At 34.4% G+C, this 72,089-nt stretch overlaps 1 protein-coding gene across 3 annotated transcripts; it reads left to right on the forward strand.

The window, feature by feature from the left end:
- The first annotated feature begins 2,040 nt into the window (after positions 1 to 2,040).
- On the forward strand, positions 2,041 to 27,909 carry LOC131029157 (uncharacterized). Of its 3 annotated transcripts, none has more exons than XM_057959551.2 (8): positions 2,041 to 2,882; positions 18,842 to 19,021; positions 25,328 to 25,426; positions 25,692 to 25,802; positions 26,161 to 26,271; positions 26,362 to 26,499; positions 26,668 to 27,039; positions 27,163 to 27,909. In XM_057959551.2, exons 1-8 carry the CDS (start codon positions 2,400 to 2,402, stop codon positions 27,526 to 27,528), a joined length of 1,860 nt encoding a protein of 619 aa, XP_057815534.2. In that variant the 5' UTR covers positions 2,041 to 2,399; the 3' UTR covers positions 27,529 to 27,909. The 3 variants fall into 3 exon arrangements, with proteins under 3 accessions (XP_057815534.2, XP_057815532.2, XP_057815533.2); XM_057959549.2 differs by lacking the exon at positions 2,041 to 2,882 and adding an exon at positions 14,724 to 15,582; XM_057959550.2 differs by lacking the exon at positions 2,041 to 2,882 and adding an exon at positions 14,726 to 15,582 and having other exon boundaries at positions 26,161 to 26,268.
- Positions 27,910 to 72,089: the final 44,180 nt, after the last annotated feature.

Raw genomic sequence — 72,089 nt, forward strand, 5'->3', positions numbered from 1 at the left:
AATTTCTAATGACCTCAAATAATTCTAATAAATTCTTATATGAAAGAAGTTTAACACCCAAAATGATCTAACTCAAGCTAGATAAAAAAATTCAAAACACTAAACTTGAAACCCTAACAATTGCATACCATAAAGTTAATTAATAAGGTTTGAAAATGGAAATAAAAAAGAGAAAAAAGAGCATACTAGACAATGCTAACAATGGGAGAAAGGAAGCATAGTGCATTTAGCCAATAATTATTGATTTTCTTCTTTATTTGTGAGTGAAATCATTAAGTCAATTATTATTGACTTTCTTTTTTATTATGTCAAGAGGCATAACTCTACAATGACACCACACTTTCTTTTCCATGTCATAAAAACAAACAAGTTTGATGACACACGTTCCACTTTTTTTTGAATCAAATCCATTGTTTTTTTTGTTTTGAAAACAAAATGCTATGATTTAGAGAGAGAGAGAGAGAGAGAGAGAGAGAGAGAGAGAGAGAGAGAGAGAGAGAGAGAGAGAGAGAGTATAATGCCTCTCAAATTTTGCATTTGAGAGGCATGCAAAATAGAAGTCAAACATGTCAACGTTTTTTGGTTTTCAAAACAAAAATTAAATTCCATCACACAAGATCTAATTACTTTTCTTGACTCTTGAATACATAGGAAATTTGTTTTATTGTTTTGTTCGCATTAAAACCTACACAACATTACTTGGGTGTTTAGTGCCATTTTCTTGGACTTTGAAAATGTAGAATACATTCAAGCTTTTCTCTAGTTACAAATAGATTGAAATTCATGTCTTGACCATATCACATGCATTTGTACTTGAATTTATCAAATTGTGAGAGAAGAATGCACCCTTCAAATCAACATTGCATAATTTAATAAATGAATTCCACTAAGAATCTTTTACTCTTTCATCGTGTCTTAGTGCAAATCATTAGAAGTGGAATGGTGAAAAAACTAAATGCCTCAACATATCACAATGCATTTTATATAGATCAAATTTAAGATATGTATGCTAGTTTTAATGAGAATTTATAACAAGCTTTGATTGTTGATCAAAATTTTACAAATAATCAATATTTCTACTTACATTAAAGAAAACTAAACCTAGACATATTTTTTAAATATATGAGTAATTAACTAGAGATGTTTATCACTCACAACAATAGAACTCATGTTCACAAAATAAAAAACCCCAAAATACTTACTTTTATAATAAGATACCAATAATATAATAACAATATAATAGTGAAAACACTTTGGTCTAAAATGTAGGTGTGAACAAGAAGATATATAAATGTGTAGCTTTGAAGAATTTTCAAGACATAAAATGAGGAACTCAAAGAGGCAATCAAATAACTTGTTGGCCTTCAAATGGTGCGGGGAGGCCATAAACATGATGGGGTCATAATAGAAGCTTTTTGACAAACGCTACACAAAGCAGCATGCCTCCATGATCGAGTTGCAAGGTCTTTTCATGTGGTGGTCAAAGAGAATATTTTCAATGATGTGATCGATGTAACACATAAGGTCAAATCGACTCCAAAATCTAGCTTCATAATGGGAGAATTTGATACTAAAATTGTCAACAAGAAGCAAGCAATGACTCAAGCTTTGGAGTTATTCAAAGAGGGATTAGAGGACTATAACATGACTCCCTTTGCAAGCTTTGTCAACATATACGACAACCTTTTCTTTGCTTCATGCACCAAGCGATAGAATTAATACTATTAGACATATAATATATTTTTCTTAAGAAATTACTCTTTTGATAGCACTTACTATAAAAATAAAATAAAAAACAATATAATAATAAAATTTAAAAAATACAATATAATATAAAAAGAAAATAGTATATCTCTTGAAATCTCCTTCATGTATTTTTCTAAATATAGATGCGCTACTATTTTTATCATATTTCTAATTCTAAATATAGATGCGCTAGTATTTGTATTTTACCCTATCAAGCTTGTGTTTGGTGTTCGACAACATCGTTGAATTTACAAGTGCATTCGATACACGCTACAAGGGAAATCTCTGCTACCATGGCAATTCCAATGTCACGTCAATTACAAAGAAGAATATCAAACAAAACATAAAAGGATCGTCATGGCCGGCTCGTGAAAAACATTGACTCTCTCAACAACCCTGATTAATCTAATTCTTCATCTGAACACCCTGTCAAAACAGTTCAATCCTCAAAATTGTCCATTAAATCTGCCCTGTAATTTCCTCAAACGAATCCTCTGCTCAATTCTCTCCCCCGCCTCGAATAATGCTAAAATTCCTCAAAGACCTCTAAATTTAAACCTAAAACAGCTAAATTTAAACCTAAATACCCCCAAAATCCGAAAAATGGCGACCTAAATCCGTCACAAAATATATCAGAATCTGATTATTTAGGCATGGCGACGGCCGCCTTTAAATCCACCACAAAGAGCACACATATAGGGTCGCAGGAAGATAATAGCTCAAGAAGCGATGGGAGAAAGCCAGCGGACGGTCACAGGAGGTCCAGGAGCTTGAGCCGCATGAGCCGCTCCAGCTCTGATATTTCCTCGTTTCTTCGCAAGATTGACATTGAAAGCAAGGAAGAAGAGGATATTGATAAGCTCCCTCTTTCTCGTAATCTCAGCCCTCTCCGCGGCTCCTCTGAAATGCTCGATCCGCCCTCTGTAACAGAAATTCGGGGGTCTAGTACTCAAAGGGGGCGGTCCGTTCCCCGTCAACAGACGAAGAGTAATAATGATGAAAAATTGCAGAGAGGAAGGTCAGTTGTCAGACATGGCGCCCCCACGCGCACAGTAAATCCTACGGATGAAGGACGACGGAGGCAGCGTTCCGTATCAGTTGTACGCCATTATCAGTACAGTGATTCCACCTCCGAGGTATGTTTCTTCCTGAGCAAATGCTAAATTTTTGGAAATTGAATTTCTAGGGGTTTTTATCTTTTGTTTCGAGATGAATTTTCAGTGTTTTTTTGGATGTTTGCCTGCACTTTCAAACCAGACAACTCGGGAATCTTAGTCTCACAAATTATAATTTAAAAAAATAATATAATGGTATTTAGATTTTGCTGGTTTAATTGTAATAAAAGTCTTAAAATGATTATTTCTGTCTTAAAATTACAAAATTGAATTTTTAAAAGGGATGATTTTCTAAGTGGTTATTTGAAAATTGGTTTGTCTTGATATCTAAATTTACAACTAGTATATTTATATTTAGAAAAAATATGTAAAAAACATTGATAAATATTATTATTAAGGCAATTAAAAACAAATCTCAATTAATTTTGCTTTTCAAAAAACATTGCTCTATATGGTAGGTCTGCCTTTTGTTTTTCTTATACGGATTGCGTTGATCTCTTATAGTCCCTATGCCATTGTAGAATGCTTATCGATGTTATAATAAATGATTTGCATTGTCGATAAACATCTTTTTATGAGCATGCTAGGCAAGGAGTATTCTTAGTCAGTTAAATACCTAAATATGTCAATTCAAGAACTTTTAAACAATAACCAAAGGCACACCATATAATAATGCAACATGTCGAGTAATGTGTTTAACATAGATATTTGTTAATTGTAAGTTTTTATGGATTCAACTATGTAGAAATTTTTGCATCATAAACGTTTTAGATCAGACTTTGTGATCCATCATCAAGATGTAAAAGAGCAGTTTTAGGAGAAAGATGATAGTTTGTAGACCAAGACTAGATAAAAAGAAGAGAGGGGTTTGATGATAGGATGTGATGCAAAAATTTCTACATAGTTGAATCCAAAATCACTTACAATTGATATCATGGACTATGGAAATTTGATGAGTTTAATAGATATTTGTTGCTAAGTGTTGATGCAATGTTTTGTAAATGATGATTTAATATTGATTTAAGGCTAGTGTGATAGAGGCTTCTTGGATGATCGTAATGAATTAGGGTTGTCCTTTATATAACACCATAAATTACAATTTGATGAATATACTTGGTGTTCAAGTTGGTGAACACAATTAGTTGGGAGGTGATACATGGGTCCATTTGTTAAAAAAAAATCAAAGTAGGGCTTGATTTTTGCATTGTGGAATTAATTAGGGTGGAAAATAGTAAATTACATATTGAGTCTAGGCCCTTAGAATGTAGGAAGTCAAAATTAGTCAAGGCTCGAGTAATTTACAAAATTTCACACAAAAATATCTCTTGGATGCTAGTTATTGTACTTAGGACAACTCGGGTTAAAGTGGTCCTAAAACAAATGAAAAAATGCAAGGCGTCCAATTTTCACCATTATATAGCTTTCAACAAAAATTTTATCAAGGAAACCCAAGTAATTGTATACAACCACTTTTAACCATATTTGAAAAACAAAATTTTGATATATCACTGGTGAATGAAAGTCATTGCATTGTCCTTTCTACTTCTATGATTATTATTGAATAAAATTGAATACCCAAGTTTGTTTTTCTATTTTGTAAAGGATATGAAGTTTTCAATGTAATTGTTGGGGTAAGATTTGAATGTAATTGTTGCAACAAATGGAAAGACAAAGGAAATTTTTGATTCTTTGTATTTAAGTGCATGGTAGATGACAATGTCGATTGATGACCAAAATGATCTCGGTTAAAAGTCTTTCTATATAACTCTTAAGTACACAATTTAAAATTTTGTTGTTCATACTGATGGCTAGTAATAATATAAGTTGAATTGCCTTGAAATCACAATAAATTTGAATTTGCAAGTGAGAGGATCAAGTATGCCTTTACAATCCAACTTAAGATCAAAATCACCTTATTAGTCTTGACGAGCAAAGAAAATAGTAATTTGAGAATTGTTATTAATCTAAGTAAAGATAAAATGATATTGTTAGTGATCTAGAGCCTCTAAAATCAATAAATACACCAAATTAAAAATAATTATATGAATTTGTTATTCTAAACACATCTGCAATTTGTTCCTCAAAGGCACACAAGACTTGGGGAGAACAAGAAATGGACCAAAATTGTGAATACTTAATTCAAAGGTGACTTACACAAGGAGAATTTAAAAAATTACATGTAAGAAAATATGAAAACAAATGTTTTTGGTAATAAAATTTAATAAAGAAAATGTCTAGTATAGATTTAAATTTTAATAAAATATGAGAGTGATATAATGACATGGCAATAAGTTGCAACTAATCCTCAGTGAGGCCACACGTGTAACAAATTTGAATATTACCTATCTTTGATTGCACCTTGATGTTAGTATAAATCATTTTGTTGATCATTTTGGTTGAGGGCAATTGGTTTGTGTGTGAGCTTCGTTTGAATCTTCGAAAAGATGTATTCCCTAGGAATATATTAATAAAAATAAATAGAGATAGGCCTATATGTTTAATGACGCATGAGACGCATCCAAAGATGCATTCCCTAGAGAGGCTTCTTTCTAGTGGTCAATGACCTTTAATATATTTTGTTGGGTATGCGTGACACACACATATATAAAATTAATTTTGGAAAAGTAAACAATTAATATAAACTAGTCATTACTAGTTCTCAATGAATTATGTAATGGAAATAAATATTTAGAATGTAAATAAGTAAAATAGTATTATATGGTCAAACTTGAATCATGCTGATTTGATCTCGTGGACATAATTGATCTATATGTCACAAGATTGATATGTGCATAGTATAATATGTAGAATAGAGAAATGCAAGGTAAAAAGAAAAATATTAGAGCATATTTGATTTTAAAAGGGATAAAAAATCACATTTATATATGCCATTTGTATGTTGGTGAATGTACATCTTCAACATTATTCATCGTTGCTAATCTATATTACGTAAGATGTTTAATCCATGAGAATCCGTTCATTTATCAAGTTGACAAGCTCCTAAATGATATTCTTGGACATCCCCTTATCAAATTCAATTATGAAAACCGGTTTTAAGACATATCAATCTTGTGCTATATAAATCAATTATGTCCACTAGATCAAGTAGCTCAAATTTAACACTATAATACTTAGATTTAAACTACATAACTTTAAAAGATTATACAATTTTTAAAACAATAATCATACTACAAATAAAAATCTTTGAATGGTAACAAATAAATATAAAATCATAGCAACAACATTTCTTCATCATTAATTCTAAAACTAAATACTCATAACCTCTTACCACATTCATTAGGGTTGATAAATATACTCATTGATCGAATGAATTGTGAGGGACATCTTAACTACTAATGTTGTGATTGTACATAAGTCCACGCATCTTATATAAAATTTCCTGAAGAAATGACATATCACCCACCATAGGCAATGAGAAGTTGTAACCGGGAGAGGGACATTTTGTACGTCGATGGACCCCAAGTTTCAGGTCAATGTTTTGAAATAAGGGCACGACGACAGGGATTCGTGAATTTGTCGTTTCCTTAGGAATTCAAAATTTGAATGTTATGGCTGTAGTGGATTTTGAAATTATACGCGCCCCTTCCCTCTTCTATTTGAACTACTTACTATTTGCAACACTTTATTTTGAGCTTTTTTCTTTTTAGCCATTATTATATTATATCGAGGAACATGATATATTCAAACATCAAACTTTGGGAACTTCCCTCACAATAGAAATATTGGTTCTAAAGAATTGTTTGAAGTTATGGTTAAGCAAAAATCTCATTTTATTTTATAAAATGTCTATTAGAAAGTGCAAAAGGAAGCTCTATAGTTGAACCTAAAGTTGTCTTAAGAGCTTTTATTGAAACTAGTGGTTTCAAAACTATCTCTTGTGGGTGTACTTTTTATTAGGAAGTTAGCAATCCTTATATTATTCTTCACTTTCTTAGACTTTGCTTTGGACAAGAAACTTTCATTTCTACACAAGAGAGTCTAGAGAATCTCTAGTAATTCTCAAACAAGCTCGCCTTGGTTGCTTGTAGGATCTCTAGCCCTCTAGCTAAGCTAGAATTTTCTCCAAGGAATTTTATTTTACTTAGTGTCCCCATTCGTAGTGAGCATAGTAGTCAATTGCATCCCCTTGCCTTTGGTTGCTAAGTTGAACTAACATAGCTCACTACTAATCCCTTAGTGATACTAGCATCTTGGAGAAAGCCCATTATATTGGATATGAATGTAGATATGTTGAAACATCATAGCCTAAAAGTTAATGTGGGAAGTTATCTAAGGGGTCATTGTCGATTAGTATCCTTATTGCACTCTCAACCTTTATACAAAATATTTTCTTGTCTTAGAGATCACAATAGGTTGGATTAGTCTCCTCACACTTCCCATTTAGCAAACAACTTCTTTTGTTCATCTTGGAAAGTAAATTATACACCAAAAAAGATTATTATGACACCACCAAGGAGAGATGCAGATACCTTCACTCATACCAATCTCCATGTTGATTTGGCACTCGATCAACATTAATTGGACTTTTCCTTTGCTAATCGATCAACATTAATTGGACTTTTCCTTTGCTAATCTTGGGAGAAGTAAGTGAAAAAGGTCTCAATTGCATCCCCTACATACCTTTAGTTGGTAAGTGGAGCTGATGTAGCTCACTACAAATCCCTTAATGATACTAGCATGTTGGAGAAAGTCCATTTTATTTAATATGAATGTAAACACAAAGTCATTTCTTAGAAATTGTTGGGGGAAGCCAAGAGATCATTGCCAATTGGTATCCTTATTGCGTTGTCAACCATTGAAGAGCTAATACAAAATACTTTCTCGAGTCTTTTAAGATCAGAATAGGTTTGATTAATCTCTTCTCACTTCCCATGTCGAAAATAATTTCTTTTGCTCATAATAGAAAGTCAACTATACACCAAAAGAGATTATTAAGACAATATTGGGGAGGGATACACATACCTTCTCTCACATTAATCTCCCTATTGATTTAGCAATCCATAAACATTATGTGGACATCTCATTTTCTATTCTTGGGATAAATAAGAGAAGAGGCCAAACACGTACAGATTTCGAGCTCCCCTTCCTATATTCAAATGCCAATTACTTAGATTGTCTACCAATCCCACTTCTTAAAAGCCATACCTCGCTACCACTTTAGAGTATTTCTAAACAAGTCTTGCCTCTTTCTAATTTTATTAGGTTCACAAATCCAAAGCATTTAGCCAACTCATCTCCTTAAGCGTGTCCACACCAAATTTTAAAAATGTCCAACACAATTTGTCCTCCCTTCAATTATGAAAATCCTCTTGGAAGATAATTTCTTTCAGATAAACATTTTTGTCTCAGAGTAAGAAAGGAGGAAAAATTCTTCCACTTGTAGAGCCATAGTACATCCACTAAAGGCACTTCAACATAATCTTCAAGACAAATTTTTGCCATAGATTGTATACAAGAGTTGATGTCCCTGACATCATAAAAATAGTATTGCATGTTTTATGAATCATCCTAAAATTTTCCTTTCCTACCACTTTTGAATTTCCACAAGAGATGGCTTTTATATGTGTTTGCATTTCATCATGAATGTCCATGTATATGAGAACTAGTAGGAGAATTTAGTGTTGTGGAAATAATGTCTAGATTCAAGGTGTTCAAATATTTTTTGTATTGGAAGATAATGTAGCTTGAGGATATATTGACAAAAGGGCTCCAAACCAATTTAGTAACGAGAGTGTTATTTTGAATAAATTAATTGATGCCAACTCTATCCAAGGTAATATGAAAAAATACTTTCTTTGAGGCCACCAAAGAGAACCTTCATTTTTCTTTCATGTCTTGCTAGAGAAATTATTTTATGGAATTATTTCTTGATTTCAAGGTACTTGTAAATATATGAAGCATAAACACAGGATAAATGGTAAGGCTTCTAGAGTAACTCAAATCATAGTGATTTTTGTTGTGATTGATAGCCATTACCCATGCTAAGAGGAGAGTCTAGATTATAAAGTATCAAGTATATTTGTTCACATTAAAGTTTTGGAATCTTTAAAGAACACTAGAACCCTAAGGCATTTATTCAGAAGGTTGCGTATTTTGAAATTCAAAACTCTTGACATTTTATCATTCATCTACGAGTGAATGTTTCAAACAAGACCTTTTGTTTTTCCTTCATTTATGTGTTCACATGTGGAAAGAGTTACTTTCAAGTCTCTAAACTAACAATTGAGGTTTCTTCCTCATTTTGAAAGTTCATCATAGTAACCCTAACAAGGGAAATAGAATGTTTCACCATCAGGGTTACTGACTTTGAATCAATAGTATTAAGATTGGGGTATGTAGGGTTGCTTAAGATAATGGTAGCTTCCTTGAAAATATTAAGTAACAACCTTGCCAAATCTTTGTTTAAAATTGCTACATCCTTAATCCTATAGTTTGCATAGGATTATGAGTAGTCAACTCATAGCTCTCTTAACTCTTAATTAAATTATCCATCACATTTCACATGATCTTATATAGATAGTTAAGTTTATGATGATTGTAAATTGTGTTCTTGGAGATTTTTGGAGGTTTGCTCCTCAAAGTAGCTTATTATTCTTAATTAATTATCGGGTATGTAAAAAATAATCCTATGATATTAACTCACATGCAAGTTCTTTCATTACAACAAATATTAGTGTGTGACCTTGGGATATAAAAGGTATGAAACAAAGAGATTTGTTTTATTTAGGATGTGAATTTATGAATTCTCTCTCTCACTCTGTCAATGTAGCATTTTTTTTTTATATTGGAGGGTTGATTAAGAATACATTGAAGCTACTACTTCTAAACTTGAGGTCATTTGACTAGATTCAATGTAGTTATTATGAAATTGGGATTTCCATTAAATTCACTCATAGGGTTGTAAAATAGATAAAATAATTAATTTGGGAAGGTTAATCAAGGACATATTGGAGGTACTACAATCTAGACTTGATGTCATTGGGAGTATAATTGAAGGAGTTAATGTGAAATTAATGTTTTCATCAAATTCAGTCCTAAGGTTACAAGTTACTGAATTTCTTGGAGATTTGTGCTAACAAGTGAGATCCAAACATTGATTAGTTACAATAATTTTTTTAGATTATTTCATTTGTTTATAGCAAGTTATTATTAAAATTATTTTGGTAACATCGTGGTAGGGGTTTCAATAAGAGACAAAGGAATGAATCTAACCACGTCTAGAAAAACTCTTGAAAAAGAGGATCCATTAATTTAGAAAAGAGGAAATACCATAAACACTGGCGATATATGGGGAGAAAACAACAAGATGAAGGATGGAATATTTTCAAAGGTAGTAAAGAAAATATAAGAGGTATTTAAGATAGAAGATCACAATGAAATGATAAAAAAAATAGTATCTTGCCAAGGTTTTAGATATTTTCAACACAAGAAGTCATACCATGAGGAAGAGGATGCATCTTTTGAAGGAGGTGATAATTTTGGGTTTGAATTAGATCTAAAAATGGATCGTCACCCAAATAAATAAATTGCTAGACATTTCACACGAAAGATGCATATACAAATGTTTGATGGAAATGATCCAACCATTGGGCTCTAACAAATGGAGTAGTTCTTTGACCTTCATCACATTCCATGTAAATTGAAAGTTGAAGTGGAATCCTTATACTTGAAACCAAACCAATTCGGTTTGATATTATTGGCTATTTGAAGAGGAATACAAAAACGATATGTTGTCCTATTCAAATTGTTTGAATTCTCAAGAATGTTTAATTAAAATTATTTAACTTCAATTTTTTAATGAATGTTCTTATCTTTAATTAATTATTCAACTTTAAATATTGAATTTTAAAATATCCATGACAAAGATCATTACACTCTTTTAAATACTAAAAAAATAAAATAAAATTAATATCTTTCACTACTTAAAATGCACTGAATTCATTTATAAATCCCCTCTTTATTTCATATAGAATATAATTATATTATACTTTAAAATTTATTAATATGTAAACTTTATATAAATGAAATTAAGAAGAAACGACGAAAAAAATACTCTTTATATATTACATATAGTATTAATTTTAATGTAAAACTAAAATTTTAAAATTAAAATATTTTTTAATATTTAAAAAATCTATTGTTAATAGGGTTATAGTTAATTGATAAGATTATTTGGTTTATATGTTTGAGAGTAAGTTTCAAATTTCTTTAGGGATATCATACTATTGGAATGATATGTTTAAGTGACCTGGTTTTAGTTTAGTTGAGAATGTATGTAGCATGGTTGTAGGTGACACGAGGATGAGACATAACATTGAGAGTATGTGTTAGGCTCACAATTAACATTAGAGGATAGTGGAGTGATAATGGAGAAAATATCTTTTAACATAATATAGAAGAAGTAGAAGACATTCAAACCGTGATAACATAATAGAAAGAACTATAATAATATCTTTTATTAATAAATAATTAGATAAAGCAATATCTCTATGAATAAATTGTATTAAATATAAATTTGGTAAACAAATTCTCACAATTCAAAAATATCCAATAAATTTTTTCATGATTGAATTTAAAAACTATTCAAATAATATAATAAAATCTATTTTACAATTTAAAATCAGATTTTTAAGTCATGCAACCATGATCCCCACTCAAGAAGTAGACCATTTAAAAATCTCTCAATCTTTCAATTCTTGTCTATATAATTTCATCAATAACAATATCCTCTTAAAGTGGATCTTAATTTATGGTTTCCTTTTCCTAAATATCAGGTTGCAACAAACTATAATTATATGGGCAACTAAAATGGCCCATTTTTCAAAAAAAATAAAATCTAAAAACTATTCAAACAATATATTTAAATCTATTTTACATTATTGTAAATAAAATCACATTACAATTATAAAATCACATTACAATTACGGTCCCCACTCAAGAAATAAACTATTGTGAAAATTCTAAATCTGATAATTATTGTCTATATAATTTAATCAACAACAATAACCTCTTAAAGTGGATTCTTAATTTATGAATTCTTCTCCTAAATATCAGATTGCAATAAATTTCAATTATATGAACAACTAAAATAACCCATTTTCCAAGAAAAGAATAAAACAATTGCATTTAAAAAAATAAAAATAAATAATAATTCATTTTTACTATAGATGGCTTTATGAATACAAAATTCTGACAATTACATAGTTGCATATCCTCTCACCCAAGAAAGATGTGAAATTGATGTTTGTTGAGTAAATTGATTTATACCCCACAAATGGGATCGAATTTCTTGTCTCCTAATTAGACCATTTGGTAGGTAACCTAATAATCACGTTGTCCCTTTTAATTTTATGCTATTTACCAAATAAATAATAAATATTATAAATCTACAAAATAAAAGACATGAGAGACTTGCTTCTAAGCTATTCCATGTAACATTGGGTCGGGTTGGTTTGGGTGGATAGTTAAGAATAAAATTGGGATATTATATAAATTCTTGGATTAAGAATATGTTTATATACAATTAGTGATAAGCAATACAATAAGAAATAGAACAAAGTTATAATTTAGATTTTAGATAAATAGTTAAGTTGTAACAAATTATAGAAATATATAATTAGAAATATGTGTTGATTAAATTTTATTTCGTTTGAGTAATTGATAGATTATTTTTTGTAAAAATATATATTTTTTAATAAAATATTAAAATAACATATTGGGTGTTTGTTAGAAATGAATTAAAATTTTATCAAGATTAATTTTAATATAATATCAAAATGTATCTAAGGAAGATTTGGTGTGGGGTACGTCATTAAAAATTGTAGAAGGTTATTGTCATTACAACTTATAAAAGGAATCTTATGTTGAGGCATATGTAGTCATCTTATACCTTTAATCAATCTCTTCTTGTGGGGTTAATCAAGTTTATTGAATGGTGATTCCATGATAACAATTAATGCTCCTTTCAGATTTTCTTCTCATAATTGGAAGATTAACAACATTTTAAAGATAATTTTGAAACATTTGTGAGAGATGACCAAATCATCATTGCCAATATAATCATTGCATTTCATGACTAATGTATTGATATCAATCCAATTTAATGATTGTAAGCTTGATGGTTGATAATAGTTTTCCTTTGTGGGAAGTTGCATGCATCCTAGTTTGCATGTTATATATTAGTAACATGGGTGAAAGTGATTGGAGTCACTTGGTTTGTTTGACATTTCCTCTATGATATATGTTACCAATTGGGGTTTATGTGTTTGAAGTTGCAATCAAACCATTGTTCTTATTTTATGAAAAAGGAAAGAGCCTTTAGAGCACCTATCATTGATGTCATGCTAAAGAAAGTTGTCATCATTTAGTTTGATTTGGTTGAAATTGACACTAAAGCAATTATGGGGATCGATTACTTGGGGTTGGATATGTAAAGCCATGTCAATTTGGTGGCTTCTTGCTATCTCACAGACTTGCTTAAATTGGTAAAAAGTAAAGTGGTCATGGGAAAGGTTGCATAATGTCTAATGTGGCCTACTCTTGGAGGCGTCTTAAAAAAAAAATTGGGATCCAACTTAGAATGTTTTGATGGAGAAAGTGTTAGTTTTTCCTCAATTAGTTCAAAGCCCTAGTTTCAATATGCACATTTTAAGAACTTGAAAAAAAGGTTTTGGCTATGGTGCACTAAATGAAAGCAGTTAAAAATCTCTTGTGGAAGAGTCGCCTTTTGGTATTGATATTGTTCATTCATTTGCAAAGAGTAAGATACCATTCATTCATTTGTATTGGGTTGTTTCATCTAATGGAGGAGATTGGACAACCAAATCCACGCTTGAAATACTAATCATTCTAATTCAAATGAGAAGAAATTGTTTTCCAAGCCTTCTAAATATTATTAAACTAAAACAATGAATGATTCTTATATTGAAAAGCAAGTAAAACTTTACCTTTCCAATCAATAGAGAGCCACAAGCCAGGGTCTAAAGTAGTAGTAATGCAATATTTAACAAAAGTATCCTAAATGGCTTTAACGCTTGGAGGATCTATTTAGCAATTATACATTCGTCCTCCATGTTAGAATAATTAGTCCCAATCTACTCACACTTTATGTTGAATGCACAATCATACCTTTTTTATTGCCCTAGTTGGACCATAGGAATCTTCTTATGAGTTAAGTGTGTTGCTTGTAACTTTAATTTGGCAAGGAGGTACCAAGAGAAAACATAAAAATGGTTGGCTAGAAAGAATGTGTGGGCAACTTTTGTGTGACTTACTATGGAAAGTAATCAGTTGACCCATACAAGTAATTGGGTCTTTAACTTATTCATAAACCCATTTCTACATATTCATTAGAGTGATACCTATTTCAAAAAAGATCCTAAATTTTTAGAAATCTTAACATATTATAATAGATATCATTCTTTGAAAAGAAAAAGATGATAGATAAAAGATAAATAAATTGAAATCTATTTTATACATTATTAAATTAAAATTTAACATTTTTTATAAAATCAACTCATCATCTACAAAATAATCTAGGTTATATTCAACCCTAAACTTAGCTCCCATATTTAATTACTCTTTATCTCCCTAACATTCTGTAGTAACATCCTTGGAATTTTGTCTTCGAACATCTATTTGTCAAAGGAAGGCTATTTTTCTTCTTTCACCAAACACATTTAGTACCTTGATTAACATGGCCACCCCACCACCATTCGACCCAAGGAAATAGGTACAAATTAATTCTTCACATTTCTTTCATAGGACCACCCTCTTGTCTGTCTCTCCGTACCTTCTCATTCAAACCTTTTTTATATATTCAATATCTTTCTGTGCCCCCACATCGCTCTCTAAACATTTTAAATTCGCTTCCATACCGCACGTCAAAACAACTCCGGAGCGTTTTCTTCTGTTACATTACTACCAAATACATCAGCTGCAACATTTATTGAACGCTTTCGATACTCTGCAATTCCCGTGAATTGCTCACCGCATGCAAAGTTAATTTCTAAAAGCCCGTTCCTTCGAAATTTACACAAGTATTAAGCTTTCTTCCCCCAAAAATCGATCCAGCGGCCACTGAGAAATTAATGTAAATTCTTCTACCAATTCATGAATACGAGAATAGGTCTATGATTTTTTGGGCATGGCGACGGCCGCATTCAAATCCACAACGAAGCGAACCCAAGTCGGTTCTCAAGAAAATAACACCAGTTTAGCTGCAGGCAATAATTCCGGAAAGCCGGGCAGCAAGCCAGCGGGTGGTCACAGGAGGTCTAGGAGCTTAAGCCATTTCGGCCGCTACAGCTCTGAGATCTCTTCTTCCGCGTATTCCGTTCTCCGCCAAATTGACATTGACAATAAGGATGAGGAGCTTAGCGATAAGCCCTCTGATTCTAGCAATGTCAGCCCCATCAGGGGCTCCAATGTAGGGCCCTTCGTTAATACTGTGCGTGGCTCCTCTGCAGCTGTTGATTCCCCGCCCGTCAGAGAAACGCAAAGGGGACGGTCAGTTTCCCGTCATCAGACGGATATAGCTGCTGATAACTATTCTGAGGCGGAAAAGTTGCAGAGGAGAGGCCGGTCAGTCAACAGATATGGTGCCTCTAATCACACTGCAAACCCTTCCAATGATGGAAGGAGGAGGCAGCGTTCTGTGTCTGTGGTTCGGCAACATCAGTACAGTGACTCCACATCTGAGGTAGGATTTGGTTTAAAAAGAAAATGTATAAAAAGCCAGATTTCAATAGATTTAGGGCTGCATTTGATTTATTGGGGATAAGATTTCAATGTCTTATTTGTGAGATGTTGGATTCTTTTTTATGATCATATAAGTTAGTGGGCATGAGAGACGTTAATTTGTTTGCCGCAAGTTTTTCAGGGTTTTGAATTTCTTTGATATTTGGGGCAAAAGCGAAAATATTTTTTGTTAGATGTATGGATGCAATTTGATGGTTATATAAAGCGCAGCATCCAAAGCTAGGATTTGGCAGAGCCATTTGGGCTTGGATTTTTAAAAATATCTGGCGAAAACTCTAGATATTAATTGCTTAAGCCACAATCAAAATCACCTAAAATTGACCGAAATTACTCAAAATGAGTCCTCCATTATGTGGATCTTATTTTCGGTATCGCATAACAGAAATTTAAATGTCAAAACGAAGAGAGAATAGCAATTTACCACCTCAAGGGCTTTCTGTGTTGGTTGGGTACTCGAATTTCTTGAGTCTGAGTAGGCTGGACTTACTAGGTTTCGCTGGGCTTGACTCACAAAATCTCGAAACCTTGCGATGGGATTATAAACTATTTGGCAATTTCAAACATATAGACTAACATTTTTAACTGGGTCTGAGCCAAGCTTATAGTTATGTCTGCACTTTAATTACATATAAGCTCATGGCTTCTGAGCTAGAGTTAGAGTTAATTTTTGTAACTTAATTCTTAAGGAGCTGAATTTATTTGTTTTTGGGCCAAAATTTGAATATATATTCTATATTTATTATTTCCCTATATTTATGACCACGCCTAGTTACTTTCATCATTGTTAAATTTCATCATATAAATTGATATGCATATTTTCCGGTAGTTTTTCACCTTTTTGAGTTTGAGTTTTAGTAAGTTTTGTGCTATACGTGTACTGAATTTTGATCATCACATAAATTATTTGGTAATTTTCAACGTATATACTTATATGTTTAACTAGCTCCGAGCTAAGCTTTGATTTTTTGAATTGGATAATTTGGGAGCTAAATTTAATGGACTTTTGGGGCAAATTTTTAGTATGTTTTGTGTTGAATGGATGCGTGTATTCACGTGGGCCGAAAACTTTCTAGGTAATCTTCAACATAGACATGGATGCTTACTAGCAAGATAGGCTTTTCATTTTTCATTTAAGACTGGAATTTTATTTACTCTGGGACATATTTACAGTGTATTGTATGTTGAAAATTTACTTCATAACTTATACGGGCATCAACATAAAGCCATATATCTAAAACAATGTGTTGAAAATTACCTCCAAATCAATGAAATTCAAATCTGTTGGATGTGTATTTAATCAAATAAGGTGTTCATCCTTCAAAATGGTGTCCAATGTGCAACATGTTTGAGTAGATCAGAAATAAGATTTTAGTTTTACACTTGGTTTTTGAGAGCTGAATTTCTTTGCTTTTTGGGTCACACGTTCAGTTTTCTTAAACAAGATGTATGGGTGCACTGTAATAATCATACAAAATATGTAGTTATTAACATGAAATCAAAACATTTATCCAGCTCCGTGTTAGGATTCTGCATTTGTTGATAATTTTCTCAACATTGAGAGCCATCTTGTTCAAATATCAAGAGGGTTCAGAATATAAATCACATTTGACAATGATATTTGCTGCATGTCATTATTTATGATCCTGACTCCACACTCAATGGTTTATCTCCTTACATGATTAGTTAAGATTGTCTGTCTTGCACATCGTGGAACATTTATAAGGCTCTTGAGTCTATATAACATCATTCAATGGCTTACCTTCTGCCTCAATGAGTTAAGTTTGTACAACGTGTAATCATCTTGTGTCACATAGTGGAACATGCGTAAGCCTTTCAAGTCTATAACATTGTTTGTTGTGCATCTGAGCTCTTTATTTGTACTGAAAGGCACATCCTTGGTAGGATGAACCCATTGCAACTTGAGTTGATACTTGTCAAATTGCCTGGATTAAAAACTTAAATTCTATGAGTGATCCAGCAGCTGATGACATAACCAAGTTCTTAGTTAAACATAGGAGTGAGATAGTACAGCTCCAAAATCAATCACACCATGTTGGTGTAAAAACATAGGTATCGCATCTTGAGCCTTTTGGATAGCTCTTTGCCCACGTTAGTTTGTGTTAAGGTGGATCTGTACTCATTATAATTTTACTTTTTATGTTGCAGCATGAATGACTGCTTAGGGCATAGTCAATAAACATAAACCCAGAATTTATCCTTTTGCATGATGATTCATATGTGCATGTAGAGCACAAGCGACTTGTTAGAACTGAACTAGAAAAACTCCATCAAACATTGTCTATATTGTTCACACAACATTGTATATGTGATATAGATTTAATCAATTATATTTTCTTGTAAGTTTAGTTCCCAACTCCCACACATGGCTGTATGAATGCACATTCAATCCCATGAAGGGATGTTCTGTGCTAAAGTTAACTCAATCATTCTTGCTTTCTGGAAAACAATGTTAGAGGCTGTACTCTTTCTTCTTTGCATAGCATTTGTCTAATCCTCCCAGTCTAAAGTGAAGAATTATTTTACTTGATTAATGTAATGTTGACAGTGATGTTGAATGACACATTTTACAATTTTGGTCAATTGTTTAACGGATGTTGGTATTTTTATCTTATTCACGATCACCTTAGAATGCATAAAATGTGGCCTGCAGTTATGTTATTAACTTATTTGTAATTATTTCCTAACCCTATTTTTATGTTTAAGTTCTAACACATGCTGTTGCTATGGGTTAATTTCATTCATTCATCAATTGTATATATAATTGCACACTTTCTCTTTACCATCCGAAATAGGTATATAATTTGGATTAAACCTGTAGACAATCTCTTTGGCTGTCCAATATTGGGACTTATGATTTATGTTGAGCTTGTTAATATTAGATAATAAAATCCATCTCGTGTTGATTGATATTTCAGATCCTTTTAGTTGCATCTCAAACATATTTACCAAGTTTTTCATCAAATATCAAGAATATTTAAAGAAAACTTGAAATTCAACTTTTCCCAAAAGGGCAATTAGCAAATTATAGCTCCCAAATGATATTATGATGCATTCCCTTATACTGTTCCTGTGCCATCCATGCTGATTTTCCTAGCTTCTTTCAGAACTGTTCTGGAAGTGCTTACTATGCTTCATTTCTATTTATAGTGATTTTGTTTTCTTCCACTTTGTCATTTCAGAGTGACATGGATGCAACATATCAGTGGACTTCATCGAACAGACCCAAAAATAATGCTGCTGTTGAGGGTCAAAGACACATTTCTGAGAAGTTATCAGGAAGGGATGTTGTTAAGCCTCAGCGAGGATTAAGAAGGTGCTCAAGTCAAACGGATTTATCAAGATCTTACGATAACCATTCTGTAAGACATTCAAACTGAAGTTGCTTTGAAAAATGACAGTTCTGAGAGTTCTAGCAGTTGTTTGTACATGTGTTATATATCTCTAATTTATATGTTGGATTTAGGTCCATGCTTATGCCCTTTGTGTTTTATTGGGCACTTTCCAGGAAACTTTTTCAGGAGACTTTGACCTTTTTGGTTCTGTTTATAGCGCATTGAATATTATATTGTGTTCATACTTATAAGTTATAACAAAGTTTCTACAAATATTTTGCCTGCAATGTGAGTGAGATCAGCAAAGCCATATGCTGGAAATTGGAATTTACGATAGCTACACAGAGACTTGTATACAGACCCCAGACAGTAGGAGACTCCAGATGATTTTTCTTTTCTCTTTATATGTCTCTGAAAGCATCCCTTGAAAATTGGAAACTTAATATTGAAGTTTCTCAGATATATCATATAGATAATAGAAGAGAGCTTGAAGAAGTAAAGAAATATGGTAATAGCCTTGTATGAAGAGAACAATAAGAACGCCAAAGTGTACATGCACTGAAGTTCTATCAACTGATTGAAAATGTAACCATGTATGAGTACCCTTGTATTGCGGTTTTAAAATGATGGCATTCTCCTTGCAGTCTCTCCCTGCCATCTCTAGGTGTTTATCGTTTAGAATCAAATCATCTGTGATGATGATTATTATTTAAATATAAACATAAATAATCTTTACTTTTGTTGATCTCTATTTTAATATTTTAAAATGTTAGTAAGTATTTTTATATTTAATATTCTTTAAAGTGCATGACAATTGTACGGTTATTTTTTTCATAAGTAAATTATATAATACATATAGACATTTTTTAATTTTTGCCATTTCCAACCTTTTTTTGAAAATGATGTTAGTTCAATTTAAAAATAAAATTATACTTACAAAAGTAAGTCTAGCTACCTAGCCTACCTTTTAAGGCAGAATTCTTTAATTTTATATATGATTATGAATACTCCTCATTTGTTACATAGAGGTGCTGGTCCAATTTTTCCGAAGTTGTATGGAATTTAAAACCTATGTTACCTCGAGTTTCCAGTACGGGGATGGCAGGGGATAGAGGGAAGAGTTTCCGGGATGGCAATATTTTTGCCATTTTTGGGGACAACAAAGGGGATAGCTATATAAAAATAGGGAAAATTAAAATATATAGGGAAAGGTAAAATATTCATATGAAAACATGGATAAAACATGCACATATGCAATATAGAACCTTAATGTATAAGAACCAGCAGCATTCTTATGCCAAATTTGTGTTTAATTCATTGTCAAAGTTGAATTGCTTGCATAATTCATTGTCAATATGCAGAATTTATAGGGAAGTACCCTAGGGTCCAATGTCTTTGGGATGTCCCCTAGATGGGGACGCCTAAAAAATAACTCGAGGATGCGTCCTTGGGTAACTCTGTTTAAAACCTAAAAGAAATGATAGGGTGCAGTTGTTTTTCTGAAGATTGTTGTTTTCTCCCAATACCAGTTGAGGAAGGGAGGTGTGTCACAGAAAGATCAGGCTTTTAGCAATTTTCCCATATGTGGAATTACTCCTAACTATATAAGGTGCTCGAGGGAGCTGGTTGGTCCATCCGATTGGATGGAGGGATGGGGGACCCATATAGATGGTAGGGATTTTGGTTCATGCCTTTGGATAATCCCTACTATCTATAGGGTGGTGTTCATGGTTTTTCATTCTATACTTGAGGATCCTTAGAGACATTTTATGCCCTACTAACTGTTGAGATAAGGTGTTGTACACCTTGCATAATGTTTATATTGTATTACTTTATTATTGTGTGACTTGGACTTAAGGGAACCTAGATTGACGTGCATCACTTGGAGCTAACATTTTTTGGGCCACTTTATGTGTTGTATTGTAACATCGAGAATTATATTTAATGTGGGTGTCAAATTGAGATAAATATTGTATTTATTCAATATTGGGGAAAGATATTTAATAAAGTGAAAATTTAGTACCTAATTTTAAATGAGGGGTCAATGATATTGTATTCACATGGTTACTTTACCACTAGTTGTATTTTGTGTGAGCTTGTTTCTACAAAATCAAACACATGTTAGTGGTTAATGTTGGGTGGTTGAGTGGGCTGCCATTTTTGAGTCTTTTTGAGGAGTGCATATGTGAAGCATGACATGGGATGTGTGGATTCATGCTTGGACATGTGGAGAGTGCATCAGAGGGCTTGATGTTTTAGGAGTATTCATTGTAACTTTGTAAGTGCTTTTCTATTGCATTATGACCGAATCCTATGATGAGTATGGATGATTTCAGAGGCTGAGTTTTTCCCTCATGAGGGTTTCCTAGGTTATATCTTGTGTTATCATGTGGCTTGTTTATTTGATCTATGCATAATGGCTTGTCTATTTGATCTATGCATAATGGTTGTTCTGTAACCTTGTATGCATGCTTTTCTCTCATGGGTTATGTATGAAATGGATTAAATGTAACAAGATTTGAAACATTATTTCCTAACACTCAGAACTATAAAGGGATGGAGAGGTGCAAAGCCCCCTGCCCCACTTTCCTTTAAATAGAGGCATTTGAATTCATGCATCATGAAGAACTTGATATAACAGCCCATTTGGTTGCTTCCTCCAGATAACTAGGTCCCTTTCTTTCCATAGTTGGGAGCATAGAAGCAATAGTCTGCAAAAAATTTCGACTATACCCGATTAATCATGAACACTAGAGCCAGCCGATTTATTCCTTGAAAAATCTTGATTCACAAAAATATCATTCACCCAATTTTCAATGATTTTTTGCATTTATATCACATTAAAATCATGTTAAAAACCCCAAGTAATGGCAAAAAAAGTGAAAAAAATCATTGTAAAAACTTGCAAATCCCTAGAAAAACTCGTGAAATTACTGAATCGCTTAGAAAAAGGGTTGATCTTGTTAATTTTAGGATCAGACTGATAAATTAGGATCACACAGATGACAGCAATGACGTAAAATCAAAATAATGAACACTAGGAACACCAAACTACCCTGGGAAAACCTCCCTCTTGGAGGTGAAAAACCCAGCTATAAATCTCAGATCTTGTTATGCAATAATTAGTCAGTATCTTTACAATTAGCTTCAACACTTGAAGCAATCAGCAAGCTATGCATAGTAGTATAATGTCTTCAACCTAGGGCAAATATACAAAGATGAACTTATCTGCAATAGATATGATATTCGCTGTCACAAGAAGGGCTGCAGACCCTGAGATGAAGTTTGCTCTACCTTCAATGATATATCCCGGCCTTAGGATGATGTTCGCTGCCTGTGAGAACAGTTCGCAGTCACAAAAGTATGATTCGCTGCCTTCAAGATCAGTTCGCTGGCTTAGGATGATTTGCTGTCTTCCAAAAGATAGTTCGCTGATCACTGCTGCTGATTATAGAATATATTCGCTGTGTGTATGTTGTTCGCTGAATTGTGTGTTGATACAATGATTCACACTTTGTATATATATGAGACAACCTCCCAATTCATCATAGGTCGGCTTACAACAAGGAGCAATATAATGCTTTAGATTCGGTGCCCAATATAGGGTCAGCCCTACACGCTACAAGTTACCTCAATACAAGTTACATTCAATATAGGACTTGACCTATACACAAGTTACATTATAGGTCACGCCCAATTTTCATATTTGCAAGTTACATGCACCGCCCAAATAGGGCCAGACCTAAACAAGAATTTATGTAACAAAATGTGATAGCAAACATGGCTAAGGCCGACAGGGCCATACACATGCTAAGTGTGCTTGGTCGGCCCTAGAAGGGATCCGACCTAGCTACAAATATCAACATCCTTAATGGTTACTAGTTACATAATGCATTTGGGTCCAGCCCAATACAATTAATACTTATATTTGATCTGAACTAGCTATTATTTCAACAGATCTGAGACAGAATCAAAGTCAATGTGGAATCAACGTAAATTTTTTTTGTTATTTTGTCCCGTAGTTTTCTTTTCGACCTCTAAAACCCCCTAAATAAATAAGTGGGAGGAGCAATGGTGGTCATCAATCGAATTTGAAAGGGCCTCAATCATCCTAAATTGTGGGAGGCATATGAGATAGTATCGAAGCAGCTGGCAAATCTGCTCTAAATTGCGGCTTTGATGTGACTCAATCTCTTTGCACACCCCACCCCATGGATTTTGATGCGGACAAGTATATAATTAATATTGTACACTAGCTTCAAAATTAATACTATTATGCACTATTATAGATGGCATTTTGGCAGGGAAAGAGCGAACCCCTATAGTTTATAATTAATACTATAAAGTAGTTTTAAAATTTAAACTATTATAGACTGATTATATATTAACAGTTATGTAATAAACTATAAATTAAAAGTAAAATTTGGGTTTTTAGCTTGGTTTGATCCCAGAGAGATCACTTATAGAGGATCTCTTCCCATGAGGTCATTTCTAGGGGGTCATCATTCACCACAATTCACTTGTTCAAACCCACAATCTCTATGGCCCAGCGAAGGCAGAAGGCTTGTGAGCTCAATGGCCTAGCAAGGGTTTGAACCTTGGTGGCTGCCTCACCAACGGAGTGTTTCTACCACGACACTAAATGTCCAAAGACATATATAATATATATGCATATAGATATATGATTTTTAACTTATAATTGATATAGTTATTTTTTGCTCAAACGAAGACATACAATTCATTATGTGAGTAATATATCCAAAGTGCTCCACCAAATAAATCTGAATGACAATAAACAAGCTTATATACTTGTAATAAAATAGACTCCAAGCTAGGTATTGCCTAAACCAGTGGCTTGCTAAAGCTAAATAAATGCCTTCTATTGAAGTCTACCCCATATAAAAGACTTAACAATTTCCATCAGGGAATATAAAGCATTGCAACTGTGGAATATGATTTGATAAGCTTTCCCAAATATTGAACCACCCCTAGAAAACTCCTTGCCTCAATCTCAATGAAAAGTCTTGGATCACTTCAAAATGGCTTCCACTTTTACTAAATTCCTAACAATAGCTGGATCGCTGTCTGATAAATTTTGATCTCAGCTACTTCATGGACTTGGCTAATCTTTCATCTCAGACTTTGACAACTATTTGGTGTATTTGGTGACTGCCCTTTTAAAAAGTTAACTAAATATTTGCCCATGCAATCAGCAATATGAATATAAACAACAAAAATCTATTTCTACAATTCATGGGTTAAACTCTATTTTATTTACTCTCTATATCTTTATACTATGGAAATGCCCTTGAGTTTTAAAAAAAAAAATAGTTTGTGTCTATTTTTCTACAATTATTTACGATTTTTTAAAATCCAATTTTTTACCCATTTTTCAAAAAATTTATACTTTTGGTTTGCTGATTTTTTCCCCAAACGATTTTTGCTACTATGGTATAAAGCATTGCAATTGTGGAATATGATTTGATAAGCTTTCTAAAATATTGAATTAACCGTACAAAGCTCCTTGCCTCAATATCACAATAAAATTCTTGGATCACTTCAAAATGGCTTCCACTTTTACCAAATTCCTAACAGTAGCTGGATTGTTGTGTGTTAAGTTTTGATCTCAGTTACTTCATAGACTTAGCTAATATTTGAGCTCTGACTTAGACAATTATTTGGTGTATTTGGTGACCGCCCTCTTAAAAAGTTAACTGAATATTTGCCTATGTAATCAGCAAGATGAATATAAACAACAAAACATTATTTTCAACAATTCATGGGTTAAACTCTATTTTAGTTGCTCTCTATATCTCTATGCTATGGAAATGCCCTTATGTTTTTTTAAAAAATAGTTTCTCTTTTTCTACAATTTTTAATGTTTTGTTAAATCTGATTTTTCCCCATTTTTGCCAATTTTTTCCCCCAAAAAATCTTATACTTTTGCTTTGCCCATTTTTTCACCAAATGATTTTTGCTGCTATGGTTGGGAGGACCTTTATTTCCTTATAGAGTTGTTTAAGTTTTTAATACACTGGATTTCGTTTGACATTTCTATGCTGATAAGTGTATCTCGCATCACAGCATAGGCACATTTTATAAAGACGGTTTTTAGGTTTGTTGGATGCTTGGATTCTGTTTGGGTAAATCTGGTGTCATTAAGTGAATATACGATTTCTTGGAGCATATCACCTAATATAATCACTCGTGACATCTTAAACTTGCCCTTCAAAATGTGACCATTTTTCATAACTTTTCACATCTATTTGTGTTTAAGAATTTTCACCAGTGTCTGACCATGACATATGCGATGGTATTGTTGTTTTGTTTCAGAGCTATGGATCATCACTGACTGATGATGAAGGTCTGGATGTGACACATAACGACCAGGGAGAAGAGAAAATAATAAGAGCAGTGTATGCTCAAATGAAGGTTTAAAGTTTATCCTTTATTCTTCTAGAAAAGAGTAAAAGGTCTATACTCCAGGAGAGTGATGTCTGATTTAAGTTCACACCATATCATCTCATCTTGTTGGCATGTGTTGTGTTTATCTTATTTTTTCTTTTATGAAAGAAATTTATGTGAGAAAAAATCTATTTCTTGTTCACTCGATTTATTCATATGTAGTTTGATGTTCTTTCATTTAGATATTAATCTCATTGGCATAGTTCTGATAAGAATGATTATTACTCTTCAGTCCTTGCGGAGTGATCATCCAACAGGAGACATGGATGCTGCTGATTTATTAGAAGCTATGCGATCAGAAGTTAGGAATGCAATTGCTGAACTTAAGAACGAAATAAAACAAGTAAGTTTATAATGGTAAAAACTTGTTCAGGCTGCTTTGAATTTTAAGCTATCTGACCAAAGTATAAAACATTAAAACCATTTTTGATAATCTTGCAACTTGTTTTAAGCTAAGCATTTAAACCAGAACTATAAGTAGGATTCTAGATGTAAAACTAGCAAAATGCTTATTGTTTTACTTTTGCGATCAGTCATTTATTGTCAAGATTTTTCCCTTGTCAACCATGTAGAGTTGCATGTTTAATTTTGATGTTTCTAATGGGATCCACATAAGCTCTGTTATAGATTCTTTCTAGATTCATTTTTGCAGTAATCTCATTTATTTTCATATTAAGTCATTTACGTGGCTGTATTTACAGACTGGTGCACAGAAGAACACTCAGTCAGCTACTTCAAAGGGTTCCAGTGATTTACTTAAGCCAAAGAGTGCCGATGTCAGGAAAAATTATACTGCCAAGCTAGAACAGGTTGTTGTGTCATAAACAGAATTTACATTAGATGCTACTTCTTGGCTCTGCTTTGAAAATATTTTGATTCCTAAGAGAAACTTATGTTTTCAGTCAGAGAAGCGGACAAGGAATCTTCGAACTGAGTTGGCTGTTGAAGAACAACGCCGCCAGGAACTGGGAAAAATACTGAAAGAGTTGCTTTCAGGACCAAAACCAGCTCAAACAGAAAGACCTTCACGACGGAGAAGAGTAAACATCTATTTATCCTTTATTTACTTATCAAAGCTTGTTCCCGTTTGGATGCACTTTCCAGTCATTATTTCTTTGCTGATCTTTTTGTAGGATACACTAGTAAATTTTATTTGTAGTTGGAAGATATATAAACTATTGTACTGGTTTCCCTTTGTCCCTCACCAGAATAGTGCAGATAGGAAGCAGTTATCTAAATCCTTGAATGAAGAAGCACAGAAGTACATTGATGAGTTTTTATCTATGCCGAACATGGAAGACTCTGAATTATCCTCATCCTTTGAGGAAGAGCAGTATAATGCAACTTCTCATGGTAGAAAAATAGAAGACACTGGAATATGTCAAGAATCACTGCAAAAAATTGAAAATGCTGAGAAATGTTCGCATAGCACTCAACATGTTCCTTTGTCGGTAGAAGATGATGGTGTGGTTCTTCCTTGGTTAGAATGGGAAACCAATCCTGATAGTCCACCTCAGTTTAGCAGAGCAGATTTGGAAGCAGTTATGACTGAAAAGACCGTACAAAATAAATTTGCTGAGGTAACTTTTTATCCCGAGCTTGAATATATTCCTGATTTAGATGTTAACACAAATTCTCAAGCTTAATGTTCTGTGTCGTTACTTTATTTTCCTTATTTGTTTCATCTTAAACATGCATGCCAGGAAGTGGGAAGTAGTAGTAGTTTTGATGGTAATGTTACTGTTACAAGCAACAACTATAGCAGTGGAAGTTGGACCCCCGATAGCAACCATCAGCTTAACATTTCTAAACATGACTCTAGCATTACTACCAGTCTCAACTTGTCTTCCACACGAAATTCCAGAGAAATTCGAAGTCAGGAGTATAAGAGCAATCTGAAAGACTCTGTGAAGCTGCTACATGATCATGGTAGATTTCCAAAGTCTACATATCTAGAGGATGATTATATTTCACACGTGAATAATGAAGTCATCCTCATGGAAAAGCTGAAGCTTGAGAATCGAATACAATCTGGAGGAATTTTTCTTTGTTGTACAAATCTTTTGTGAAAACGGAAACATCTCATGCTGAAGTAGCGTCTACAACTCTAATGAAGATCAGTAGTGGTTTGTATTGAAAATCAAGTCGTTAGAAGATTGATAGCAATTGTTATTCCTTACAACTTACCTCAACTTTGTATCGCATTCTTGCTCAATGGATGACACACTAATTTTATGCATATTCAACAAGTGCAGATTCCAGTTGATGTAATCAGTTTTGCCGATTTCTGCATATGTAGTTGACAAAGATAGTTCGGCTGGACAAAAATTATATTTTGTATGAAAAAAAGAACTTGCAAATACATGCAGAAGAAGAAAATTATATCAAAACATTTTCGAGCCATTGCCAAAACACATCAATTCAAATTAAGATCGCATTTTGTTTGTTAATGTCATAACTATTGGTTTAGGGATTTTAAAAGTCATTAAACTCGTTATTTATATGTTTTATATGTAATAAGGTTGACGAAATGACATCTCTGTTTATAGTTGGCATATCCTTGATGTTGACATATTCTTGTAAAGGTAATTTGCTTATCTTGTTACAACTCAAATCGACTATTTCCCTTTGCTTAGATCATAGACCACTAATTGCCAAGAAGGGTTATAGTGCAGTTCGGGGAGGGGCGGATAGTTGGGGAGGCTTATTGTTGGTATTGTAGTATTTGTGGTTATATAATTTGATCTTGCAACATAATTATGCAGCATATTTATTCCACATGTAATGAACAAATGATCAAATGTTTGTCAAGCAAGACGTTATATGAACACCAGAACTTGTGATCATGAATGGCATATTAAAAAGTTATAAATTCATTTCTTAATAGGTCTAATAAATATGATTTTGCTTTCCTTAAAATATCATACCTATCCAATAAAAGTGTCATTTATAAAATAAGGCGTTCATCTAAATAAATATTGATGTTGAGAAAGTTGACAAATCATTGAAGAAATGAAATGCAATAAACCAAGGTCATAGATTTATGTGGAAAATTTTGTAATGTACCAAGAAAAAAACCACAAGCAAAGGTCTCACAATTGTTATTATCTCGTGAATTGATTCATTATTACAATAATTTGTAATTCATTACAAAAAACATGATTAATTGAACCATAAAACATTTAAATTGTTAAATCATTTTCAAAGAAAACTTGACAATAATAGAAAGTGAGTCATGCAACATTTTGTACATAGGTTGTATGGCCAAAAATAGTAAGTCCCACCTTCCATTGCTTAATCAATTACTCAAACAAATGTTGAAACTTCTCAAAAATAGAAAGAGTCAGAGATTTTGTATGCAAAAAATAAGTACAACCTTCCTAAATGAAATTTATTTCACACCAACATTCTTTCACTTGAATTTGAATTTTTGTCTTATGAATATCTCATATTGAAAAATAAATGTTAATGTTAGCATAGAGGAGTTATGAAGTTTTGCACCAAGTGAACTTCTCTCTACCAATGTGCTGTCAAAATATCCATTGGGTTTATATCAATATGATCTTTGGCCAAAGAGATTTGTTCTCTTTCTATCACCTTACAAACAAAGTGATATTGTATATCAATATGCTTTGTTTTGCCATGTTATGCTAAGTTTCATGCTAAGTGCAAAGCACTTTGGTCATCACAATGCAATAACATGTTATCTTGTTTTACTTGTAATTCATTGAAAATGCTATGAAGCTAGATTACTTTCTTACTAGCCTACATCATTGCCATATATCAAGCTTCAATAGTAGACAAGGCCATAATTGTTTGGTACTTTGAGACCCAACTAGCTGCACTATAACATGTAGTGGGCTTTCCCTTATTTTTGTCTTCACCAAAATTTGCATCCACATCCATTAATTTGAAGACGTACCCGCTATAACAAATAGTAGCATCAAAAGTGCACCTCAAATTCCCAAGAATCCACTTCACAACAGTTCAATGCTTAGAACCTAGATTCACCATGTAAGGATTGACTATTTCCACTTCTTGTGTAATGTTTGGTGCATACCATGACAACCATAAGACTACCAACTATTAAAGAGTACAATACACAAGACATTTGTGTCCTCTTAGTTTGGTGCTAGGACTTTTCTCTAAAGACATTTGTGTCCTCTTAGTTTGGTGATTTGTGAGATTTTTTCTATAGATTCAAAATATGTATTTTAAAAAATTGAAAAAAAAATGTGATTTTTGACAAACTTTTAATAACTTGTTTTTTTTGGTAGTAAACAACATTTTAAAAAAGTGATGTTTATGTCATAACACAACAATTTTATTCAAAGGATAAAATACTATTTTATTTTTTTTAATTGTACATTTGTAATACCAATATCTAGCACTTGCATTTTGTCTCATAATGTTTGTTGCATATTTTTTTAATTAAGTTTTGAAGTCAAAGTAAACTTATTTAGACATAAGTGTATGTCAAAATGCATTACTTGTTTTCTCTGTCTTTACATTCTTTTTTTTTTGGAATGAGGACATCAATACCTAATGCATAGATATTTTTTAATTTTTTTTTACTAATTTACAAATTTTTCACACGTGTAGAACAAAGAATTTGTTGTTCAATGAAAAACTTATGTTTAGTAAAACATAACAAATAAAAATATATTAATATTATATTTTTCAGAAAGCTTGTTTTGAGGGCTACGATCTTGGAAATTTGTTTGTCAAGATCATTCCATTCGGAGGTCAAACTTGAGATTTGAAAGTGAAAATTCTAAGGAAATTTTGAGGTAGAGAGTGAAAGTGGTTGGCCAAGAACCTTTGTTCGATGGAATGCAATGCCCAAAAAAGGAATTAAAAAAAAGACATTCGAAGGAAGGTAATTTCCAAAAATGGAAAAAAGGGACCTTCATTTGAAGGTCCCTTTTTATTCCTTTTATGAAAACTACCAAAAAAGGAATAAAAAGGAACCTTTTGGCAATTTCCATTAATGGAATAAAAAGGAAACTTTATGACACACCTTCAAATGAAGTTACCTTCCTTTGAAGAAATACCTTCGAACGAGGGTGTTTTAACCTTCTCACCTCCATCCAAGTTAAAAAATGTGATGTCCCAAGTTTGGATTATTGTGGGGTTACCCAATATGAAATGAGGTATTAACTAGTTGTGTATTAATCACATTGAAGCATTATACAACATTTCAACATAAGTTTTTTGTGACAACCAAATCTTTCTATTCTTTTTGTCTCTATGTATCCTCATCCTAATAATTTGATTTACACCTCCGAAGTCCATTACAAACTCCCTAGCAAGATAAGCTTTCAAATTCATGATTTTTTGCATGTTAAGACCTACTACAAACATATCGTCAACATGTACATAAGCAAAATAACGAAACTGCCATCTTCATGCTTACATGTCATCAACATACAAAAGAAAAATAATGAAACTAACATATTCATACCTTTGAATGTAGGTACAATGATCAACATCACATCTACTAAAACCAAAGCTCATCATGAAGGAGTCAAATCACTTGTATCAATACTTTATTGTCTATTTTAGACCACACAACGATTTTCTCAACCTGCAAACTAGATTCTCCTGGTCTTTCTTCAAAACATTTCAGTTGTTGCATATATGTATATGGTTTATCATCTTGGTGGGAATTTTGAAGTAAATAGTCTACTCGTGAATTATTTTCAATTGAAATGTTTTTAGAGATTATTATTGGGTTGATGAATGTTTGATTGAACCTAAAGGATGTTATTGGTTAAATCAACTTTGTAAATCTTGACATTATGGCAATTGCCTCAAGGATTAAAAAATACTTGTGCAATCCCCTTGATTAATTGGAGCATCTTTTATAGTTGTGTTCGAAATAGTGCATTTACACTGTTTATTTAGAATGAAATGTTTCAAGTCCTTAGTATTGTGATTTAGGCAAACACTTTTGTAGTAGCTATGATCTCTGAAATTCCATCATTATAAGGAAAACCCTTTGATTTAATCGTAATGTTGCTAGCCTCATTAACATGGTAGTAACTTTATCGAATGTGTATTAAGAACACTTTAGGTCTAGTAATTTTGTGATTATGTGGCTTAAATTGAATAGTCATTTATGGTTGTGATGCCAATAATCTTTAAAATAGTAGGTCAAGGTTTTATGTCTGTCATAGGAACAACTAAAACATGGACACTTGAATGATAAATGTATGTATGATAATAATAGTGGAGAACTTAGACCTTTCTTGTGAATGGTCTTCTTGGATGTATTATTGTGTTGTTGCAAGCCTTTAGATATTTTAATAAAGTGTGAATGGAATGGTTTAAACATGGAAAGATCTATTATAGAGGGACAAATATGATGCTTTAGTTCTACAATTCAGTGGATAAATTTATGATTATTTTAGATGGAGACTTTAAAATCAAGTTTAGATGTTAACCTTGATTTCATAATAAGTTGATTGTTGTCACATAGAACATCCATGCAATGATATTTTATTATAGACATTCAAAGGAGGTGGAGGAAATGGGGTGAGAGTTATTGGTGTCATATATAGAACCGAAGGGAGGTTGTGAATGATATTTTTGGAGGAGGGTAGATTATGGCTCCAACTTGCAAAACTTTTTTAGAGTGAGTTCAACTTATCAAAGTGAGATAAGCCCATTTAGTTCTAACATTGTAATGTCTAGTCTTAATTATTTATTTTCATTTCATTGAAGAAGTAACAATAGTTTTTTTTACTCTTGAATTTTTTTTGGTGAATCTTTGTTGTTGAGTACCGCGTGAGTGTTGGGTGGAGTAGCCCTTCACCAAAATCAGAGTCTAGGGTAACATAGATAGCTACATCTATGGTGAAAAAAGATGATAAGGTGATGAGAGCATAGAATTATCATATTTCTAGGGTTAATCTTGGCCAACAAAAAATGGAGGAAGATATTTCTTCAATGGAGTTTGCAGTGAAGAATGTAATTACCTATTTGCATAAGAACAAGTAGATCAAGCTAGAATTGAAGGATCAACTAGAACACATGAAGTCTCTCATCAGGTATCTAATGATCCTCTTTCTTAAAAGAAGAGTATTTCCATTAGTACTTCTATGCTAATATACAAAGAGGGAATGAAATCAATAGATAATACAAAGGCTAGGGGAAATGCTATAAAAGAATGGTTCACAATATTTCTAGAGCATGTCAATAAAGTGATAGATCAAACTAATTCACTCTATTTTGAAGATTGATGCATACAAAATTCCATTGGAACCTTTGTATAGGAGTTGAATAATGAAGAGAGGACACACTCTTATAACATTCTCCAACTAAAAAAAAGGTTAATGTGAACTATGATGAATTGAACATGGAAGGGATAATTAGTGATGAAGGCCCAAGCTTCTCGAGGAAATGCATAGATATTTAAGGGTTGATATTATTATAAGGTACACAGTTAAGTTACTAAAAGCACAAAGGAAATCCCTAACATTATAATATGAAATTCAAGATTTGGTGGTCAAAATAGTTGGCAACCAATGTTTGGACTTAGAAACTGGGATAAACACTATTGAAAATATTAAAAGGAAATAAAACAAGAAGTTGATAATACATTAAACCATGTAACACCTGCTACCTTGGAGCATTTCACAGAGTTAAAGGTTTAACTCATAGAATTCGAAAATGATCTCACAACCAAAAAAAGAGAGATTTTGATGAAGTTTGTATGTTTAAGTTCCTTTTGACATTTATGTAATATAGGTAAATATGAAGGACTAAGGAGGAATAAGACTTGGTTATATTTAAATTTTAGATTAATCTTCTTTTCCTTTTCCCTAGGGGGCTTGCCTAACATTGTATTCTTTTTGGATACAATGATGTACTATGAGTTTGAGATTTAAATTGTGTCATTTCATGTGCCTGATTTGGATGAATACGTATCTTGTAAACTTGAAATCATAGTATTTTAAATCTGAATAGTGTCATTAGAAATGTAGCACCTAAATATGTTTATTAATTAAGAGCCCTTGGATTGTTAGAATATAGGTTGACCTTGCCAAATATAAAAAAATGTAAAATTACCTCTATAAAAGGAGGTGTGCCACACATTGTGAAGGGTTGGGAATATTTGAAAGTTTCAAAGGACAAAAATATTTCAATGTAGTTATCATGATGAAATTTTTTATATATCTATTATTTGCTAATCACTAAGATCATTCCAACTTTTTTTTCATGATTCTTTGTGTAGTGTCCACCCTTGACCGAACATATATTTCATTTTGATAGACATACTTAGACCTTTATTTTATGCAGGATGGATATGTTAGACACGATTAGACATATTTTATGCTATGGATTATATTCACGATCAGGATATGATACTTTATATGTCTCAGTTGATTAGTATGATGATAGATACCATGTGGATTCATACTATTTTACGATGATGTTTTCTTGATGATTACATGATTTGATGGTTTTACACACATTCATATGTGTTAGATGGATTACACTATTTATTCCTTGATGATGCTTAGTAGTGCTAACCCTAACCTTTGATTATATGTATGCGTGAAGAAGAGCCTCCTCACTCCTTTAGCAACAAGAATATATGTAATAAAAATACATTTTCCCCGAATTCCCAACAAGCAAAAACATTCACAGAGAAGACACAAAGACCAAAATATAGAGAGAAAAAAACAAAGACTACAAATCACACATACATATAATCAAAGGTTAGGGTTAGCACTACTAAGCATTCTAAAATAAGTGATAACCTAAAATGAATATGGTATGGGTAGTTAGCAAACTAATAAGATAATAATTTAATTTAGCCTCATGGCCTATTCCTAGGGAGGAAGTTTTAGGATATGCATGAGAAGGCCGTGAAGACAGTAAGCTAATCTCCCTTAGTCTCTCATAGGTTGAGATGGCTCCACATGTCCATCAAGCTAGTACCTTGTTGTTATGTTATGTGGATGGCATGTGATGACACTTCACTCCTACATGTGCCCCCTTGTTATTGGTTGCATTTGCATTTTTGTCTTGTTTGAATTAATAGCCTCTGGGAGTTTCCTTATTGTGTTGTTTGTGTTTGTTCATGCACGAGAGTCTACATTATGGTCTAGTCCTTGGTATTAAGTGTCAACCTTAGATGTAGAGTGTGCATTGGGACCCAGTATCATCTCCTAGCACGAGGGGTGGTTCCTTGTAGGTTCCACATTGGTTGGGTGGTTGGTGCTTTTTACCATTGGGGTTTTTCCCTTGCTTGCTGGTGTTCTTTTTGTGCGTAGATTGGATCTTCATTTTGATGGCAAAGGATTTTCATGGCAGCCAATATATGCATTTAGATTTATAGTGGTTAGAGTGATTCTTTTGTAATACTTATTGATGTATATGAAAAAAAAATGTAAACACTTAAAATTGTTATAGGAGAACATTTGCACTTGTGGTAGATGAGCTATGCTTACGTTGTAATGACTATGTAATGAGATTGTAATTATTCAAGTGATATTGATATGTTATGTAATTGATGTATGGCTATGTTCTAATGGAATAAAGAAAGGATTCTTTAGCTGATTTTATCATGTTATGCTTCAATGCTGGAAGTAGACTTAATCTATGGAATTGGATTAATTTCATAAGATTGTTAAAGACTTGCAATTAGATGATGGAAACATTGAACAGAGAACCTCAAACATATGATATGATTAAAGGGATAAAGAACCATAGTGAGTGTATGAAATGGTTAGAGGTAGAAAACATGCTATGTAACAAAGGACCTAGACAACAACATGGAAACTAAACAAGACATGTGGCTGAAATTAAATTATGACTAATGAAGAATGATATAACTAAGTAGGCATAATTGATATGATGTCATTAATAGGATAGCTGCAATAAAATATATCATGTATAGTTAATGACAATACTCTCATAGTTGCATTGACAAGTTAGTAAGCATGCATTTCATAGTAGTAATAAGTGGAAATGACATATAGAGCTATGCATTATGCATGTGGGCAAAATTAAAGATGTTATCATAATAGGAGTAGGAACTCATATGCAACATGTAATGGTAAGAGATATATGCATTTCATGATATGCATTATGTAAGGTCAAAAGGAAGAAGCTAGACATTGCACAATGCATCAAGGATTCATGTTAATTAATGATCATGCAGTAGGAGATGGATTATCATGATAGATGCATTATTTTATTAAGGTATGAAATGGTTAATGGATTAGGAATATTTGGATTTGGTGTTTAAAATGAACTTTAGGCTAAAGGGGATAGACTTGCATCTTATCATATGGATTAGAGAGGCTAGTAGAATGCATCATGAAATATAGTTATGTGGATTTGCATATGAGAATAGATGGGAATTAGTGGACATCATGTGTGGTATAGCATTGAAAATGGATCAATAGTAGATTAGATTGAATCCATGATCATGTAGTTGCATGTCATGAAAGGGATAGTTAGCTAGAGTGCATTTATGCATATGCATGATACTAATGGATAAGTAAAGTTAGCTCATGATAGTTCACGATAGCTAAAGATAATTCTCAATGTTTAATATTGTTAGTGAGTAGATATTGTTGCTGAAATTTAAAGTAATGACGATAATGTACCCTAGGGAATAGACGTGGTATCATAATGTAAAGTCCGCTTGCGTAAGAACTTATTAAGATAAACTAAAGAATAAGATGAGAACATTAAGATGAAACTAAGTTAATCAAAGCTTAATCATGTTGATAATATAAGTTAAGTGACATTAGTTTATTAAACAAAAAATAATTATTAGCCCTCTTAGAGTAGTTTGACTTTATTTCTCTAGGGTATTTTGGGTGGGCATTACACTTTGCCTTGGGTGGTGATGTATTTGTAATAATGAAAATTAGGGTTTCCACCATTCGATGTAGTAAAACCACTAATTTTTATTAGGGACTATCACATTAGGGAAAGATAGTAATTTGATAGATCTAAACCTAGTAGATCTAGATTTCGATCAAATTTCAGGGGTGTTGAATGTGCCTCTTCTTTCCCTTGAGTTGAATTGATTTATTGAAGGTGCTAAAATTGGGGTAAAAGTGTTGAAATTGAAGTAGAAATGCATAAATAGTAAGCTACGGTCGTGGTATTGAGCCACAAACTTGGATCTGAGCAAAGTAAGTAGATTCAGACCTGCTCCTTGAAAGAGCTCCTAAAATTTTGGGACAGTGTCGCCCACGCCTTGGTCCTCCAAACTTTTTGCAATCCAATGGGGGATTGATTCGTTATAGTAAATAATGCTTATTTTGAAGATCAAAGATTCGTACCTATTTCTTGCACACAGAAAGAAGGGGAAATAGGTTTGTCTAAGTTAAACCTCAGTTTAGGAATTAACCTTAAATGAAATATTGTAAATACTGAAATAAATGATGAAAAGATATACCTCAAATCTATAATGACTGATAATGATGCTTTGCTTCTTGATTGTAACCACATATGTTGTATGAAATGGCATAAACATGACAAAACCCTATCACACACACATACTTTCAATATGAATGATGTAAAGTTGCTCCACAATGGATAAATGAAGAATATGTAGCCTTGAAGATCTCTAGAAACGCTTGACGATGAATGCCTCAATGCTTGAATGATAGATTTCTTGAATGGGTGCCTTATGATTCTCCTATTATCCTCTTGTATATCAAAATGAGAGGTATGGACCTCTTTATATACTTGCCCATCAAAAAACACCTTAATTTTCCGACCTAGGCTAACATGGAGATCACATTCCCGCTAACTCAAGGTGATAATTAAAGGGGGACAATTAAGGTACCAACTGAGAGGACCAATGTGCCACATCTTGGTCCTACCCCATTTAAGGGCTAGAAACAAGGGGCTAAGTGATGTGAAAATGGAAAATGAGGCTAGATTTGAATGGCATGGGCATAATTAGGTCCTATTTTGACTTTGGGACATGAATGCTAAGAGGAGGGCCAAAATGTGGACCAAATTGCAAGGGAGTACAATTTAGGATGCTACAGTATTTTTTGGGTTCTTATCTTAAATTTTGATTATTTGTTGAGGTTCTATAAAAGTGCTTAACAATTTTAGTGTTGTAAATTGTAACCCTTTACAATTCAACACTCTATTTGTGCTCCTACCTTATTGTGCTTTCTCCTAGATCATTTTGAGCCTATTTGGGACCTATCCTACCCTATAATTCAATTATTAAAACTTGCAACTTAATAATCATTAGATGCTAATTTCATGACTAGGTCCTATGTTCTAGATCTTGACACATTGCCACCTCTTTTTCTAGTCCATTTTGTAGTGGACTAGGGCGGTGCCGCTCTATTCCCTCTAAAAGGGACCCAAATTTAAATGTGTTTGAGTGTTGATCTACATTATTTGTGATCTAATCTCAATCATTCCATTTCATCGTTGGTTGTCATCATACATAAAAATACCTTGTGAACCCTACATAAAGTACATCTTCTAGCATACAAAAGGTCTAAGGAAATTTCTAATGATCACACGTTATCAAAGCAAGCACTATAGATCTAAGTATTCAACATGTTGGACAATAAGCTAAAACAATCCACATCCAAGTATGTTTTATGGATGTGATTTATATTCGATATCATGCTATTGCATTAACATTTGGAAGAATTATCTAGAAAGAGTATTGTATCATCACTATATGCATTCGTAAAGCATAATCATTTCAACTTAACATTTCCATTATTGTTTAGATTTTGTCCTATTGAGGATAAGCTCTATCTTTCATCCATCATTGTTTGTGGACGTGGGAACACCAACACAGGGTTTGACTTAGGCAAGCCCCTATACAATAATTTATAATTTAGGGTAGAATTATGAAGTAGTGTGTAGAATTTATGTGTGTACTACATTGGTTTTATACATTTATTTTTTATTTCTCACAAATTCCTTTGAATGCATCTATAACGTCAATGTTGTAAAATTGATCACAACATTGTAGATTACTTAAGTTTCAATTATCGTGAAGTGACTGATTGAAAAACAAGTGCAAAGTGAATGATTGAATATGATTTTATATTTTGTCCAATATACATAACATTAAGTCAAGATAGATAGAGGTAGGGAGAGGGAGAGGGAGAGGGAGAGGGAGAGGGAGAGGAAGAGGGGGATGGAAGGGGAGAATTAGAGTGAGATAGAGAGCGGGTTGATAAAGGTTAGATAGAGAGAAGTGGAGAGGGAAGGAGGAAGAGAGAGGGAGGGAGGAAGGGGGAGGTATTTAGAGTGAGAGGGGAGACAAAGATAGGTATGGATTTAAGTAGAGAGATAGGTAAGTTAGAGATAAAAAATATGGAAACCACTAAGGATGGAATGAGGGAGGGAGGAACAAAGGTATGGAGTGGTATATAGAGAAATGGAGTAGAGAGAGAGGGGGGAGGTAGATGTAGGTAGAAAGAGAGGCAGGGAAGGAGAGAAAGAGAGAAGAGGGAGGAGGGAGGGAGGGGTATGTATAGAGAGAGAGGGAGAGAGGAGAGAGATAGGTGAGATAGAAGTGACAAAGAAAAGAGGGAGGGAGAGAGAGAGAGAGAGGGAGAGAGGGAGTGCAAGAGAGGGAAGGAGATAGATAGAACAAGAGGTGAGATAAAGAGAAATGAGGAGAGAGGGAGGTTGAGGTATGTACATGCAAACAAATAGAGAGAGATAGAGACAAAGAGTTGTGGAGAGAGAGGTAGGTAGATAGAAGTAAGGAGGGAGGGATAAAGCTAAGTAGATAGAGGGAGAGAAAGAGAGAGGGAGGAAGGATAGGTATTTAGAGAGAGGTAGGGAGGAAGAGTGGGGGGAGATAGGGGAGACCAAGAGCAGTGGAAAGAGTATGGAGAGAAGTGAGGGAGAGATATATATAGAGGGAGAGGGTACATAAAGATAAGTAGAAAGGAAATGAGAGAGATATAGAGAGAAGTAGAGAGGTAAGGAAGGAGGGAGAGAGAGATATGTAGAGTGAGAGGGGGAGGGGATATACAAATAAGTAGTTAGGAAATGAGAGTTGCATATAGAGGTAGGTGGAGAGGGAGGGAAATATACGTAGAGGGAGGGAGAGAGGGAAGATAAAGAGAGAGACAAATATTTATACCAACCTCTATAGCTCACCTTCCCTGACTACTTATATCTATCTCATGCCCCCCTTCTCCTTGTTTATCTCTCTCTTCATCCCTCCCTCCCTCCTTCCCATCTCTCTCCTTTCCTCTATACATATTTCTATCTCCCTTCTCCATCTCTCTACATATTGTTATGTACCTCCTCTTTCCACTACTCTCTATCTAACCTCTCCGTCGCTCCTCTCTCCCTCCCTACTCTCTCTAAATAAATCTCCTCCCTCCCTCATATCTCTCTTTCTCTACCTCTCCCTACTTATCTCTCTCCCTTCCTCCCTACCTCTCTCTACCTAACTCTTCCTCCCTCCATGCCCCTCTCCATATATCTCATTCCCTCTCTATATTTGTGTGTACCTCACCCTTCGTCTCTCCATATATCCCTCTCCACTTTTCCCTATCTCATCTCTCCCATTCTGTCTCTTTCCTTCCTTGTCTACTTATCTTTATCTCTCCACATATATTTCTTCCCCTCTTTCTCTCACCACTTCTCTCTATATTACCTATCTCTCCACTCTCTCCCTCACTACATCTCTCTCTCTCTCTCTACATAGCTCTCCCTCCCTCTTCTATCTTTATCTCATGTACCTTTCTTTCTACCAACTTATACCTCCTTCCATCCCTCTCTCCCCACTCTCTCTCCCTACTCTATTTCTCTACACATCTCTCAATCTCTCTATCCCTCCCTCCCTAATTTCATCTTTAGGTATCTCTCTCTCTCTCTCTCTCTCTCTCTCACCTCTCTTTACTTAAATATCTACATATCTATATCTACCTTCTCCCTCTACATACCTCTTTATGCCCTAAACCCTATACCATCAACCCTAAACATTATACTCTTAACCTTAAAACATATACACTAAACCCTAAAGTGTGAAAATAATAATATAAAACTCAAAATAAAACTTTCTATTCATTCATTAAACCCTAAAACCTGACATTAATACACAAAAACATAAAAAAATTAAATTTAGTTCTAAATCCCCTATTCTCAAACCTCCATGCTAAACCCTGTAATCTCAATCCTAAATAAGATACCCTCAAGCCTAAATTGTATACCCTCAACCCTAAACCTTATACTCTCAACAAGCCATACCCTCAAGCCTTCTGTTGTACTCTCAACCCTATGCCCTACATCCTATATATCCTCAATCTTAAACCCTATACCATCCACTCTATACCAACTATCCTCAATCTTAAACCATATAGAGTGAGAGAGAAATAGAGATAGTATTTTGGAGGGAAGGTGGTAGAGAGGGGGGATAAAAGTAGAGAAGGAGGGAGAGAGAGGTAGCTAGATATAGAGCGAGAGGGGTAATAAATGAAGAAAGAGAGAGATAGGGAGGGAGATATGAGTATATATAGAGAGATAGAGAGAGATGTATGTAGTGAAATATAGGTAGGGAGGGATTGAGGGGGAAGTTTAAAGAGAGGAGAAAAATAGTAGAGAGTGAAGGGTGAGAGAGAGAGAGAGGTAGATAGATAGGTCTAGATTTTGGGGGAGAGAGGAGAGATTAAGATAGAGAGAGGTAGAGAGGGGATAGAGGAAGAGTGATAGTAAGAGAGATAGGTCTGTTGGAATCCAATAACATTGAGAGGGGGGGGGGGTGAATCAATGTTATACCAAAATGTTCAATTTTAACCTTATTAAAACATGCATACACCAACTAGTATACCGATATATACAAAATTGAAAGAAGTAAAGCAACCAATAAGCCAATCACTTAAATAAGAACCATAACACACATAATTATACATGGAAAACCTCAAAGAGGAAAAAACATGGTGGGATTTGTGACCCACAATATCAATCCACTGGCCATATGAAGAGATATTACAAAATATAAGGGGCCTGTACTTGCAGGAAGGCTTATAGCCTAGAGAACATTGCTCAATCACAAAAAGAGCCTCACTGACTACATATAAATCCAGACTACAATTTGGAGAAGTGTTGAACTACTAAGATAGCATATTCTATGCTTGAATATAGTTCCGGTTTAAGCTTTGTCTGTTCCAGTCTGAAACCCTAAACCCTTTACCGGAATAACCCTTCAATAAATTTCCTCATATACATAATCTCTCTGAAATATTTCGCATCATATTATATTCGCATATCCATAATCTCCTATTTCATGTCTATATCAAAATGATCTAATCCAATTGACCTATATACCCTATAAAATTTCTCATGCCTTATGTCTGCTTACAAAGATATATACAATATCAAATTACATGTCGACCAGATAACATAAATGCATAAATATTAAAACCAATTGCCGATGCCGGATACAAGAGATGTCAGCCTCCAATACCGATAACCTTTTACTAAACCATGTCGGCCTGCATTGCTGGTTACCAAAGAAATCCTTTTGTCCTTCCAGTGCCAATGCCGATGCCGGTGTAGAATCTGTGAAGTGCCTGCTGGCACACAACTGAACCAAAACATGAAGCCGGAACACAATACCATGTTTCCATCAATGACAACATAGTGAAACCAACCAATTGAGTGTCAATTGCCAACAAGGTCTAGATCTTGAGGGAGATAAATAAAGTGAGAAAGAGAGAGTGAGAGAATGTTGATAGGAGCTTGTTAATTATTGAAATTTGAGTATCTAAAAATTTATAAGATCTTCTAAAACCTAGAATCTACATTATAAATCCTAGAGATATGAAATCACTCTCAAACATTCTGCTAATATATATATGATATATTATGATGAAGAGAATAAGATTGACTTGAAGACAAAGATGGGGAGAGAAAATTCATCTTCCCTATAATGATTGTGCATTATGGTGTGGTAGTCATAAGCCTTAAAACGTTCTTGTGTGATGCTCTGATGGGGATCAAAAAGTTAAGTGGTAACTTTTTGGTCCCCATTTTGGTGCATTTACCCAGGAATTGAATATCAAACAATGCTAGAGAAATTAGTACATAACGCAAGTTGCTTGAGGTATACTTGAATATGTGGAAAGAATGAGTTGATGAAGTAGCAAGCTAGAATCCCAATGTAGGGGTAGCTTGTATTGGAAAATGAGGAACTTGTTTTTTATCAACTCCAAGTGTCTGATGTAGGAGGATCCCTATATTGTGTGGTAATATTGAACCATTCCAGAAAAGTGGTTTAGTTTAGTTATTTGTTCCTCTATTAGTTTGAAGTTAGTAGTCCATGTTGAAAAAAAAAATTGTGTTTCACCATAACTTGAAATAGGCTTTACTAGTTTTGGGATAAGTCCAAATTGTTATTTTTGAGTCTTTTGTTAATGTATAAAAAAAATTATATGAGAAAAATGTAGTAAATTAGTTCAAGAATGTCTACCAAGTGGATAGGGAAAGAGCACCAGTTACCGTCATGTTCCAATAATCGTTCACTCCTTGCACACCCAACTCACCAATTACCAACTTTAAAAAAACCAAAAAATAAATAACTAAAAGCTCATTAATAAATTCCACTTTGAAGCAATCACCAGTGAGGAAGGACCTCAAAGAGATCAATCCAGACCAGTCAGCAAGAGTAAACACAATGAAAAACACAAAGATATGATGGAGGCAATGCTAGAACATATTGTTTTATTTCATGAAAATTGATTACAACCAACCGATAACAACTGGGTTACAACATAACCAACTCATAGGCCTGGTAGAACATACATAATAGGTCACAACCAGGGCCTTGAATCTTAAGATCTATCTTCTATGTGTAGTCTCACTACTTGATTATTTGATTGATTACATTCTAATTCATAATTACAATTATATATATGATCCAAAGGATCCAGTAGGCCCAAAAAGGGATCAAAACCTGAAGAACAAGACCTAACATGTAAAATTAACAAGGTCAGCCTCTGCCAAGAGATTCCTCTGAAAACTCCAAAGGATGAAGTGTAGATCATGGGAAAAGGTCAGCCACATGCCAAGGAACATCCGAATGAATGCCCAAGGCTCCACAAGCTTCAGAAGGGGTTTTGGTAGATCACCAAAATAGGTCCAGGCAACCGGTAACAAGAAACTGTCAAGAAAATCGATAGTGATAACTTGTCGAAAAATGATTCAAATGCGATGTGGTTTGGAAATAAGAAATATGATCAAGTCTTCAAGTAGAATCCAACTCCATAGGATCTGGTGAGCCAAAAATGGGACACACAGAAAGAAAAGTTGAAACTGCGAACAAAAAGCAAAACATAAACAAAATGTTTTTGGTTGATGCAAGATTGCTATGAACCGGGGATGCTCTTGCATCACACTTGTAACAATATTTGATCATTTTTTAATTTTTTAAGATCGTAATTGGCCGATTTGTGCACCTTTATTGGTACCCATAGCACACGACTACTTGAGGTATTTGTGTATAAGTATTGACAATTTTAAGTGCACAGTTATTGGGGCATCTTTAAGAAGGTATTGAGTGACACTTTGAAAAATATACTTTTTGACCCTTGCACACATACGGATCCCACAAAATGCATCGCTACTACCCAAAAGCCAAAACAATAGCTATAAGGAGTTAAGTCACATGTAGAGACAAAAAAAAAATCATCAAACTCTGATGTACCATTTAGAATCTATGGGTGCACAAAGTTAGCTATAATGGCTAGTTGCACACTTCCCCTAGTTGTGAACAAGTAGGATTGTTTTCATTGCTCTTGGATTATCTGTCCTTTTTTTTTCATTTTTGGGGTAGTTTTTTTTTCAGTGGTTTCACTTTAGTTCTAGGTTTATTTTGTTTGTCTTGCTTTTTATTTATATTTTTAATTTGTGATTTTTCCATTAGTAACGAGGCTTGATTCATAGAAAAAATTATTGCAAGGGTGTGGGGAGTAATTGAGGGTGAGGGGTTAGATTTAATGGAGGGTGATGGTACTAATTGTGTTAAAAATGATGAATAGGGTAAAAAGATACTATATAAAGATTTTTTTAATTTTAATTTTTGTGATGAAAAGAAAAAGGTTTCATTGGAGGAGAGATTTGAGGTGTAGGTTAGCGGAGGTGGAGCCATTGAGGAAGGTTTGCAAGATAAAGCATAAAATGTTATGTAGTCTCCTCCCCTAAAAAACATTTTTGAGATCAATAAAGACATGTTTTTTTGCTATTACCAAGGAGTAAAATAGGTTAAAAAATATTGCAATGTTTTTTTCCCACCATGTTTAGAAATAATCTCGCATCAAGATTTTTTTTTGATGATTGGATATTACATGGCTGGAGAAAAATCTTGAGCTTTACCTTTCATTTTTTAGGATGATTCAGAAGAAAAAAAATTGTTCTTTTTTTGAAACCATGGCAAAAAAGGGCACCAAGTAAAGAGTTATGGAATGTTGGTAAGCCAATCTTTAAGACTGTTGTTTGGTTTCTAGATGTTTCAAATGAAGAGGTCTTGGACTATACTATTCCTAAAAAAAAAAATTCTCAAAGATATTCCATCCCAATTGTGAGATTGTATTTCTCTTTTGTTGCAACCATTGAGGAAGGTACTCCAAATTGAGGAGACTAGAACCACATTGTCCCATATAGATGCTATAGTTCTTTAACTTGGGCAATAAAATGGTTCTATGTAAGATTGTGATTTTAGAAGGTCTAGATGCTTTCTTTCTCTATAAAACAATAAAAGGCATAAAAAAGAGATTGAACTAAAAAGAATAATAATAGTAATTCTAAGCAAGAGTTTAATGAACAAGTCATTCCCCAAAATTCTAAAATTTAGAATAAATAGGAAGTGGTTGAAGATGGCAAATCATTTTTTTTTTGGAACATAGAGACTTGAAAAAGAGTCCACTTGATATCATGAGCCTAACAAGAATTTTGTGAGTTGGAGACAAGCTTTGGACATAAAAGAAATTCAATTGTTATTGCTCAATAAATTTAAGGAAAAATTAAAGAAGCTATTAAAAAAAGAAAAGAAGATTGCTTAGACTTAGAGATTGGTAAGTTTTGTGCATTAGAGCCAGAAGAGTATGATAAGAGTGTAACAAAGGAGGTTATTTTGGAGGGCAATAGAGAAATTTAATTCTCAATCATTCCATATTTTTTATTGATGAAAAACAAGACAAAATATTTGTGAAAAGAATAGATTAAAGGGAAAAATGAAAAATAAAAATAAAAAGAAGGAAAAAGAAACAATAATTCCTAAATGCTTTGATAGTCTTTATATGAATCTAATGGTAGTAAGCTCTTCTCTTAATAATACAAGATATATAATTAGAATATTTTTAAATAAGGTTAATTCTCGTCACCTATTTTTTATTTTAAGAAGTCAAAGAGATTAGATTTTAACTGGAAGCTAGTCTAAAATTTATTTGGAGGGATGCTTTGTAGTTTTGTAGCTAGAAGTGAGGAGAGGGAGAAATTGTAATTTTGCAAAATAATAAATGGGCCAATTTAATTAGAGATTATGGGTACTCCCCATTTAATAGAGGTGGGTGGGTCATTCTTGAAAAAAGAAAGTTAAAAAATTATGGTTTTTCAGTTATGTATTCAAAGATTATAGGGAAAGGATCAAGTTGTGGAAATGGTTGAACAATATTCAAGATAATCAATAGATTATTGGGTTGACTTTAACATGGAGGAAAATAAAGAGGACAAATATGGAGGAGTTGAATTGGGTTGGAAAGGGAATGAACAATTTTTTGGAATAAAATGAATAATAACTTTTAATTATTTGGATTTTTAGAAAAAATGAAAGGTGAAAGCAAAGATATTAGGTCCATCTAGTGCAATTCTCAAAAAATTAGTAAAAGAATATATTGTAGGCTGGATAGATTGTATTTTCAACATGATTGTTTCAATTTTGAACAAATTGATGAAGGAAATTATGTCAAATTTCACCCATACACGTTATTTGATCACCATTCTATTGAGGTTAGAATCTAATAGAACAAGTGTAAGTCTACAAAGGAGTTGTTGGAGAAATTGCAAGGGAGTGCGAGATGTTGCTGAACAGAGCCTTGATGTCAAGAATACTATTTATTTTAGCAATATTTTTTTGGTTTAGATGGGCAACTTTAAAAATTTTCTGAAAATGATTTGCAAGAAGCACGGAAGAATGTGTATAAATTTATAATTTTGGCAATAAAGTGTAAAGATATAAAATTATGTATAAATTTAAAAAAATAAGATTTTCAAATAACTAACTTTCAATCTTATCACACTAAAGAAAATACATAATGCACTTGGGAAATAAAATGGAAAAAGAGTGCTTCAGCTGGTAAAATAATTTTACATTTTCTTGGAAGATTAATAATTTAAAACCCCTCATATTATAGTAAGTAACATTTATGTCAATACGATAGCAACAAATTGTCTTTTAAACACACTCAATGTACTTAATATAAGCAAATCTAAAGCAAAAAAACTTAGGAGGACAAGATTTAATTTATAATTGAAATTTTGTAAGACTATTTATTGATGTCTTACTTTGATAAGATTTATTTACAATTACAAAGTAACAAAAATTTACACATTGTTTTAATGCACAAGACCTTATAGAGCATTTAGATGTGTAAAATTTATTTTTTCATGAAGATTTGTAAGAAGTGTTTATATATTACATAATAGATAATATATAAATTTTTTTTTTTATAATTTGTAAAAATAAATATTGTTATCCATTTCTCACATATAATTACCAATCTTTAACATTACAAACAATAAATAAAATAAAACAAAACAAATGCTTTAGTATGACAATATAGACACCAAAAGATTATTAAATCCTCCCCTAAATATTTTTTTCATTCACAATAAAATTTGAATTATTAGTACATCCTTTTGAAATCCTCATGATAAGTTTTAAACATGTCAATCCTTTAATATCCACAAACTACAAAAAGGCAATGTAGTTTCCAATGAAGATATAAAATAGAATAGTCAAAGGAAAAATGGCAAATGAAATATGGGGCGTTTCTTGAACTTGCCAATCTGAAACACACAGTTGCAAGCTATAATCAAAGGAATAAAATAAGTTAGAAAAACATATTTAACTGATAGGCTCTTAGTGCGGGCTTTTGCCTGCCAAAGTATCAGCCTTCAGGCGAGGTGCATTTTCCGACATGTTTTCGGGCGAGTCCTTCTTTCCCGGGCGATGAGTAGACATCTTCTGCCACATCGTCTGCTCGATACCTGATGACAAGACATCTACAACCCCGTCGTCTTGTGATTTTTTCGAGAGGAACATGGCAGTGAGGTCGTATATCACCCACCATATCATGTATTGATAACTTTGATAGTCACGCGAGGAGCTTGCATTAAATGCGGTTAAAAACTTGACTACTGTGAGGGATGTTTCATGTACCTGGGCAACGTGTCCGTCGTTTCTATCATTTCAAATGCCATACTATCATTATTTTTGGGTTTACATTCTCTACAGTCATTCGCAGTTCACAATTAATTTTGACTTTTCATTGTCTAGATACTTCTCCATTTTCATGGTATCTGGGCTTCTTGAGGCTTTTCATGGGTTTCGTTGAAACAATAGTTCTTGGGTGTGTTTGGATTAAATTCCTGTTTCTGTAGAAGGGAGGTAATTCATTTCACCTGCTGAAATTAGGCACCTTTTCAGTTTGTCTCTTGTAGTTAGTTCAAAATGTAGTGTTTGTTGTGTGTATTTATTTCGGAGTGAATGAAAGCATTTTTAGGTGCTCTGCTATTTAAGGGTTTCTTTTTCAACTTTGCAACGTCTTTAGGTTTTGGACTTTTGCTATATTCATATGTTGTGGGTTATTTATGTTCCTTGAATTAGGGTTTCAGTCAACCACATCGTCTGTTACTTTTTTGGAGAGGAACGTGGTAGTGAGGTTGTATATCATCTACCACGTCCTGTATTGATGGCTTCAGTAATCACGCGAAGAGCCTGCATTAGGTGTGGTTAAAAACTTGTCTACTGTGAGGGATGTTGCCTGTACTTGGCCAGTTTTAGGGTTTATATTCCCTGTATTTTTTATCGTTAATGTGGTTACAAATGTAATTTACAAATAATTTTGGGTTTTCATTGTAAAGAAACTGTATGTTTATATACATTTGTATGGGTTTTAAGGTGCTCTACTATTATAGGGTTTCTTTTTCAACTCCACAACATCTTTAGGGTTTCGGAGTTTCTCTATATGCATCTGTTGTGGGTTATTTTTGTTCCTTGAATTAAGCTTTCAGACAACCATGTCGTCTGCTTCTTTTTTAGGAGAGGAATGTGGCAGTGAGGTTGTATATCACTTACCACATCCTGTATTGATGGCTTCAACGATCACACAAAGAGCTTGCATTAAGTGCAATTAAAAACTTGCCTGTTAGAAGGGATGTTTCGTGTACTTGGCCAATTTTAGGGTTTTTATTCTCTACATTTTTATCATTGATGTGTTTACAAACACAGTTTACAAGTAATTTTGGGTTTTCATTGTAAATAAATTGTATGGTTATATATATTTGTGTATATGCATATATTTATTTGTATATAGATTTTAAAATATACATATACACACATATTTACACATAAACATACAAACATATGTGATTCATATGTACAAATATATATAGATAAATGTATGTATGGCTATATATATTTGTGTATATGTCTATATATATATATATTTAAATATACATATACGGATTGCTATAGCTCTGCTCTGGCGATTCAAACACATTTGCAGTTCACAGGTTTTAAACTAATGTCAACATTAAGGGAATTTTGATATATTTGAATCAAAACTGAAAGATGATCGAATGGATCTACAACGATTTCACCCACTCAAACCCTAGATGTAGGGTTTCTAGCTGAAGATAGGACATGCAAACTGGTTCTATATGGCAAGCAGCCATTTCACTTGTACAGAAACTTTTCCGTCTTCCATGAGACTAACAATTGAAGATTCGATTGGTAATTTAAATAGTTAAAAAGGAGGACCTAATATTCAGATAGAAGAATGGAGGGAGCAGCTGAGGGAGCCGATACGAAGGAATTTTCAAAATGCTTGATTTAATTGTGTATAATTCATATCTTTTGAACTTGGCAATTTTTGGGGAAGTTAGGGCTTTCTGATTCAATTTGACATAAACTCCTTCGCGTGTACATTCCATCACCAGTTTCCCAGAAGCTGCCTCTCTCAATCTTCCAGCAAAAGGGGTGAAAACCTGGTGTGAATGGGGAATGTGTGAAGGGCGAAAAATACAAATTGCTGAAAGCAAATTGTCAAATATGGATTGAGGCACATGAACACTCGGTGGTTTTGGAGGAGGACTCCCTCCTCCACGCAATTTGTAGACAATTCTTCCTTATACTCTTCATTTAATATCCTCCTTTACTCATATATTAATCTGCATTTACTTTGATTTAATTTTATCTGGTATTCGAATGTACTCGATCTGCATCTTAACCTAACCCTTAATCGCACCTCCCTGGTCACTTGTGCAACCCATCTGTGGCCTCCAATGGAACCAGAGTCAAATGACGACACCTTTAATTCCCCTAGCCCTACTGATCAGGTCCATTCAATTGAAAAAAAACCTTTGCTGAGACTGTTGCTCTGTCTGCTCATGGAGTCCACCCTAGTGCGAGATTTTTTAAGACACCTGGAGGCGAACGACTCGGTGAGGAAGGTAAGAGCCCTACCATGCCCTTGAATTCTTTCTGCATTTTGCCAAATGATGAGATGTTGAAAGAAATTGTTTCCAAAAAATCTAGGTTAAGCGAGACTGCCATTTTCTTTACTTGTGTTAATATTGAGAAATGCCCGCCTAGGAAATTCCTAGATGATTGGTTTCATAATCTCAGGAATTTGAAATTAGGGCTTAAGATTTCATTTTGTAGGCAACTCTAGAAAGGTCTTTATATTATCTTTTTTAATAATCATGAATCCTAGGTTGAAATCCTTAAACGACAATATTGGACTATCGGGAACACCTCCTTTTGTGCCCTAGCCTGGTCTTCAAAGGCCGTCAATGAGGAAGTTATTACACTATCAAGCCCTAGATGGATCATTCTTAAGGATGTCCCTCCCTTCCTCTGGCGTTTTCTTCCCCACGTATTGGAAACATTTGGGAGAATAATTCGGGTTGATGAAACAACGCGTTTAGTCCCTAACCTTGATGCAAGAATACTTATCTCCATCAAACCTGGGGTCAACATCCCTCCACTTATAAACCTTAACATCGGTGAGGAAACGTTTGTTTGCCCTGTCAAAATACTTGGAGGACTAAATGCCTATTTTTTGTGCAAAAAAGAAGGGCATCTTCGGAAGAACTGCCCAATCATTAACCACAGGAAGAAAAAGAATAACACCAACCTAGCAGGAGCATTTGAAAACCTTAGCACCAATAAGGAGTCAATCCCAAACCCAAGCAACCCTCATTCTATGAAACAATACTAACCCTAAAGATGATGCCACCTTAAGCTCTGCTCCTGGCCTCATCCCCATTGAACTAAATCCAATGAATGTTGACTCCACTACCGAACCCCTCAACCCTGCCTCCGTTCCCACCAAAATTTCTGAGGGTTCGCCTTCTAAATGTTTTCAAATAGTCACATCAAGAAAGAGAAGAAAAAAGAATGCCCAGCAACTCGCCTTGAATCAAATATGAGCTGGTGATCAAATTGCCAATCAGTTGACAACCACTAGCAAATACCCCATCACGACAAATGATGACATAGTAAATGCTTCACAAACTCTGACCACCTCCTTGGTTAAAAATATGGTTACCAATTTAGAGAATTCTAATCATGGTGCTGGTGATGCTAGCATGAGTGATAATCTTGTGAAAATGATGCTCAGGTCTGGGACCCCCAAACGATTTGAATTCACATTATTTGCAGAGGTTACCCCTGATATTAACTCCTCCAACCCCGCGACAACATCTATGCTAAATGAAATAGAGTACAACCATATTATTCAAGTTATCTATGCTAATAAGGGTCTAGAAGACATTAAGTCTAGCTCAATGCTCCTTGGCTTTCCAGGCTCCCAAGTGCTTGGGTTGAACATTGTAGAAACTGCAGATGGTAAAAATGAGCGAACTGAGCTTAGTGAGGAAGATGATGACCTCATGAAAGGATCCTCCATGGCCAAAAATAAAGGCAGGCCTGTTGGTTCCAAGAATAAGAAAAAGTCGGGGGATCAAAATGGTCTCCCAAATAGTCCCTTTTAATCCCCTTTTCTCATGAAATACATCTCATGGAATATTAGAGGCTTGGAGTCACCTGATAGGAAGCTTGTTATTAAAAGGTTTTTGAATTGTCATAAACATCTAGACTTTTTGATGCTTCAAGAGCTTAAATATGTTGAGTTCTCCCTTGACACTACGCTTGATTTTATTTGGAGAGATGCGATCAAAATATGCACCAATCATCCTAAGGGAAAGGGTGGAGTTGGTCTCCTCATTAACCCTAAGTGGGAAAATCACATTAGGGATAGGGGCATCTCCCCATGTAACAGAGTGGCCTGGGCCTCCTTGGATATTAGAGGCTCGTGTTTTGGGGTATGTTCTATATATGCACCTAATGATCATAGGGAAAGAGTCTCCCTCTGGAATTGGCTGGCAGCCCTTTCGAGTATCCCCTGGGTCATGGCTGGACACTTTAACATGATTGAAAACCAAGATGATAAGGCCAGGGGTATCCCTTTCAAATGGAAGTGCCAAGAGAAACCTCATTGGAATAGGTTTAAACAACACATGTAGTTATTTGACCCCCTTGAGGGTAGCAAATATGAATCCTCTACCCTATGGTACACTTGGTGCAACTTTCAGCAAGGCCCCAACTGAATCTACTCCAGATTAGACTGGTTCTATTTTAATAAATATTTCTTCTCCTCCCCTAACCACTTGGGGAACTTGGTGGCTATTTTGCTAGTGACCTTATCCGACCATTTCCCTATCATTGTTGTCATTAATACTAGGAACTCCATCCGTAACAACAATCCTTTCAATAAGAAGTTTATCCTAAATACCTCCCTGCTAAATGACAAGGATGCCCTAACTGCCATTAAAATGGTTAGACTCTTTAACATGCACTCTCAACATCCCCAATCCCACACCCTCATATGGAATAGAAACATCTCCTCTTGGCAGAAAATATTCCAAACTATTTGCCAGAAGAAAGCCAAGGATCTTAGGTTTGTGGAAAAAAATCTCACTAATCGGCTCCACTCCTTGGAGCATGAAATACAATTACATCCTTGCTCTTATGTTCTAGCGGAACGGGTCTCTCAGGCTAGAGACATTCTTAGGAAACATCAACAAGTCAAAATCAGGGGTGCCTTCATCAAAGCCCGTAATCATTGGCTCAAATTCGGAGACAAAGGCTCTAAAGTCTTCTTCAATCTCCTTAAACAAAAACAAAATAGAGAAAAAATTGACAGAATCATAGTTGAGGATAAGGAACTCCTGAACATCAATGAGATCAAAGATGCTTTTGAAATGTTTTATAAGACCCTCTTTACCTCGGAGGATAGTGAAGCCTCAAAAGATGCTATAAATAGGTGCAGTAACATTATCCCAAAAAGAATCTTTGAGAATGAAGCTCTCCCTCTCAAGACCAAAATCTTTATGACAGAAATTGCTGATGCCATTAAAGCCCTCAAGGATGATGAGGCCCCAGGCCCTGATGGACTTCCTATTGAGTTTTACAAAACCAATATTGAGTTGGTTAGCAAAGACCTATATGACATATACACCGAAGCATTTGATAATGGCACCCTTGGGGAGTACATCAATAGGGGCATTGTTAAACTTATGCCAAAAGATGGAGACAAAGCCCTCATAAAAAACTGGAGGCCAATTATCCTCCTTAACGTTTCCTATAAAATCATGGCCAAAGCCGTAGCCTCTCGCCTTGAGAAAATCCTTCCCAAGTTCATCTGCTCTACCCAAACAGGATTCATTAAAGGTAGGTATATATTGGAGAACCTTGTCACTAGCTGAGAATCTATGGAATAGGCCAAGACCTCAAATCAAGATACTGCCATGTTCCTTGTGGACTTTGAGAAAGTCTATGACAGGGTGGAATGGGACTTCATCCTCATGATGCTCAGAGCCTTTGGTTTCCCTAGCGAGTTCTATAAATATGTTCAAATTCTCCTCAAAGATTCCTCCGCCCTGGTTGAAGTTAATGGGTCACTCTCCCAGCCTATTCCTCTTTCTAGATCCATTAGACAGGGCTGCCCCCTTGCCCCTACTCTATTTGTAATTGCCTCGGATGCCCTCTTTTACCTCCTAAGAGATGATACCATATCCCCTAAAGTTCATGGCATTAAGATGTCGGATGACTCTGAATTGCTCAACATACAGTTTGCTGATGACACTGCACTCTTCCTGGAGCTCTCTAGGCATAACATTGACTCCCTCAATCAAAAACTTGCAACCTTTGGCAGAGCCTCTAGTTCTCGTATCTCCAATTCTAAATCTATTCTGCTTGGGTGGAAAGAGGAACCCCCAGATTGGCTTCAGTAATTTGGATACTCATGGGGAGGACCCAATAAAATAGTCAGATACCTTGGTATCCCTTTTTCTATCTCTCCCTCTCTCAAAGACATGTGGATTTGGGTCAAAGAAAAGATTGACAAAAAATTTAACAAATGGGACAATAGGGTTCTATCCTTGGCTGGTAGGATCCAAGTCTGCCAAAAAATCCTCTCCTCCTATAGTTTATACTGCTCCTCTGTCTGGATGTTCAGTAACTACAAAATTTATGAGATCCAAAAATCTATCAGGCGCTTCCTTTGGTCTAATGGTAAGGGTAAAAGAAAGGCCCATGTGGTCAAATGGATCTGGTGGCACATAGATAAGAAACTTGGTGGGCTGGGACTTAAAGATCTCAAAATGCAAGGAATTTCTCTAGCTGCCAAGTAGATATTTCATGCCTTGGAAGGACAAGAACCCTGGAAGATTCTTGTCAGAAATAACATACAAAATGGCGTCCCCAAGTCTACCAAATCTTTGAAAGCCCTCCCCTTTAGTGATTTGGTAGCAGGCGGATTCTCTGTGTCTGTTCAAGGCACTTGGGTGTTTAAGTCCATCTGGAAAGCCTGGGAGCATGTGCATAAACTTATTGCCAACTCTAATATTGATTGTAATAGCACTTTGCATGGGGAAAGGTCAATATGGTGGAATCTCTACCATAACTCTAAACCCCTTGCTTTAACCCAAGGATGCTCTGCTAGGTGTTGGTATAATAATGGCATTAAATATCTCATGGACATCTTGGAACATGATAATCTCATCAGCTAGGAGGATCTTAGCAATAAGTTTGGCCTCCCTGCCTCGCATAAGAGAACCTACAATATGATTAAAAATGCTTGTGCTTATCTAGATCTTCCTAGGAACACTGATGTAGACGCTCACAGATACCTCTCATTCCAATGGAAGGATGGCTCCCTCCTCTCTAAGGTCAAAGCCAAGTCTATTTACAAACTGCTCACTCATGATACCACAGTGATAGATCATGCTAACTCCCTCTAGTATGTTGACCTTAATACCTCTGCCTGGCAGAAAATGTTTGAGAAACTATGGAAGTCCCCCATCCCCCCTAAAATGAAATGCTTCAGGTGGGAACTAATGTTGGATAGACTGCTTATTAGGAATAAATTTGCTGCCTTCGACCTATGCTCTATATGTAGGAAGCTTGAGACTATGTGGCACATCTTTTTTGATTGTATTTTTGCCAGAGAGGTCTAGCTGATGTTTGGAATCTCCATTACTGAACATATTTGTTCTCTTGATATTATTACTGGATTCATTCATGGCCTCAAGAAGGATGCTAATCTATTTTGGTAAATTCTTTCTTCTTTCATACTTTGGTTTATTTGGAAACTTAGAAATGAGGAAAAATTCCAAGGTACTAATAGGACTCTTACTAGGTTTTTTAAGAAACTTACACGTTATAAAATTGCTGTGTAGGTATGCTTTTTGATGAATGTTGAGAGGGAGAAGTTGCCGTGTTTCCTCAGGGATGGTTAGACAACCATGTTCATATATGAGATGAAGGATGGCTTTGAATGTGGTAGAATTGCGGAGAACCAAATGACATTCGACGAGGCTCTAAAGAAACTGATCAAGGAACTCAGGGGCAACATAGGTCCCTACTTTGATAAGCTCGAGATGTTTACCCAGGTCCTAGGTGGAAGAAGATGGTGTGGATGGAAGGCCCACAAGGATGGACAACATGGTTGGAAAACCAGGATGAGATTCTACAATAGGTGTTTAATAGCTCTTTAGCAGATATTTATGGATCATTGTATATACTCTCTCTCGTAACTCTTTTTTGGTAGGAGGATGTCTATGTTCAGTTAGATAGTCTCTCTGGTTGATGGTTGAGGCTCTACCTCCCATGCTCTTTTTTGTATAAACTCTCCTTATTTTGGTCTCTTGATATTTAATATAAAAAAAAATATACATATACACATATATTCATGTGTGCAAAATATAGTGTTTCTCAGCTATTAATAAGAAAATAAACACACATACATAATGAAACTTTCTATTAGGGAAATTAAATGAAATAAGCAATTAAATAAAAACTCCCCAATGTCGTCTCATCGCTCCCTATTCCCAAGGATCTTGCATTTTCATGATGGTGGCTCTCAACTGCATGTGCAAGATGACTACTTGTGAAATGGGCTTTGATGCAAATGCAATGATATGGTAAAATGTGAAGTATGAGATTCCTAAACTAATATGCTTACTAAACTGGTAATGCAACATGAGCCATGATAACAAAGCAAAGATATGATACTAATTCTATGAAATGATGCTATGCTAATGCAAAGGATGCTAAAATGTTGAATGCCAAGATTGCAAATGAATTCTAAAAGTGCCAAGGAGTCCTGTCATAGACAAGAGAGAGGGTATTTATAAGATTTCCAAGACCAGAGGTGAGGTGGCAAGAATCGATGGTGCGAATTGAGTCTTGAGAAATCGACAGTCGAGATTGAAGAAGTTAGAAAGAGGTTGAGAAGAGGGACACTTGTCATCTGTGAGGGGACAAGTGGAAAAGAATCTCCAACCATATGCCAACAAAGGGGGAAAGTGGCATGGAGATGAGAGATAAGTGGCACAGGTGCCACGTGTCTCCAAGAGAGGACAAACACTCAAGAAAACTGGTTAGGATAAGGAGGTTGATGTTTGAAGTTGTCAATTGTTTTTCGGTGGAGGGATTATCCCACCTTTCTTTTCCTATGTGGATACAATAGCATTAAAAAATCCACCCAAAATTATTTTAAGATCTGTCTCTTGTTGAATATTTGCAGTGAGAGTATCAAAAAGCCTCTTTTTCTCATTAGTTGATGTAGGACCATAGATATTAATAATGATGAAACTGAGATCAAAGTTTTTTTCCTTCATAGCCTACCAATTAGAGCCCAAAGTATCCATTTCAATGACCATGGTTTTAGGATCCCAAAGCATGACAAGGCCCACTGAAGCACCTACTACTGGAGTATGAATAGATTTCCAATTTTCCCATTTATTCACTGTATTGTCAAAAAAATTCTAAGAAGACTTGGTTTCTTAGAGTAAGCTTATGTCTACCCTAGATGCATCCAACTGACGCTTAATCTGGGCTCTTTTGTCAGAGATGTTAAGCCCTTTGAAATTCCACAAAAGGAGCTTCATTACACTTGAGGAGAGCATGCTTCTCTCCTCGGTCTTTTAAATGTTGAAAACTTCCCATTCAAAGTTGATTCGATTCCTACATTGATTTCCTCTTTTAACTTAGCCAATTTTGATTTCCTTCCTCTTTTCTTTGGCAAAGGTTTTGTTGGAATGTGTGAAGGAAGGGTTTGAGAGATTGAGAGGGTCTATGAGTAATCATATTCTGAATCTTGCAAATCCTCTAACTGTGGTTGTGGCTCTGTTTCTACAATTAGTGTTTCAAACTAATCATTTATAGACTTTAAGTGAACTTAGATATGAGATGATGTTATATTTTCAGTGCTCAATTTGTCTTATTTATCAAAAACTTCTTCTACGATGTGGTCTATCAATTATGAGCCTATAGAGTATAACAAATATTCTACCATCTTTTGAAGGGTAACCTCTGCTATTGCTTTCTTAGCAGATTGAACTAGAGCCATGACATTAGTTTGGATGCTCTAAGGAGAAAATGCATTTTTAATCTGGATACTTTTGATGAGTATTGTGAAGAGAAAGAACACTTGTGGTTTTCCCCCTAGGAAGCTAAATTTGGAAGCCATAATAGATTTCTTTTGGGATGAAGACTTTCAGACACACTTGGGTGGAAAGAAGAGAATCCAAACCCCTTGAGACCCTATCTGAGCTTAAAATAATATTAAGAGCCAAACTATCTGACCTCCCCAAATATGTATGTGAAGGACATAGAATTGAAGAATTAGTGTATGCTCCTAACATGGGGGGTTCTATGATTGAATAATCCCACAATTTGATGACTTCCTCATCAATCATTTGACCAAATTCTTTGATCAATTGTGTCTTGCAAGTGCTATCCAGTTCTCGTAAAATAAAAATATATTTAAAGTCCATTAAAAATTCCTTATTGATTTCAAAGATTGAAGGATGGCGAGGGGTTGCCAACAACGGATACTATGTAATTCTTTTTGTTCGACCAAAGGGGAAAAGACCACACAACCAAATCCAATACAAGAAATTACTGAACAACTGAACATTGAAGGCATTGGGATCGGGAGGGTTAATAACTTCAACATATTGATCTACATCCTGAAGGGAACTATTGTTAAATGAGGCCGAGGAAGCCCTGCAAAAAAGAGGATCAGTGGAGTGATCCTCACAAAATTTAATTTTATCCTAAATCTTGTCTGAACATTGTGAAGAAAAGTGGCCCAACTGATTTGAAAATTTGCTAACTGTGAGCGAATCATCCTTGACTATTTGTTGAGTCCAAGTCTCAAACTTTGAGGTAATAGATAATTGTTTTGGGATTAGTTTGGCTAGATCTACTAAGAGGTAGACTCTAACAATGAACTCAGTGTGTTTAAATTGAATTAGGTCATGTTTAATCAAAATTTCCATCTGGTTACCAAAGGTTTCAATTAGATCAATGTCTCTGAATTCCAACGGCAAGGCAGGAAACAAAACCCAGATGGGAGAAAATTTTAATTTTGTTAATCTCAAGTTAAAGTTTGGAACCCAAGGAAGAGTTGTTAAGCCTTCCCCTTCACAAAACCAGTCTTTCTGGCTATGTACTCTATAATGCCCGCCAAAATACCCTAGAGAAATACACCTAATCTAACTACAAATAGAGAGAATTTTTTTAAAAATCTCATCTACTAAACAACACATACATCTATAACATCCATCTAATGCATATCAAATACATCATTTAGTAAATGCATCATTACAAATTACATCTTTTTCGAATTACAACAAAGCATAGAACATCGTAACACAACTACACAAGCAAAATAACACATCATATCATCTTTTCCCCTAGGGTATCTCAACGTTACTACTTTTAAGAGTAACATCCTATAAACTAAGTTCATTTTAGAGCACAAATCAAACGTTCCTAATCCCGATAATTACACATCCATTCTATTCATTATGAATCTAAACACATATCCGTTCATAAGATAGTACTAGATCATAATCTAAGATTCACAATGACTAACAATAGGATTACTAACATACGTAAATACATGAAGTATACCATCAAGGATTAACTATTCTAGGTGCATGATGCCACATAAGATACCTATATCATTTCCATCTAATCCATACATAATAGCATCTCTTAACACATACCATATGAAATATCAATAACACACTATTACAATTTCCATTCTACTTCAATCTCTAAGATCATTTATGACACTAACAATGCTTCTCATTCACAATCTTACAAGAATCATGTAACTTGCAATGAAACCACATATCCAACTCTATAAGTGAAACTAGATAATTTCTTAAAGGTACATATCATCACATCAAGATTACTAACCACGTGCTTATACATAAATCATAACAACAAGTAATAACCCTTCTTAACACATGATACCACTAGGATTCACACATAAATAATCTAACTCAAACCCATTCCTAATGAACACTTCCACAATATAGACCACATGGAATAACATTATCTTAATACATTCCAAGGTCACAATCTTTCAACATCATATTACAGGATATTACGAATCACAAGAGCATATATTTTGTATTCGCATTTAGTAAATCTTCATAATACAATATTAACCCTAATGGATATAAGTCAACTCCATAACTCAAACACATAATAGGGAATCATTGATTCCAAAAAAATCTACAACTACTCATTCATTCGCATATCCCAAGAGTAACTAACACTAAGAATTAACATCCATCAAATCAAGGCATACATGATCATTATTATATTCACCACCATCTACAAGATATACATAATCAATTCAATCATTTAATTCCTACTAGCTAGAAATTACATTCATCATGAATATCCATTTACAATAATCTTATCCTATATATCTCATTTCGAAATCAATCTTCTACAAGTCTCATTACACATATTCCAAGATATTGGTTACATAGCTTCCTATACAATTACATCCTTTTGAGTTACATACTGCATGATAACAATCATAGTTACATAGATTATGTTCCAATATACATCCACATGACGAGATAATAGAAATCCAAGCCCACACATGCAACATCCAATGAAAAACATCCCAATGGAAGAAGGCATCAAACCAGCCAACCATGTGGAACCAAATAGGAACCACCCCCCCATTCTAGGAGATGACATGGGGTTCCAACACTCACTCAAGACCTAGGTTGACACCTAATGACCATGGGACTCAACATAGAACATAATAAACTCAACCCAACAATAATCACATGACAACACAAGGCTGAAATCAACAATAAACTCTTCCAGAGGCATACAATAAATCATGGCATATGGACATGGTCATATGTAGGAATGGAGTGTCATCACATGATGTCCTCATATAAAAGGGAATATGGCCATCCTTATTAGTCACGCTCCTACGTACTAGCCTCACAAAGAAGGTAAATATGCACCCATAGTAGACATGTATGCTATCCTCACAAAGAAGAGCAATCCATACTCCTAATAGTCATACATGCTACCCTCACAAAAGAAGGGTGGAAACAATCTCTTAAGAAACATGTGGAGCCATCTCAACCTATGTGAGTACAAGGGAGATTGAATTTCCATCTCATATGTCCCAACCAAATACAATTATCTTATTTGGTGAAACCCAAACCCAATCAATTATTAAATGTTATCATTGAATTACAAAAAGGAAAACTTCCATTGTGCCCTGACGCTCTAGGTGCCAAGCAACCTAACTCACGTGACCTCCATCATCACAAGGAAGCCCACTCCCCCTAATCATATTCCAAGCCATAGGGTAACACATATAATTCCATCACAACACATGAAATAATGCTCACAAAGGCCTTCAAGAACACATAACATCACTGATCACATACTGCACATAGAGCATACATATGAACCATTACAAGCATAGGGCCTTCACCAATGCCTCATAGGCATAATACCAAAGAAAGAACATGAAACATAAGCACATCATAAAATACTATAAATCCTCAATAGATAGGTACATAACATCCCACTGGAGCCATAGAATCAATCCTCAAACAACAAGGAAACAACCTCTTGCTGGAGCAACTTCTGCATAAGGAAACTCCTCAACAATAGGGCATGATCCCACTTATCGGAGCACAAAATACATCATGAAACATCATGAACCAATTGAAACTACTCAACACAGACTTCATATGCCTTTGGGAACTCACACAATCCATAATAGGACTTTACAACATTAAAATTGACCTTTCTAAGCCTTGTGGAGCATTTTATCTCTCTTGGTATGCACAGTGGCATTTCTGGTTTGTAGGGTGGCGTTTTTGGTAAAGTGTGCAAAATCTCAAGTTTGAAAGATCCTAAAGGTAAGGTGACTGCCCAGATTGACTCAGGAGACAAAAATGACCTCAAGGGCATTGGATAAGCATCAGAAGGGTGTACACATGGTTTATGCATCAAATACGACTCAGAGGAATGAGTTTGCAACTCAGTGGATAAGCATTTTGGCTAAAACTGCATTTTAGATTCAAGGAGTAAAGGAGAGAACCCAATATTTGCATAGGCCAAAAGAACTAAACCAAAACATTTCCAAACACTTCAATACTCCAACAACAAGATTACAAATGTCTGAACAAGACCTAGACACTCACAGTGAGTTTCAAGAGCTCTTACAATGCAACTGACACATTCAACCAAAGAAAACAACTCCTATCTCAACAAGGAGTTCACAAGAGAATAATACACAAACATATATCCAATGCCTCCAAGAAACACACTTAAAACATATAGGAGACATCAACATACATATGCACGGGATCCATTATACATTTTAACAATATTTTAGAGATGTAACATTTCTGGAAAACACACTCAAGAGAATTTCACAAAGAACATTCACATAAGAGAAACAATCTTTCCCTACAAAGCTAACCATTCCCTTATCAAACCAAAATAGACTAATCCCCAATCAATCTTTGAGTTGCAGACATGGAAAACATATTTTCTCAGGAAGGAAGCATTATCTAAAAACATGAATGTAAAAATTAAAAATCCACCGACCTTCAAATCGCAATCCAAAAGAGTCAAATGGAAGAGGAAGAAATGCTAAATCCAAAACCGCTCCAAAATCTTAAATCCAAAACCGCTCCAAAATCTTAAATCCAAACCAAAAACACGAACCCAAAATCCAAAATAGTGCCCGCTTGTAACCCCCAAACAGTTACAGGAAGCCAAATAAAAAGATTTCTAGCAAAAACTCTCGACCAATCAAATAAATCCATAAAAATAATATTTCTTACCTACCGTGTATAGTTCCAAGGTAAGAATATTTATTATATTTTCTACCAACAAATTTAAATTCGCCCAATCAATTAGGAGGGTAGGTAAAATTATTTATTTTTACACCTCCTATGCATAATAATATTATTACTTTTTTAAAGGAGTGTAAGAATAGAAATATGCTTTATACTTTTATAATTATTAATTAATCAAAATCAATTCTATAACTATATCTAAAATAAATTAAGATAAATCAATCAACAATAAATAAAATCAAAAGGATAAATTAATTAAATAAACAATAGTCAATAAATCAATTAAATAAATAACAACCAATTAAATCCAAAATAAAACTAATTAATTAATAAATCAAACATTAATAAATTAAATATTTATTAATTAATTGATTAATTATAACTTTAATAACTATTGCTCAACATTAATTAATTAATTAAATAAACACTATCCAATATAGGATAATTAATCCAATCCATGATAAATCATACACACACACAACCAACCGCACAAAGATAGGATGAGATACTGACTCAAGACTGGACAACACTTACACACGACATGAATAACAAGGTGAACATACTAGACCATGAGTAGGTGAGGGAAAACCAAGTCATCTCCAACAACTACCATTGGGATTAGGACACACTCAGACCTATGAGACTAGGTGGATTCGATGTCTGGTACCTGCAATCTTGCATCCACCGATAAACACAAAAGAACATATATATACAACATCATAGTAGCAGGGAAGTGAAAGAGAATTACATCACCTTATCATGCTCACAATGTGTGATAAGGCATCGTCCCTTTAATGAAGATAGTCACCCAATACAAACACATCTTATAAAATCATCATCATGAAGTAGGGTTAGTATCATCATCATATATCATGAAATCATATAAACCACATAAGAATCTCAAATACATATAAGTCCATCAAGAAATACCATCCATCAAATAATCATAACATATCATCCATCACATAGATCATAAAAAGTCATTAATATAACACATGTCCATATAGCATTATAAATGTCTACTGCATATAAATAAAGTCATAACCATCATCATAAGTCTAAATAAGTCTATCAAATCATGAATCAAAATGTAAGTCTAGGAGGGACACTACATACTCTATCTCTGTCAAATTTTGAAGCAAAAATGGCAATAAAAAACCCTTCCCCTTTATTAATGTAAAAAATATTGTTGATTCCCTCTCAACTTTGAAAAGCCCATTTTCTCAAAACTGAAATTTGGAAGTACTTATTGTAAAACTTACCAATGAAAGCTTTGTCTCTAAGAAGAGATATTTGATCATTCAAGGCTGAATCCGGTAAGGCAATCTTGTAGGAGCCTACCTTGTCTCCTTTGCCCCCATTTGCAAGGGACGACTGGGGTTCTGGAGTAGTGTGAATGGAAAATTCATTTCAAACCCAAGTTTTGAATGAATATGTACCCTGTTGTGACATCTTCCCTTTGAGTTGTGCCTTGAGGGCTTTTCTCGAATCATCCTAGGCCTCGGAAAGAGTGATTGGGTTTGAGGAGATTCCTAAAGGAATGTTATTGGGGAATGAGATAAAATCTCTATCTCCTTTCCTGTGAAAGTTTTCCTGACCATAGCGAATTTATAGAGAGTCGAGAGGAATGTTATTTGGAAATGTGGGAAAACCCTTTCCTCCTTTATGATAATATCCCTGCCTAGTTAAAATCTCTGAAGGATGCAGGGGGATATTATTAGGGAAGCTTAAATATGATCCATCCTTTGAACCGAGCCTTAACCATGAAGTGAACTCTTGATGATGGGAACTTGATTTTGACTTTTGGGCAGGCGGGTTTTTGTCATCTTCATAGATATCTAAGACTATCTGTTTGTCTTTGATCAACTACCTAGGCCAACAAGAGGGTATTTTTTTGTGTTTCTGGTAACCATGGTCTTCCTGCCTGAAGAGATGTTTATTGCTACCATAACAGCCAGAAAAACTATTGAACTTCCACAGACACTATCATTTTTGGCCCACTTCAAGCTTCAAAGAAGAGCTTGAAGGTTTGTGTGGACAAGTTGCAAAGTGCAACATTTCAAAATTTTGTAATGTTCTTTCGGGGAAGAATAAGAATTAATGAACTATATAAACAAATTATTAAATTTATTTGTACAATAGCAGAATAAAAGACATATTGATTAAATATTTTCGAATTTAATTAATTTTTTTCTCCAGACCAATTTTTAATGTATACATTTTGCCCCTCTTTGAAGTGATGTGTTGCAAAATAATCGGGTCAAAGAAAAATTCACTTGACACAAAACGATGCAAAATGATGCCCCAGAAACCGATATTGATGAAAAACGTCAAAATTTTTTTATTTTTGCCCCTAGTTGTTGATTTTCGTTAAATGACTGGTGTATGGCCCCTCGGGAGATGAATCGAAGGAATTTTTCAAATTTTTAGGATTTTTGAGATTTTTAAATTTTTTTAACAAAATTTTTTTTGAAATATTTAGATTTTTCAATTTTTTTAATTTTTACGCGATTCATCTATTGATAAGAAATTTTAAATACTGTCATTCCATTTGATTAATTTGATTTTTTTTCAAAATAATGATATAAAACATCCCACTTAAATGACCCCTTTTTACCCGCTTTAAAAGTAAAAGTAAATAACATTTTCACCACTCACTTGTTATTTTCACACTTGGTTTTGAAATTTTGAGCTCTGAGAGACCATGGCTATTCCTCAACGAAACCATCAATTCAAGCGTGTGCGGTGGGATCAACAGCCTTTGGTAGGTATACCGAGAAAACCCTAGCTTTTGTATGATTTTCAAATTTTGTAGCAATTTTTTTGGATTTTTTGCGGAACTTTTCTTGTTTTAGCATTTTTGGTTAGGGTTTTAGCACTTTAGGTTTAGATCTTAGCATTTCTAGCTAAAGTAGCACTCCTGATCATTAGGTTAGCATTTTAGGTCTACTGTTTAGCGTTCCAAGTGGATTTAGCGCTTTTGTTTTTAACTTTAGTGTTTTTGGCTAAATTAGCATTTAAGGTTAAAATTTTAGTGCTCCAAGTGTCTGTTTTAGTGTTTTGGGTGAGTTTGCCATTTTGAGCCAATGATTTAGCGCTCTGATGGTGTAGATTGGTGTTTTTTATTTTTTAGCGCTAAGAGCGCTTGATGTAGCATTTTAATTAGACAATTTATCATTTTGATGCTAGATTGATAAAAGTTTGATTTTTCGGTCACCTATTTGATTGATTTTAATCAGTCTCGATTACCGTGATGTTGATAGGTCGATAGGATAGATGATAATAATCTCATGATAAATGAGAGTCGATATTAGAAGCTTTGCAAGATTGATTGAATCTCACGTGAGCTTAGTAGAGTGATAAATTGATTGATAGACAGATTGATAATTCTAAGACTGATAGGTTGATTTGATGTGATAACAAGAGAGACAAGGTGTTCTTCAGTCTCAAGAGAGATTCCTGAGGACCTAGCACTAACTCATTTGATTGCAAAATATGATGAAAGATGCACAATTATATGTTTCGTTAGATAATTAAAATTTATGCCTAATTTTCGTCGAAATTTCGATGAAAATTTTTGACGAAAATAAATAAAAGTGAGTTCGATGATTATTTTAATTCTCATTTGAAAAACTTCCAGCCACTAATGGGTTGTGCAAAGAATCTCATCCATTAGATTGTTTTAATTTCCACCGTTGGATCTTAGGGATTCAATGGAAACCCTAACATCTATTATGATGGAAAGAAAGAAATTTCTAACCCTATTGTCTCATTTGGACATTTTCTCAAGCTCTCTAACCCTAGCCTCCTCCATGGAAGCCATTGTTGCAAGTTTCTCAAGTGTGGCTTACTTCAAAGAAGCCATGAAGATCTAGAAGATTCTCCCAATGCATTCTTGCTTGCTTATTCCTTTTAATCAATATTTTCATTTTTTTCCTCTCTTGTTTCATGATAACCCTAGATCTAACTGTATTTTATGCATTTTTTTTTACAGATTTGGATGAGAGAAGAGGAGGAATGACGACCATTTGCATTCTCAAGGGTTCCAAACCCCATCTTTGTTTTTCCTAGACAGATCTAATACATTTTTCTTTGTTTTATTTTGCATATATCGCAGATGTGGATTGAAAAATAGCGGTGACCATGCAAATTTTACAGGGTTTCAAACCCCATTTTTTTTTCTTCAGAAAATAAAAAAATAATTGTTTTTAAATTTATTTATTAGTTTAGTGGATTTTTTTTGGGAGATAAGGGTTTGGAACTCCCCCTCCCCCATTTTGGTCCTGTTGTGAGGTGTTGTGGCCCCCACGGAGGTTGCAGTCCCCATGGTTGTGGGTGTTTTGCCCCTCATGGAGGACGCAACCCCCATGGTTATGGTTGTTGTAGCCCATGGAGGACGCAACCCACACTATTGTGGGTGTTGCGGCCCATGGAGCACGCGACCCCCATGATTGTGGTTGTTGTGGCCCATGGAGGACACAACCCCTACTACTATGGGTGTTGTGGCCCATGGAGCACGCAACCCCCACTACCATGGGTGTTGTGACCCCATGGAGGTCATAGCCCCCACGACAGTGGGTGCTGCGGCCCCTTGGGGTTGCAGGCCCACGACCTCCTAGTTTTTAATTTTTTAATTTTTTTATGTATATTATTATATAATATATAATATATATACACACAACAGCAAGATCAAAATGATTATTTTTTATCTGCAAGTAAAAGAAAAAATAAGTCATTTTGATCTTGTTATTGTGTGTGTATATACATATAATTTATTTATGAGTGACAAGATAGACATCCATATGGATATAATTACTTTATTCAACCAATTTGTTTTTCCTCAAAAAATAATTTAATAGTGGGTATTCAAGTAACAATATCACCGTACGCATTTAATTAAATATGAATTTAACCAACATTTCATATCTAGATGACATCCAAACTTATGAAAACATTCACTTAACTGTTTTGATAAAAATGACTAAATATACTACCAATGGACATAAATCAGTGAATAAAAAATGACTAAATATACTACCTATTGACGACAATAAATGATTACAATGACTAAATAAATGACTACCATGATCAAATAAATGACCAACTAACAACAGTCAATGACTAAATATCAATCAAAACAACCAATAAATGACCAAAATGGTTTGTTGCTTTTCTGACGAAATTTAGGTTCGTTGCTTTTCCAACGAAATTTTTGTGACGAAATTTGTAAGGGTGTTTCGTCGGTAATCCAACAAAAGTTGGTCGATATTTTAACAAACATTCGTCGGAAATTGGTGCCAAATATAGTAGTGTGGTAGTTGATCCTATGTCTGACACATGCAAAGCTCCATATTATTGATAGATGTGGACTGTCCTTGTTGATCAATATGCCCCAATATACGATCAACTGAGGGTTGTTGATCACACTAGTTGAGAGGTGGTACAATGCACATAATACCTTCCACCTTTCGACAGACAAGATGACAGTGATGCTGGAGGACGTCTATAGGATTCTGCAGATTCCTGTCATTGGAGATATTGTGTACTATGACTTGTATGAGCAAGGTGGGACACAAACCTTGAGGAGGATCTTTCATGATGATCAGATCTGTGGCTACGACATCCCCTAGCAAAAGATGATTGACCTGACAAATGCACCACTTCCTTCAATTCTTGTTGGTTTTGTCAGAGGATTCCTTTGTCCTGATCATAGGTCAAAGGGATTGTCAGTTGATTGGGGTCATCTACTAGAGTAGATGATTACACAGGGTACACGGTTCTTGTGGGGCTCTTTCTTGCTGGCCCATTTATATCATGATTTATACAGGGTAATCTATCTCGGGGCTACTAGTCTTTTAGCCGGTGTGACACTTCTTCAAATTAGGGCCTGGGAGCACCTAGCCATGACACATCCACTGTCAGATAGGGATCGTCCCGCCGGTAGACCTTATGTCTACGGTTATGCAGGTGTGGTTGTCCAGTGACAACTGGGAAAACTTGAGTACTAGCGGCGACCTCTTGACGATCTCAATACTATTATTTGGAGACCATATAGAGATTACAAGTCATAGGTCAAGGATGCACTTGAGATGGCATATGTTTTTACTTCTCAGTACCTCATTGGATCTACTCCATATATTATTGAGTGGTTTATCATCATGCGGGTCCTGAGGCAGTATGGTAGAGTGTAGGGACCACCACAGGGTACAACCATATATGCATGACGGTGATAGGATGTGGCCGACTGGGGGCTCACTATCTCTCTGAATGTAGCATATGCGAAGTATCAAGCACTTGGAGGACAGGACTAGGACTACCTAGCTAGTGTTATTGATCCAGGGAGGATATGATCAATTTATGGCCCATATCTTCCCCAGATTATCATGTGTTGATGAGCCAACACTAGCTTTTGATGATGGGGAGGATCGGCCTCCTCGAAGGACTGTCAAACGGAGGAGAAATGGAGATGAGGGGGGAGCAGGTGGTGTGGGAGATAGTGGATATGGGGGTGATGGTGGAGATGGGGGTGGTGAGGATGGGGACAGGGAGGTGGTGATGGAGGACAGGGAGGGGATGAGGCTGGCAGCTCAGCAAGAGATAGGGCGCTACCCAGTGATTGGGATACATGGGTTCTAAGGCAATGGAGGTCTGGGGAAGGACAGGTGCAACAAACACCACCACAATAGGCACCCCAAGGTCAGGCCCAGTAGCAGGCATCACAATAGACATCTCAGAGGCCTATACATATACAAATCAAAGTGTCATCCCACTAATAGGAGGTATAACTCAGAGGCCTTGAGAGGATAGTGTAGCAATTACAGGGATACGTGCGGCAACTATAGGCTCAACTATCTCAAACACAGACAGAGATGTAGGCCTAGATTTCTACACTATTTTACAAGAGGGATACAACCTTGGACAAGTGCCAACAAACAGAGGTGCAAGTGACAGTGTTAGCAGGGACTAGTTTGGGGAGGCACAATAGGGTTGTTCAACACTCGGCTCGGGAGACCGAGGATTACAAGACCTTGTATTTTATAGTTGTTTCTATTGATCAGAGGGCTCTTATCTTTGCAGAGGCAAGCAACACAAGATCGGGTCGGAGCCAATTTGAGAGTTGAGGAGTGACAGGGCCACTTTGGAGAGATCCCCCAGCCAAGGACCTAAGCCGAAGTTCTTCAAGTGGTGGCACTAGACCTATCGCATCGGGAGAGAGTTTTTCTCAACATCATACCTGAGACATTAATATTGTACCCATTGATATTTTTTTGTATACACTATTGATGAGACCTATGATGATTCTTGCTATGTAGTTTCGTGATATATCTCTGATATTGTTGTGATATCATTCCACATTGGAAATCGATTGTTTTGATTATATGAGATGCAGTGGTGAATTGATGGCCCTATATGATCTACATGCCTTTTTTTATGTGATGAATGCATTCATTTTTACACTATAGGTACCTTTGTTCTTACTTGTTCTATTACATGATTTATATGATGGACGTATGTATTTATTTACATGCCCAGATATGCAATTTATGCATTTATGATTATGAGATGCACTTTATGATGATGCTATTTATGATTTAATTCATGCTTATGTATATGTTTATGTGATGAATGCTCATGTCATGCATAATTATGATGATCTATGTATTGAAGGAAATAATGCATTGATGATTATTTAATATGTGATGCATTCTTATATAATGTTGTAATATGATGAATGAATGATGATGAATATGAGAATATGAACAATGAAGTATATGTCATGGTTATTAACATATGATGATTTATGCATATGTACCTGATTATGATATGATGACGATGAATGCAATGTGGTTTTATGTTATATGTGATCTTATGTATGGATTTTCCTTATGGATGATTTGATGTAATGGAATGTGATGCAAAGATATGATTTGAAATACAATATGTTATGAAAATGCAATGTATGAGTTATTTACATGAATGTGCTAATCTATGATGGTACTATATGCACTGATTACTTGAATGCAACTCTGTAAAAAATTATTGATGGAATGCTAATGAATGCAATGTTATGTACGTGAAATGATTATTTTTGGAAATGTCCAATTTACTCAATCTCTTAATATGCGAGATAACACCACTCGACCTCAGCCTTAGGAAATGATACATGACCTCATCATGCACCATGAATGCAAGCTAATCTAAATATTTAAAAAAAAATGCAACTAATGCAATGCTATCATCGGAGTGGTCACTTGATCATGCTTTTTATCATCATTTAGCCTTTTAAAATGTTGTGAGCAAATACAAACATCAATGGTACATTCGAACCATGATGACCTGAGTATAGCTTACATGGATTTTGATATTGCAAGTTAATACAAGTATTAAGGTATAATAAAACCAAGATGACTTGAGTATTTCTTGCATGCAAACAGACATAAGTTAATCATTTTCCTATTCAAACCCAAAATGTTACCAATGATATTTTATTGATCATGTCCTGTGACAAATTTGCACACTAGTAGTGATTAACCGACAGACAATAGACAAAGAAAGGATCATGTTTTGTCTTTGCTTCTCTAGCACAAGAAATCCTTGAGTTGCTGAGCAGACATGATGGCAAAAATCAAAATACAGCAATTGAACATTCAGGTGAAAGCATTTTAGACATGATTTAAAAGATATCATCCATTGATTGTTTTCTTGTTTGATGTTAAATTTGATTAGGTTCAATGTTCATTGTTGGATTTTTGTGATCTTTGGTTTTATAAGTGTTGTCTTGCTATTGTTTGTTTGTTGCATTGAAGCTCAATGTAGGTTGTCACCAACTAGGTTCAGGATTTTGCCCCCAGTTTGTTTATTATGGGTGTATACAATGATCCAAAACCATGGTGAGAATGTACACATGATGCCTGATTAGATACAAGAGGCTTTATTATGGGTATTTACAATGACAGATGGATGCAAGCAGAAAGATGCGTGACTAAATAGATGGAGAAGCTAATTGACAAATAGCGTCTGTTTCCAAGTTTTCACTATTTTATTTTATTGCACTTTTTCTCATATTTGATTTTTTTGTAATTTTCTCTTTTTTGATTTTTTTTTTGTATTTTTCACTTTTTTAATTTTTTTTTGTATTTTTCACCTTTTTATTTTTTTTTTATTTTTCACTTTTTAAATTTTTTTTTTGTATTTTTCAAGTATATAACTTTTTCAAATGTACGTTGTTGATGGGTTCCTCGAGTTGATCTCCTTTAGATGTTGACAATTAATAATCACTAGACCTATAAGAAGTTGTGACAACAAAGGGACCTAACAAGTTTGGCTCGAACTTCTCCTTCTTTTCGCGATCCTATTGGTTGCGCAAATTCTCCTTGAGCACGAGATCACCAATTTGAAACATTCTAGGCTTGACTTTATGATTATAACTATGTGACATCCTTTGTTGGTAAACTATCAAGCGACATTTTGTTGGTGTTCTTATAATAATTATAGCTCTTGCAGTCTAACCACTCTTTGTTCTTCATCTGGAATGAGACCTTTTAGTGATACATGCAAAGAAGGTATTTCGACCTCGATTGGCAGTATTGCTTTAAATTCGTAGACAAGGGAGTAAGGTGTGGCACCTCTAGGTGTATGGATATTGGTA

This window comes from Cryptomeria japonica, chromosome 1, assembly GCF_030272615.1.
Source record: "Cryptomeria japonica chromosome 1, Sugi_1.0, whole genome shotgun sequence".
NCBI classification, from domain to species: Eukaryota; Viridiplantae; Streptophyta; class Pinopsida; order Cupressales; family Cupressaceae; genus Cryptomeria; species Cryptomeria japonica.

What these genes read in the sequence shown, in the direction of transcription:
- LOC131029157 (XM_057959549.2), top strand. Translation starts at nt 15,028, where the DNA reads ATGGCGACGGCCGCATTCAAATCCACAACGAAGCGAACCCAAGTCGGT. An exon ending in CAGTGTATGCTCAAATGAAG is followed by an intron (nt 25,427 to 25,691) that starts GTTTAAAGTTTA and finishes ATTACTCTTCAG; the next exon opens with TCCTTGCGGAGTGATCATCC. An exon ending in GACCTTCACGACGGAGAAGA is followed by an intron (nt 26,500 to 26,667) that starts GTAAACATCTAT and finishes GTCCCTCACCAG; the next exon opens with AATAGTGCAGATAGGAAGCA.